General features: G+C 52.8%; 3 protein-coding genes and 1 non-coding gene across 6 annotated transcripts; 2 read left to right on the top strand and 2 right to left on the bottom strand.

Annotated features, from left to right (window-relative positions):
• The first annotated feature begins 2951 nt into the window (after positions 1-2951).
• Positions 2952-25867, top strand: POLDIP3 (DNA polymerase delta interacting protein 3). 3 transcript variants are annotated; one of them, XM_031940454.1, is made up of 10 exons: positions 2952-3249; positions 14102-14492; positions 14755-14901; positions 15003-15080; positions 16538-16633; positions 17591-17773; positions 18357-18434; positions 19007-19136; positions 21281-21347; positions 23133-25867. In XM_031940454.1, the coding sequence occupies exons 1-10, from the start codon at positions 3206-3208 to the stop codon at positions 23305-23307; spliced, it is 1389 nt and encodes a 462-aa protein (XP_031796314.1). In that variant the 5' UTR covers positions 2952-3205; the 3' UTR covers positions 23308-25867. The 3 variants fall into 3 exon arrangements, with proteins under 3 accessions (XP_031796314.1, XP_003772591.1, XP_012407184.1); XM_012551730.3 differs by lacking the exon at positions 2952-3249 and adding an exon at positions 4042-4182; XM_003772543.4 differs by lacking the exons at positions 2952-3249; positions 14755-14901 and adding an exon at positions 4040-4182.
• On the bottom strand, positions 3539-3689 carry LOC111721240. The gene has a single exon (XR_002770540.1). It is a non-coding gene; the product is annotated as a U12 minor spliceosomal RNA (small nuclear RNA).
• Positions 25868-26364: 497 nt separating the features above from the next.
• On the top strand, positions 26365-29615 carry RRP7A (ribosomal RNA processing 7 homolog A). The gene is made up of 7 exons (XM_031940456.1): positions 26365-26546; positions 27350-27492; positions 27603-27728; positions 27954-28071; positions 28608-28705; positions 28890-29088; positions 29391-29615. Exons 1-7 carry the CDS (start codon positions 26474-26476, stop codon positions 29474-29476), a joined length of 843 nt encoding a protein of 280 aa, XP_031796316.1. The 5' UTR covers positions 26365-26473; the 3' UTR covers positions 29477-29615.
• Positions 29616-29711: 96 nt separating this feature from the next.
• On the bottom strand, positions 29712-39532 carry SERHL2 (serine hydrolase like 2). Its single transcript, XM_031940455.1, has 12 exons — positions 39431-39532; positions 36641-36790; positions 36425-36538; positions 35425-35466; positions 35099-35118; positions 34369-34443; positions 33222-33334; positions 32681-32760; positions 32211-32245; positions 30327-30409; positions 30046-30145; positions 29712-29968 (listed from the first exon to the last, which is right to left on the bottom strand). Exons 1-12 carry the CDS (start codon positions 39432-39434, stop codon positions 29849-29851), a joined length of 936 nt encoding a protein of 311 aa, XP_031796315.1. The 5' UTR covers positions 39435-39532; the 3' UTR covers positions 29712-29848.
• Positions 39533-68141: the final 28609 nt, after the last annotated feature.

Here is a 68141-nt window from a genome sequence, read left to right on the forward strand (position 1 = left end):
CCCAGGCAAGTCACTTTAAGCTCAAGGCAATAAATTAAAAAATTAAAAAACAAAAGAAACACAAGATGGACAAACTTCTCAGGTTGGGCAGGAGGGAATGATACAAGCTATCACAACATGATCGCCTGCCCCCCATTAGACAAGGGATTGATCTGAAGATACAAAAAATATTTGGGGGACTTTCCAAGAAGTTGTGATCTTTGCCAAACTGGGCTTGATCGGGGGCAAGGCAAAACAAGGGCTGAGGGCCTTTAGTCAAGCACGTGAGTTTATAATCTTTAGTTCACAACTCTGGGGCCTTATATATGATTCGATCAAATTGATTAATCCTGATTGGAAGACAGTAAGGATTTGAATGAATTACTTTTCATATTCTTGTTAATTAATCCAATCAATCCAATTAAAAAGCTTTTATTCAGTACTCACTGTATTCCGGGGCTTTCTAGACATACAGAAACACCACAGAGACCTTCAGAAGCAGCCAAAAAACCAGTTACAACTGTGAGATTTTGAGAATGGAAATGAGTTGAAGCCTATATTTTAACATGTTTAACATATATCGAATTACCGGCCATCTAGGGGTGGGGGTGGGGAGAAGGAGGGGAAAAGTTGGAACAGAAGGCTTTGCAAGGGGCAATGTTGAAAAACTATCCCTGCATATGTCTTAAAAATTAAAAAGCTTTTAATAAAAAGATAACTAAACAGGAAATGAGTTGAAGGAAGCCTTTCTCTGCTCCCACTTAGATTCGCTTCAGGGATGGGCCTCCATTCAACTACCGTCTGTGTCCTAAGAGATTAAATTCTAGATTTTGGAGTCAATCAGCTATTAGGGTCTATTAAAGCACCTACTGTGTGCCAGGCAAATACCAAGACAAAGAAGCGACAGTTCCAGATCTTCAGGAACTGAAAGTTCAGTTAAAGTAAGAGCTAAGTACATATAGAAGGGTTTACACAGAAATTTTTGAGGACTGAGTGATTTCCTCCAGCTGGGTGGGGCAGTGGATGGGGTGGAAGGGGAAGGAGGCAATACAACACAGTCATTCCCGGCACTTCAGCAGTTTCCCACGACAGTGTTGGACAATACAGCGATTGTTAGGTGGCCATTTCAGATCTTGAAGATCGTGAGCACCTCCCCATGGTACAGAACCAGGGTTCTGTGAAGGGACCAGTTTCTTTAGTCCTCAATTCGCTTCACTTGCCATCCCCAAGAATGGAGCTGCTGTCAGAATCACTGAGCATTTTAAGCTGCATTGTGAGTTTCTAGCTTCCCGACTCTGAGAAATGGAAAGTATTAGTATATTCATTACCCATATCATTGATTAATATGAAAATTATAATTCCCTCCACATGGCTGAACAACAGTACCAAGAGAGACGTTTGAGGAGTGGATCTGATTTGATACAAACTCTCCCAGGAAGCTCCTTGAGTGTTGCCGGCACTGAGGTGCTTAGCAGATGCTTGTGGGGGCAGTGACATGGTGCCGTGGATAGAGCACTAGAGTCAGGAGGACCTGAGTTCAAATCTAATCTCAGATAATTAGCACTTACTAGCTGGTGACCCTGGGCAAGTCACTTAACCCCAATTGCCTCAGCAAAAATAAATAAAATTAGATGCTTGTGAATGATTGGGTTGCTTTTGGAGTTGGTAGGAATCTCAGACTACTAGTAAATGAGCATCCCTTTCCTCCCCAATTCAGTTAATGAATATTTATTAAACACCTCCTGTTTCCAGGCCGCTGGGTGCCGGGGATACCAAAGATCAAAACAGTAATCCTGGGCCCTCGGGGAGCTCGTATTCTGCCTTCTATTGTACCCCCCTGGAAGGCACACTGTACTGGGGATCCTTGTGACTGATTTGATGGATGACCTCAGTCTTACTCTCTGTAAAATGGAAAACAAGTCTTGGCCTCCTAGAGGGAGAGCCTTCCAACACCTCATCAGTCCTACAGAAGAGTTAAGCCGATATTTTAAACCTTTTCTTGCTGGCTGGGCAGCCGTGGACGGCTTCCTTAAGCTGCATAAAGTTTCCACGGACTGTTTCCTGTAACCCCCAAATCCCAGAATCCCTGGGAGGTGTGTGAGGGATGAAGGCTTTCTCCCTGGCAGTGGGTCACAAGGCGGGCTCCCGGCAGGAGGAGGGATTAAAGGCTCTTCCATCCCACCACACTTGGGCTGCCTCGTCCCGCAGAGCCAGGGATTCCTGGGTGGGGGATGCAGGGTCTGCTTTCACCACTGAGAAGTCCCGGACTGCAGGCACCCACAGCCGAGGTTAGGGCCGCTGGGACTTTCTCACACTGTAATGCCAGAGCTGGGGTGTGAACTCAGACCTTTTTGCCTCTGACCTCTCAGCCCTTCGCAGCAGCTAACGCCGGTGCCTTGGATTTGGGGGCTGGCGGAGATACGGGGGCTCTGCATCCAAGGCCTTAATAAACGCTTTTTTATTCGGCCATCCACAATAAGAGCCAGCACACTGTGGCTTAAAAGCTCCCTGGGAGGCCCGGAGTGGAAGGACGATTAACTCCAATGCGGAGAGAGACAGAAATGAGAGACGACAGATACACACAGAGGCACAAGAGACAGGAAGAGGGAGAGACAGAGACGGAGACAGAATGAGAGACAGTTGAGAAAGAGACAGAGAGAAAAGAGACAGAGACAGAGGAGAGAGGGAGAAAAGAGACAGATACGAGAGAGGAGAGAAAGAGACAGAAGAGAGAGGCAGAGATCGAAGAAAGAGAGAGAGAGACAGAGAGAGACAGAGACAGAGACCGGGAGAAAGAGAAGAAAGACAGACAAGAGGCAGTGAGATTGAGACAGACAGAGACGGAGAGACCGGAGGCAAAGGATTTAAGGGCGCCCAGCTGTCAATGCCGCGCTGGCTCGGAACTCGGAGGGCCGGCTGCTCAGGCTCAGTTAACGACCCCGGGAGAGCCTAGGTAAGGGACCATGTGTGCCCACGAGCACCCTAATTACGAGGCTCGGATCCCGGAGGTCCCGGCGGTCCCCGGTGCACCGCCTCCCCCTGGTGACAAGAAACCGTTAGTACCGGTGCCCCGAGGTCACCCCGCTTCGGGGCGGCGGCCCGGGCGGACAGATGAACGTTAACCCGCTCAGGTCAGGACAACCCCAACCCTAGCATCCCAGCTCGAGAAAGGGCGCCCATGAGCCCCCTCCTCCGCCTTTCCGAGGAGTGACCCTCCACCACACCGATGGAAAGTTTCCAGCCTTGGGGAAGTCAATCCCCGCCCGCCAGGTACAAGCTGGGACCAGCTCGGCATTAAAAAAAGAAAAAAAAAGAAGCCCCGCCCCCTTCACCTGTCTCCCGCAGCGCTTCCTACCCTGAGCCTCCCAAGGTCTTCCTCACCCCAGAAACCCATCTCTCCCCCACCCCCTCCGTCTCCCCTTTAGCTGGGAGGAAGGGAAGCGTGGGGGTCATCGCGCTCCGCGAACCCCAATAAGGATCCCTCTCACCTGAAGAGGTGAGAGCGAAATCTCACAAACACAAATTCATCTGTTTTTTTAACTGTTTGAGAAGGAGGGTACGGGCAGATCGCAACTCCCAGGCGTCCCGCTAAAGTAGGCGGATCACCTTAGGGACAACCTGTACCCGCTCAAAAATTCTTCTCACATGAGTAGTGAGGATTCGGGCGTCACCCCGAATCGTTATTTTCCTTACTCATAAGTTTAAGGCATAACCTGAACGAGCCCGTACGCGAGGTGCAAGTTTTTCCCAGACCTTTTACGGTTACGGTGACTATGAAAATGATTTATTGGACCCCCCCATACACCTACACCCCTACACCGTTTACAAATCCGTGCAAAGAAATTCCGTCTGTATTTTAAAATTTTTGTGGAGGGGAGAAAAATGTTCTTTAATAATTCCATTCTCTGTATGCAAATAAGAAGCCGGCCTCGCGAGGCTTCATGGGATACGTGGCCCTCCGGCCTCTGACGCTCCGCCCCCTCCCCGCCCCAGCATTGGCTAGATTAGATGTCGCGAGAGCCGATGCGTTGGCGGAAGGACCGGGAGCTGGGAACCGGAAGTAGTTGCGTCCTTCTCCGGCACCGATGGGAGGGGGAGCGCCGAGTAAGTGAGCGGTGCCTCTTCTCGTTTTCCGCGGCGCAAGATGGCGGATCTGTCCCTGGACGAGCTCATCCGGAAGCGCGGAGTGACGGTGAAGGGCCGGTGAGTGAGCCCCTTTCTCTCCCGGGGCCGCCTCGGAGCCGGGGCCCGGGGCCGGGAGCCCATCGGGGCCCTGGCCGAGGGTCGGGCGGCCCGGGGGGAGCCCCAAGTTCCGGGCCCTCCACTCGGTCCCGGGCCGAGCCCTCCCTCTCTCCAGGCCCAGCCTCTTTGGCCAGCGGGACCGCTGATTGGTCGGGACGTGGCGGCCTCGCGTGTTCTCCGCCTGCTCATTGGCTGCCGGGGCCGCCGCTCCTCTCTGTGCTGGGGGAGGGCGGGGCAGCGGGGCACGAGAGTCCTGGGGGAAGCCTGTAGAGCCCGGTGCTGCTGCGCGGGCTGGGGGGAGAAGGGACCGCAGCCCGGAAAGCTCCCACGTCTGGAGTCCGGGGAGTTTGAGCGGCGTCCGCAGCGTTCTATGAGGAGCATGGAGGGGCGCAACCGCGAAGCCTGTGCCCAGTTCTGGGGACCTTGGGGGGCTGCGAAGTGGAACCGGTCCCCGTTCTGGAGAGCGTGGAGGGGCGAAACGGCGGGGCCAGCCCCCACTTCTGGAGCGCTTCGGGGAATACGGTAGCGGTCCCAGCCCCCATTCTGCAGAGCTCGGGGGGAGTCGGTAGCGGTCCCAGCCCCCATTCTGCAGAGCTCGGGGGGAGTCGGTAGCGGTCCCAGCCCCCATTCTGCAGAGCTCGGGGGGAGTCGGTAGCGGTCCCAGCCCCCACTTCTGCAGAGCTCGGGGGGAGTCGGTAGCGGTCCCAGCCCCCAATCCTGGAGAGCCCGGGGGGGGGGGGTGCGGTAGGCGCCTTGGCCCCCGTTTCTGGAGATGTTGGAGGGGTGTCAGTCACCGCGGCCCCCGTTTCTGGAGAGTTTGGGGGGGTGCGGCAGTTACCGCGGGCGCCATTTTTGGACATCTTGGAGGGGTGCGATGGTCCCCGCGGCCCCCGTTTCTGGAGATATTGGAGGGGTGCGGTAGTCGCCGCGAGCCCCGTTTCTGCAGAGCTTGAAGGGGTGCGGTAATCTCCGCAAACCCCATTTCTGGAGAGTTTGGGGGGGTGCGGTGGTTACCGCAGCCGCCATTTTTGGAGATCTTGGAGGGGTACGACGGTCCCCCGCGACCCCGTTTCTGGAGATCTTAGAGGCGTGCGATGGTCAGTGTTCCCCTAATTCTGGAGAGCTTGAAGGGGTGCGGTAATCACCGTGTCCCCCGATTCTGGAGAGCTTAGAGGGGTGCGATAATGGCCGCGGCCCCCCTTTCTGGGGAGGCTGGAGGGGTGCGGTAGCCGCCGCCGCAGCAGCCGCCATTTCTATAGCGCTTGGAGGGGTGCGGTAATCGCCGCAGTCGCCATTTCTGCAGAGCTGGGAGGGGTGCGGCAATCTCCGCAGCCCCCCTTTCTGGGGAGCTTGGAGGGGTGCGGTTATTGCCGCAGCCGCCATTTCTGGAGAGCTTGCAGCGCTGCGATTGTCATCGTGGCCCCCCTTTCTGGAGAGACTGGAGGCTGCCATAGGGACCCCAACCCCAATTTTAGGAGAGCTTGGATGGATGGAATGATCATCCCGGCCCTCGTTCCTAGGCATTTTGGAGGGGTGCAGCAGTGATCCCAGCCCCCATTTCTGGGGGGCGTGAAAGGTGCACTATCCATCCCATCCCCCGTTTCTGGACATTTTGGAACGGTGTAATAGCGATCGCATTTTTCTAGTGTGTTTGGAGGTCACAGTAACAACTAAAAATGAGAACGTCGAAGTGATTGCATTTTTTAATTGGTTTTATTTTTGTAGTTCTATTCGTTATTGATTTTATTTTGTATTTCATATAGCTACCTAAGTTCTTTGTCCTTACTTGTTCATATTTTTAAAAGTCCAGCTTCCTTCTCTGAGCTAAGTAGTCTCATAAACCACCTTAATTCAAGGAAATATTTTGTCTCTACACGTTTTACTGTTTATCCCCCTCCTCCCCCCCATCTGACACTTTATGACCCCATTTAGGCTTTTCTTGGCAAAGATACTGGAGCACCTGGCCATTTTCTTCTAAAGCTCATTTTACAAATGAGGAAACTGAGGCAGACAGGGAGAAGTGATTTGCCCAGTCCCAGGGCGGGGACGTGTTGGAGGCCGGATTTGAACTTGAATCCAGGCCTGACATTCGAGGCACCCTGTGCCATTCAGGGAGACTTGTTAACCTACCACGGACCCTTGCCAGGTGCTGGTGGGCTCTGTAAAGCCATCAGTATCTCTTAACCACCAGGAGGGCTTGTGGCTGGTCTGGGATTGCAGGTGTTTTCCCATCTATGGTTCTGCCTTTTAGCTTTTGTCTAAAAATGATGCGCCTCTTATTGGGAATTGATAATCTGTAATGTGAGTGTGCTCAGGGCTCTGGATCTCCGTAATAGCATTTGTTCCTGCCCTTGCAGATCTTTGAGGTCATGAGCATGAGCCCATGTGACCCTGGGCAGGTCACTCCCCAGGCCCCTGGGTGAGAGAGACACTGTTCTACATAGGCCACACTCTAGTCTTTCAAAATGTCACATTTTCTATATTTTATTGTCTTTTTATTATATATTTTTATGTCCCATTTTCATCTGTGGGATGTTTTGGACCTGTGTGTTCGGTGCCAACTCTATGCCCGCTACCTGTGTTGGTAGAGAAAGTTTCTGTATCTGGGAGTTGCCCAGGTCTCTGAAATCCCAGATCCCAGTCCCTGGTCCCCAGCTTCGAAGGGTCCTTCCCACCCCTGAAGCTCAGAGTGATGGGCCAGGGTCCTCGGACTCCTCCAGGCTGAGACAGTTGGAACAAGCTCTTCCTCCAGTTTTGAGAGTGGCTAAGAACTGACTTCCCCTCCCTTTTTGAAGGACTTTGCTGGCGGCTTTAGCAGAAACTTCTCTTCTGTTGAAGAAATCAAATTGGTTCTGATTCTGTTTCTTAATTGATTCACGTCCATGCCCCAACACCCCTTTCTAAGATTGCCTAAGTGCCCTTCCCTTGCCCTCAAGTTCCATTAGAATCTCACAGCTCAGAATTTGTCTTCTGCTCTATGAAGTTTTAAGGTTGCACGGCTTGGTGGCTCGGTGGCTCAGTGGGCAGCCCAGTAGGACCTGTCACTAGAAAGACCTGAGTTCAAATGTGACCACAGACACTCACTGGCCCTGTGATTGCCTTCATCCATTAGAGGAAGAAATGGCAACTTTTGTGCCATCTTTGCCAAGAAACCCCTTGGACACTATTAAGGTTTCTGGGGGCACAAAGGACCACAATAAATCACCTGCTAAAACACTGATCAAGAGAAGCCTGCCATCTGAAGTAAAAGTTCAGTTTCCCTATAAATCACCTTTAATTGAAGGAAATCTGTTTTTTCTGCCCTGCTGTCTGCGACACGGCGTCGCAGCTTCTTGAGAATCGGTCACTCCACGTCAAGGAAGTCGAGTCTCATTGCTTGGGCTTTCCTGAGCAGCGGATGGAAAGAGGGCTTGTCACCAGCCCACGTCCAGCCGGTTGGTAGATGCTGCCTTCCCCTCTGGTGCACAGACGAGGGCTTTGAGCTTGCCGAGCAGGCTCCTTTTGTCGGTAATTCCCAGCATGCCAAGGACGCTCGGAGCTCAGTCTATTTCATTCGTGATTGTGACCCTGCCATGGTCTGCACATTGCAGGACTGACTCCTTGGGCTTTCACTGTGGCCTCTGTGGGTTACAACAAAAACCACAGTCTCGGGATGCCCTTGGAAGGACCGGCAACAATGGCCCCTGTCATTTCTCTTTTGACTTTGCCACTGAGAGGCCCCCTGGGGTCTACAGTAAGTCTTCCTTCGCCAATAAATAGTGTCAGGCTTGTCATCTGGAGGAAGCTTCCTGATTTGGGGTGAGATCTGGAAGGAAATTCTCATCCTCATCTCACCTCTGACCCCAAGAAGTAATCTTGTGCCCCCAGCATCTTCCTCCCTGAGCTGGGGGACTTCTCTTTTTACACATACATATATATAAAGCAACTTTTTATTTACAAAAACTTTTTGTTTTTCCAAATACACGCAGAGAGTTTCCACCATTCCCTTGTGCACAACTTTGTTCTACATTTTTCTCCCTGCCTCCCCTAGACAGCAAGCAGGCCAACATAGGTTAAACATACAATTCTTCTAAACACATTGCCATATCTGTCAGGCTGCACAAGAAAAATCAGGGGAAAAAACAAGAGAAAGAAAAAACCAAACAGCCCACAGCACCAGCAACAGGTGAAAATACCATGTACGAACCGGCCCTCCGGCTCCACAGTTTGCTCTCTGCATGTGATTGGCCTTTTCCAAAGGGGGGCGGGGGCAGGTGTCACTCCCTGCCCGCTACCTCCTCTGCCGCTGGCAAGTACCGACTATACCTGTCCTGGGCTGGGGTTATTCCCCAGCCCAGCCATTAGGACTCTAGAGTGGAATTACCTGCCCCAGGTCACTGGTCCAAAGTTCTCTTCGCTCCTGCCTTTAGATTTGACTTACTTAGCCCCAGAGCGGTGAGCTCTTCCCTGCTCACTCCTGTCTCAGTTTACTCCTTTGTTAAATGAGGTACCTTCTGTCTCTGGTGTTGGGGAGAAAGGGCTTTGTGACCCTCCCCCAAGGGCAGGAAGTTGGACTTCTTCCCTCCTCCCTGCCTGGCTCAGGTCCCCAAGGATGAGAAAACAGCATCGACTTCTCAGAAATCCTGGCTGGGTCGGGAGCCCCCCTCTCGGGGCCCTGGAGGATGGGCCTCTCTGATCCTGGACGCTCTCTGGAGCTTTCTTGGGCCCCTTTGGGTTGTCCTGGTTTCAGCTCCTGGGCTCCCGGGGAGTTAAGCCAACCCTGGAACGCTCCCTTGGCGCCCGGTGGAGACTTTGCTGAATGTTTGAATTGACTGAGGAGGGAGTGAAGTCACTTTTGGGCCCGTGGGATGGCGCACAGCTGGGGAGGCTCCAGAGGCCTGGACTGGCTGGGCGCAGAGGGCCCCCAGAGGCTGGGCAGGCTGGAGGGGGAGTAGGGGCAGATTTGGCTGAGGGGCATCAGGGAAGGGCTAGTGTACCCCACTCAGATTTTTCTGGGGCCTGGTTCACTATTTTCCATCTTTAAGTTCTCCCCCTCCCTCACCCATTGGAGCTTTCAAGAAACTGAGCCCATATCAGAAGGATAATGGGACAAAGTCCTGCCCTCCCTATTCCTCAAAAGGGAAAGCCGGGCTGCCCTCTCTCTCTTCCCTCTGCTGACTTTGGAGGGCCACTGAGGACCTGCTGCCCTGCTGCTGTCCTGTAGGGGTCCTTTGCCTCCTCCCTCTCCTCTGTCTCTGTTTATCCAAGTCTGGGGGTAGGGTTTTGGGGAGCACCCCCTGCCTCACTGCTCAGTTGCCATAGACGGAGCTTTCTAGCCCTTCAGGGAGGTGGAGAAAGGGCCTTGGGACCCCGGACCCCCTTCTCTGGCCTTCTTCCTCTGTCCCCAGATTGGGCCCTTGGGCCCTTTACCTCTCTTTGGGACCAGTATAGGGCCTGGCCCGCTGGTGTCCCATCTCGGTCTCCTTTGTGGTCTGCCTTCACGCTGCTGGCAGTCTGACCTGCTGCGGGCTGCTGCAGAACCTTCGGTGGCTCCCAGTTGCCTCTCAGAGGCTTTTGGCTCCCTTTTGGACAGATTTCACCCTACTCCCCTGGGTGTCCCTGGGGGACCAGCCCCTCCCTCACCCCATTACCGCCTGGAGCTTCTCTGGAAAATTGAGACCCAAGTCTGTCTCCCTCCCACTGCACCCTGTAAGGACCTGGTAAGGACACTTTTCAGCTTCATTTGCACCCAGTTTAGCACCTTCTCTGCGCTTAGTAAGTTCTTAACAGAGACATTGCATTGGATTTGCCTTTGTAGTTGAGAGGAGAGGACCGTCAGGTCTAGGGGGGCACAGGACATTTATGGTGTGGGGGGGCTAGGCTCGGGCCACAGGCTCGAGCCCCCCGTCCCAGCCGGTGGCTTTGTGGAAGCGAGGACCCAGGGAGCTGGGCAGCCTCGGCGCTCTTGTTTGAAAGTGGGTTTGACAAAAGTGATCTGCCCTTTCCCTCCCGGGAGCCGGCTCTCACACTTGTCTTGAGGGAGCAAATGGGGGTCTGGAGCAATGCAGTGAGGGCCCTGGTCTCCTCCGGTGCCTCCCCGGCCTGTGGGAATCCAGTTTCTTCTCGCCTCGCGCCCCTTCCGATGGCCAGCCTCTTCCGTGAGGTGCGGTCCCCACGGTGGGTGCTTTCTTCTCCTCCGGGCCCCCTCGCCGTCCCCCACCATCACATTGGCTCATCCTGTGCCACGGGGCGGTGCCGGGCCACCTCCCGGTCGGACTGTTGGTTTCTGTCAGTGAAGTGCCCCGGCTTTAGTGACTCCCCTCCCAGAGATTCCCAGGGACCGCTTTGCTGCCTTCTGTGGCGAGCCCCTCATCATCATCCCAGGCTCGTCCCTGGCTTCCAGCCCTGCCCCTCCGGATTTCCCCCCAATCCCCGGATTCAGGCTCCCCCCAAACGCCCAAATTGCTGGGGTACCCCCTTCCCCAGATCTGCATTTGGCCAAGCCAGACTGGAGGCAGTTTGCACCGGGTGATTTTCTCTACTGGATGTTTCAGTTTTTGTTTTTTGTGTCTGCACTGGTGACCCAGTCCTTCTAACCTGCTGCCACATGAGGATCCTCCCCCTTCCCCCCCCTTCCCCCCCCGGGAACCTTCTGATCTGTGGGTTTGCTGGGCGCTGCTTCTGAATTCTTGTCCCCCTTCTGGGACTAGGGACACTCCCGCCTCTTCCTTGAACCTTCTTTGTTCCCTCCCCCTTCCTTTCCTTCACCAATCACCGGGTATGTTTTGTGACATCTCAGATCCCCAGTCCCCAGTGTAAGCTTCTGGGGATTTGTCTCTTCATCCCCAGTGCTGAGCAGCACCTCGCACACCTCGGGCTGCGTAATGTGTATGTAGTGCATTGATTCAAGTGTTTGTTGAATCGAGCCATACTTTTCCAGTACGGGGCTGCCTTGGAAAGTGGGGGGGGGGGGGAGCTGCTGCCTGTGTTTGGGAGTGATCATCACAGGAAGTGAGTCCACCAGCTACTCCGGAGGATGGATTTTTACACTGTGGTCATGTCAGAGCAGCCCAGCCCCCGGTGTGACGAGCTCGGGGAGCACCGAAGTGTGTTTTCAGGGACCCCTGGCAGCTAGCCAGGGGGCGGGGAGGAGGTGTCCGCGGGCCTCCAGAGCTAAGCTCTGCCCCTGGGTGGACACTCTGCCAGCTCCGGGAAAGAAAGCCTGCTTTCACTACCCGGGGGGGGGGGGGGGGCGGGGGGGCGGGGGGGGGGGGGGGGGGGAAGAGGGTGAGCTCCGAGGAGCCCCAGAGGTGAGCCTTCCGTTTGGATTGCTTCCGTTATCTGGAAAACTGACCCAACGGGAGGAGGCTTTGGGATGAAAGCAGAGGCCGGTGGGCCCCTGGGAGCCAGAGAAGGCTGGACAGAGCTGGCCACAAGGGACCAGGACGGGGAGCCCCATGACAGGTGGGAGGGGGCGGAGCACCCAGCAGCCTTGGCCCTCGGGTGTCTCTGGGTGCTCTGCGGGGCCTTATCCCCTTGTTCCTCCCAACCACCGTGACACCTGTTACAGAGCGGAGACTGAGGCTGAGCCGGGTTAGGGGCCTCTCTTACAGATCACCTCCCCGGTTAGCACAAGTCTGCTTCATGCACCTTTTGCAGAAGAAAGCGCCGGGCTTTGTCATTGGCCGCCCCGTCTGCTCTGCGCTCACAGAGGGCTCCGGAGGGGACTTGTGGAACCCCACGGGTCCCATGTGGGGCTGTGCTTTATTCCATTTTTAGGTATTCACTTTCCCAACAACATTTGGACTTGATCTTGGTCCACTGGGAAATTTTGTGTGTTTGACATCTGATCTAGTCCAACCCATTTTACAGGTGAGGAAACTGAGGCTGCAGAAGTTAGGAAAATGTGAGTTCAACTGTGGCTTCAGACACTTCCTTGATTGTGACTCAGGCAAGGCACTTCATATCTGCTTGCCTCAGTTTCCTTAGCTATGGAATGGGGATAATAACAGTCCCTTCCAAGGCTGTTATAAGTATCAAATGAGATCATAATTGTGACGTGCCTAGTACACTTATGTGAGCTGGTGCACAGTAGGCTGTCATGATTAGGTGGCCTCTGGGCTTCCTTCCAGCTCAACAATAAACCCTTGGCCAAGGGTCCACAGGAAGTAAATGGCCCTGGGGGACTCTGCTTGGAGGCCCAGCAAAGACTTAGAGCACAGTCAGCTTTTTCTTAGTAAGTTGAGGGTTTGAGGAGGCTCCCGGGATCCTAAGTTTAGAGTCAGTGGGCCCTTGAATGGGGGTGGTCCAGGTGCCCTCATTTTGATCTGTGCCAGATTGGTGCGGGGCGTTGTCCACTTGGCAGAGGAAGTTTGCACCTAGAGCCTTTAGGTGCCCCATGGGGGCCATAGTTGGGCCAGAGGTTGTCATGGCCCCACAGGTACATCCCAGTTGTGTGGTCCTCTCGGCCCCCAAGGAGACTGGGAACATTTGCCAGGCGCCCACCGGGTGCAGAGAGAATTCTGGGAAAGCTCTCCTGGCCTTAGGCAGCTCCATGGTGCAGATCCCTTGCTTGTATCTAGGAGCTGTTGGGGGCTGCTGGGTCCCCCGACTCCCCACTCCCCTCCCCACTCGGTCATTTGCCCCTCTTCATCCACCTGCCACAGCGGCTCTGACCACGCCACCCCCCGCTCAGGAATCACCAGGGGCTCCTGTGAAAGTTCTCTGCGGTCCCGGCATTGTCCTGCTGGAGCCTCGGTGGGCAGGTGGGGGGTGCCCCTCCCTTTCCGACTCCCCTGCTGCTGGGCCTCCTGCCCTTCCCCTGGAGACTCTTCTCTGTGAGCTTCCAGGGGCGCATTAGACCGTGGGCTTCTGGAGCCTAGGGATGTTTCTTGTGATCTTTGTGCTTCTCCCAATGTTTGTGGTTGATGGGGGTGGGGGGGGAGGGGAAGGGAAAATCCGGTGCCCTTGGAGGGGCCTTAGATCGGGGAAGGCCGGAGCTGGGAGCCGGGAGCTGGGGCACGCCCAGAGGGGTTTGCTCTGGAAAGGAAAAACACACCTGCCACACTACTGCACTGACATTTCTCCAGCTCTGTTCTGTACTGTTGACCCATTGTTCAGATAGATATACTTGTTCTCAAAGCAGCATCAGACCCACCCGAGAGTGCCCTTAGTCATCTGAGCCAACTCCTTTCTAGTACAGAGAAGGAAACTGAGCGTTTGCAGGGTAAGGGGTCACAAAAATGTGGGTCTGGTGCAGCTGGAGCGGAGCCCTTGGCAGTCTGGGGGTACGTAGGGGCTTAGAATATTTTTCTGTGTGTAGGATTGTAAAGGAAATCTGTTATTTTGGGTAGTGATAAAGTATGGTTTTTAAAGTTCACGGACCCGGGTTAGCCTGATCGGAAACAGTCACAAGGCGGCATCTTTGCTTCACATCGTGTCCCACAGACTCGGCGTAGGAGCCCTCGGTCATGTGCAGACCAGCTCCTGAGAGCCGTGAGGTGCCATCAGACCCCCTGAAGAACAGGGTCCCTGCGGGCACCACGGGAAATGAGTCTGGGCTTCCTGGCCTGATAGCTCGTAGAGGAAGGCTGTCCTCCTAAGGATGGCTCCTTGGCCCTCAGGAGCACGCAGCTCTGGTCCCAGCTGTGGGCCCTGGCTGACTCAGTTTCCCTCTCAGGAAATGGCACTGCTCCAGCATCTGCCATCGTAGAGAGTGGGACCCCCAGGTGTATCCCAAAGAGATCCGACCGACTAGGTCCGAAAACTTTCCCGTAGCAATCCCTGAGGGCCACAGCGGCCGTCTCCCAGCCCAGTGAGGGCAAGGCCAGGGTGGCGAGAGGGCGGCGAATCTGCCCGGGGGCGAGGCCCCCACTGAGAGTGGTGTGTGTTCTCTTCCCAGACTGAATGCCAGGCCGGGGATCGGAGGCATCCGATCTCGCATCGGGCTCCCTCAGGCCCTCCTGAATAGGCCAATGCCAGCTCCAGGTTTCCAGCAGATCTTTGATGCTCGGCAGAAGATCGGGCTCACGGATGCCAGGCAGAAGTTGGGAGTCAAAGATGCCCGGGAGAAACTTGTGCAGAAAGATGCTCGCTTTCGGATCAAAGGGAAAGTGCAGGATGCCCGGGAGATGCTGAACTCCCGAAAACACCAGACCCTAGCAGCAGAGAAGGGGACCAAAGTGATCGATGCCCGGGAGAAGATCAGCTTGAAACGGAGCTCGCCCGGCTCCTTGCTGAGGCCGGCTGCCAGCTCGCTGCCTCCCACCATGAAGATAACCAAAACTATCCAGGTAGGGGTGGTGGCCGGTGGGTCATCATGGCTGGGGGGAAGGAGCTCGGTCTGGCCAGCGGGCACTCTGCAACCTCCTCACAAGGCTCTGAAAAGTGCAGTCATGTGGGCTAAATCCTCAGAGGGGTAGTCAGGGGCTGGGGGTCAACGTTGAACCTTTTTAAGATAGACTCTCTAGAGAGAGTCTCCCTACAGATTAGGAATGGGGCAAGCGGTGCTGACCTCCTGGGCACTAGGCACTTTGATCCCCATCTCCTCTCCAGTTCCAAATTGCTTGGGCTGCTACAGATTTCTGCAGAGGCCCATCATGGGCACAATCCGCAGGGGACGGGGCTGGCACCCGGGACCTCAGTCACGTGAAGCCTCGAGTTCTCATGCTCTCGTCTGTCTCAGACTTGGCCCTGACCCCGGTTTGTAACGTAGTCTGGGGAAAATCAGAGTCCTGATCGGGGGAGGGGGTGATGTGCCAGGGGATCGACCCACTGACCCCCTGTGGTTCTCGGTCTCACAGCAGAAAGCTGCCCTCCCGATTCTTCCCCATCCCGCTGGAATGAGAATCAACGTGGTCAACAACCATCAGCATAAACAGGTGGGCTTCCCCGAATTGACTGTGGTCCTTTGTTCTGGTTGGCAGAGGTGATGGGGCTTGATTTGTCAGATGACTGAAACGGTGGGGAATGGGTGCAGCCACTCAGTGTCCCAAATCCGGGGCCGGGTGGTCGGCAGGCACGTTAGTGAGCACCTGTGTCAGGGAGTCTTGGGCTAGCTTTGGGGGGTGCTGAGTGGGGTTGGGGTGCTACAGGTCTGCTCTCTCAGTGCAGTATCACTCGTAGAGGCCCCAGGTGAGGCGGCGGTCGCTCCCGTCACTTCCCATTAACTAGGGATTCTTAGGAACCCTTGGGGCTGCTGCTCCTGGGGCAGAGGTCTGAGCGGGGCCCAGGGCCTTGCCCCGATAGCTCGGCTCTTGCTCTCAGGGATGCTCTGGGAATTAAGGGAAGCTTTGAGGCTTTTTGCCTCTGTAGAGCTCTGGCCAGTGTACAAACGGTACAATGACAAGGCAGATGGGCTGTTGAGAGAGGCCATGAGGCTGGGCGGCCAGGGAGAATGCCTGGGTCTGGGGGCCGGATAACTGGGCAGAGGGAGGTGGAAGGGCACAGGAGCCGGCCAGGGCTTTGAAGGGAGGACCTAGGGAGCCTTTGAGGAGGGAGCGACTTAATCCAACCTGGGCCTTACTGGCCAGATGGAAGATGGAGTGGAGGGCAGGCTCAAGGTGGGCAGACCTCCCAGCAGCTCTCAGGGTAGCCCGGGCGTGAGGTGACCAGGGCCTGCTTGGGGCAGATGGAACAGCTGCACGCCTTGGTGCCATCTTGGGCATGAGGGAGTGAGCCAGAGCCTGTGGGCTGGATGCATGGCACTGCCCTCAGCAGTTTGGGGGAAGCCTGGGAGGGGGGGTCTCCCCAGGAGGGAGAGTCGGTAGTGTTGAGGCAGGAGCCCACCTGATTCATTTTCCAAACAGTGCTTTCCCCTCCCAAGTCACTGAGGCACAGAGCTCGCGGGCCTTGGGCTAGAGTCTGGCTGGTGAGCCTGTAGGGTCTCACAATGAGTGTGGGGCTTGTGAAGTCATAGTCTGTAATTGAGCAAGGTCCGATTCGTGGCTTAGTTCATATACCTGCGGTCACATGAAACTTCTCAGGTGAAAGGGCTTGTGGGTGGGAAAAGTTTAAGGAGCCATCTGCAGGCGGGGGCGGGGAAGGAGGTGGCAAAATGCAGGAACTTGGGTGGGGGGGGGGAGGGCGAGGAGCAGCCTGGATGCTGCTTTGTTAAATATGCGGCCGAGAGATGCCTTGGCCTCAATGGTCTTCTCGAGGAAAGTGCTCGCTCGGGGTGTTCGGCCGACATGGGAGAAAGGTGAAATAGCACGACTGTTGTCAGGATCACCTCAGGCGTGTGTGAGTGTGAGTGTGTGTGTACACCCGCTTCCCGGGCCCCGTGTGTGAGCCCCACTCGAGTGGCCGTGCTAATGGCGATTCTCGGTGCCCTCCTCAGAGCCTGTACGACGTAGATGAAGATGAGGAAGCTGCCGTGCCCATACCCAGCAAACAGATGAAGCTTGCCGGCAGCCCCAGCTTCCTGCAGCACATGGTAAGGGCCCTGGTGCCCTCCCTGGAACTCCGGGTGGCACTTTTCCCCTTGGAAGCAGAAATTGCACATCGTCCCTTTCAGAATCTCATGCCATGGGACCTGCTTGCTTGGTTTCCTGTGACTGGCCCAGGACTCACTTTGGATTGGCGGTATTTCCAATGCCCCATCCCATAGGCCAGGAGTTAGTGCTTTGTCCATGTGGTTCTGGTCCCTAACAATGTTTTTCATAGTAAACTTATTTTGGGAACCTAAGGTGGGGGGCACACAGATGACCAGAAAGAAGCTACAGGAAAGTCCCAGAAAGGAACCCTGGCCCCGAGCTCGAATGGGCCTTTAGCATGGCTCCTTCCTGTGGTCGGCCACAGGAAACCCTTGGGGGTCAGGGCGGCAAGGAGAAAGAAGTCCAGCGGGCTCCTGCTCCCCTTCCCGAGTGTGGTTTTTCTGGCATGGAGAGTAGCCATTCATCACAGCACAAGGCAGCCTTTAAACTGGCTCGTCAGTGGCTCCAGACCCAGCTCACACCCAAGCTGAGAAAGCTGGCATCGCGCCTGGGTCCCACGGGCAGCACGCCTCCACATCAGGAATCAGGCTCCCGCCATTGGTCTGATCCTGGCCTGGCTGACCACTTGGGCCAAGCCCGTGCCCACCCTGCGGACCTCTCAGGATGGCCCTTAGCCTTGTCTTCCCAGTGCCCTCCCCCCAGCTCTGCCAGTCTTCAGGGCAGAGAAAGGAGGCGACTCGCCTGTGTGGCAGGGATGGTCTGGAGCAGGGACTGCTGGCCTCTGGTGGGTGAGATCAAGTGTCAGGGCTCACTGAGGCCAGAGGCAGCACAGATACGGGCGCGTGTTCCCCTCTGTGCTGGCAGGGCCTCTCAAGTCCGTGGGGGGGGGGGGGGGGGCAAGGGGCTGCTGTATTGGGAGCCTCCCAGGCTCACGCTGCCATCCTCTCTCTGCTCAGGCAGGGTTCAGCAGCTCTAAATTCTCCTTATCCAAGGCCCTCCCTCTGACCAAAGTCGTCCAGAATGACACGTACACAGCCCTTCCAGCCCCACCTTCCCCTCTGCGGACAAAAGCCTTGACCAATATGTCCCGGACCCTGGTGACCAAGGAAGACCCCCCCAAAGAACTGTCCCCTGCTGAGGTGAGTGCCAGGGGGGAGCTGGGAAGGCTGCTCTGTGGGATTGGGCTTTTCCTGCCCTCGTCACTTTGGGGCTCAAGGCTACTTCCTTCCTCCCGGTGTTGGGTCCCCCAGTTAGTGCTTGTCCCCTTTCCTGGGCTCCCACATGGAGAACAAGGGGATATGCAGGTAAGTGGCTGGGTGCGAGGGGAAGTCCCCTGGTCAAAGTCGAGAAAAGGCCTAAATGGCCTTGGGGTCAGAATGCTCACCTCTCACAGAAAAGGGAGCAGGCTCCATCTGTGGGAGCTTCTCAAAGGAAAGTATTGATCTTACATGAAAGAGTCTCCGGTGAGCCTGAGCTGCTGCTCCATAAGACAGGGGCCCATTCCTGCCCCAGCTCCTGCTAGAGTTTTTGAGGGGGATGTGTCTCCTAATCCTTTGACTGCTAGAGAATGGGTGTCATGCTTTACTGTCCTGGGGTCCCACAGGGGCTGCTCCCCAGTGCTAGGTCCCTCCGCCGTCTCTGATCACTTGTGTCTTCCCCCTGGGTTTGCTGTGTGGACATGGCTGCTCCCCGCCCCCACCACATCTCTTGTTGGTATTGCAGCCCATCTTTAGCCCACTGGAAGGTACCAAAATGACTGTGAACAACCTGCACCCCCGAGTCACCGAGGAGGACATAGTGGTGAGTACCCTTGTGTTGCCGGAGCCAGCAAGGGGAGCTAGCGCTCCAGGTTCGCCTCCGTATCTCTGGGAGGGAGGGGTGGTTAAAACGGGTTGGACCAGAGAGGGGACATTTAGCCCTCTTATCAAGGGGCTTAGTTCCGCCAAGGCTGATTTGGCCAGTTTTCCCAAACTAAACCAATTGATGGAGCAGTAAGTCAGGGCCCTTCTTCACTTCCCTGCCAGCTTCCCTCTCTCCTGCCCCTCAGAAGTACAGTTCTGAGTGGGCCTGGCCTGGAGGTGACTATCCCCTAGATATGTGGTGCTCCTGGGTCTTCTGAAGCTGCAGGAAGAGAGAACAGATGAATCCAGGAGGATTTTAGGTGAACAGGCTCTTCCTGCCCAATTTTCTTTAAACAGAAAGATTAAAATCCATTAAATTTATTATGGGCCTGGGAGAGCCAGCTCTGCGGAGTAGTGTGGGCAGCGTGGAAGGAGATGCCGGCTTCTCTGGCACTGAGATCTGGTGACTCGGACGTGAGTGCATCATGGATCTGGGCTTGGGTCTCAGCTGTGACTCTCTGGTTTTTCCAGGAGCTTTTCTGCGTGTGTGGGGCTCTCAAGCGAGCCCGCCTGGTCCATCCTGGGGTGGCCGAGGTCGTGTTTGTGAAGAAAGAAGACGCTATCACCGCCTATAAGAAGTACAACAACCGGTGTCTGGACGGTAAGCCTGACAGAGGGGGAAACCATTCGGATTGCCCTTCACCTCCACACCCAGAGGCTCCTCCGGCCAAGATGAATCCCCTTTGGGGAGTTTGGTGGTCATCCGCTTCTGTAGCCCCGCCAGCTGCCCTAGGAGGAGATTGGAGCAAGGGGATGCTTCAGGTGGCTTTATTTCTCTGGTGGTCGGTGTCTGATTCTTTCAAGTTACACGTGGTAACAATTTCTAACCTTTGTTTTTAAAGCAGTTTTGAGTTCTAAAATTTCTCCCACCTTCCCTCCCTGTCCCCCTCATTGAGAAGGCAGGCAGTTTGGTAAAGGTTATACATGTGCAGTCATTCAGCAACCAGAGCACCCCAAACTTTCCCTCAAGTTCTCAGTTTGCCTCTTGAATGGAAGAATGGACGGATAAAAGAATCCCCCCCAATGAATGGGATTAATTGGCGGAGAAACTCGAGAAATGAGTCCAGAAGGAAAGAATGACTCCACAACATATATAAGCAAAGCCTCAGAGAAAAACGTTTCCTGGGCATGAACTCAACCAGAATTCCTAGAGGAGACAAAATAAGGGTTTGAAATAAAAATTTAACTTTTTTTATAAATGAAATGAGAGCGCTAAAGTAAAAAAAATATATATAGGAAAAGAAAGAATTGGGAACAGAATTAACAGATACACAAGCAGCAAACTGGAAATTAGAACGAACTAAATAGAAATCAATGACTTCACAAGACAACAAATATTAAAACAAAGTCAAAAGCCTGGAAAATAAAAGAAAACATAAGCTATCTTAAAAGTAAAAGCAGTTGATCTAGAAAATAATAAAAGAGAAATTAATACTTTCAGGATTATCTGAGCACCACAGATGCCCTCTTTTAAGAAATCTGAAAACTGCCTAGCTTCTGTAGAACCAAAGGAGAGAGGAAATGGAAAGAATTTGCCAGTCACCTCCTGAAAGAAATCCTAAAATGAAAATTCCCTGGAATTTCCAAGCCAAAATCCAGAGCTGCCAGATTTAAAGAAAGCCTGAAAGATTTCAGATAAAGAGGAAGCGGAGTTTGAATCCCCCACTTTTACAGCCATCACCAGGAGGCAGCAGAGTGTGGGGAAAGCCAAGGATGGGGCCTGGGTGGCAAAACTGGGGACATGGCCCCCTGTGTGGGAGGGAAGGGGGGAGGGGGGGTTAAGGCAGTCTCCTTATTCACCTGCAAGCCTTCCTGGGGAAGAGACACCGAACTTCTGTCTGACCTAGTTTTAAAAGAAACATAAGGTTTCTCGAAGGAATAAGCAGGGACAAGCTGCTTTCCAGTATGGAAAGTATGTCCGTCAGACAGAAGGCTTGCGCCCGGTTAGCGCTTGATCTTAATGGAAGGAGAGGGGAGGAGCAATACACCTTGGGTGAACTCTCCCATAAGTAGGGCACACAAGAAATTGGGGGGGGGGGGGTTGACTCTTCACCTGGACTCCTCAAAGGAGGAAAGGATCTGCACATGTGTGAGGCAGGAAGGGGAGTTGGAGGGAGAGTGTAAAGAAGGTGCAAAAATATGGTAAAGAATTGGAAGCTGAAGAGGGACCTACCCCAGAGGCACTTGGGAGGACTCGTGTGAAGTGATGCAAAGTGCAGTGAGCTAAGCCAGGAAAAGGGTCTCCAGCTGAGCTTCTGCCCAGCCAGCCCCAGAAACTCCTGACCAGAGCAGCAAAGGCTCCACGGACAGCACACGGCTGGCTGGGGCCCTTGTGGAGATTTGTTTGCTCAGTCACACACAATTGGGACGGTTTTGTTTTTCTTATGCTCTCGTGGGAGGTAGGGGAGAAGGTGAATTTTTGTGGATCGAAAGCAATGAAATGTTCTTTTTAAAAAAGATATTGCTAAAGTGGTAAGAGCATAGCAGAGACCGTGGCGTAAGTGCCCAGCTTTAGATCCTATCTGGCTCTTCAGCTTGGGGCACGGGCAGGTCCCATCCCCTGTTGACGCCTGTCGGAGCCTCATCTGCCTAGTCTGTGAAATGGGCAGCTGATGTCGCACTCATGATTGGAGTCCAGCCTGTCTCTTCCAGGGGCCTGAAGCTGCCAGCAGCTCCGGGAGTCTCGTCTCGGAGGCCAGCCGGCCCCTCCACAGCTGCCGATGTTGTTTTCGCTCTGGTTTGCAGGGCAACCGATGAAGTGCAACCTTCACGTGAACGGTAGCGTCATAACGTCGGACCAGCCCATCTTGCTGTGAGTATTCGGGAAGGTTCCTGGACTCTGCTTGTGTCCTTGGTTGGGCATTCAGTCCAGCAGGGACCTCAAGTGAACCTGAACCCTGGTGCCTGTGGCCCTTCCTGTAATCCAGTCGAGGGTGTGGGCTCAGGCTAGTGACATAGTGTAAGGACTCTGTGGGACTGAGTTCAAATCCTGACCGAAATGCCCCAAGCTGAGACCCTTCACTCCCCTGAGACTCAGTTTCCTCGTCTCTAAATCTCTTTTAAAAAACTGTACTATTTCCAGAGCTGAGGGGATGGGGGGTGGGGTGGTGAAAGGGGGAGGACTGGCTTCATTTCTCCCTTGCTGATTATTGGGCCTCACCATGGACCACTGAGGGAAGTCACTGCCATGGCCTTTGGGCCCTGAGTGTCATGCTGTCCGAGATACTTTGTCAGAGGCTTTCCTAAAAGGTCTTCAGAACAATTCCTGACATTAAGCAGTGGGCTGGTCTGTCGGATGGTCACCGAGGCACCCCGAAGGGGCGGGCCAAAAAGTTCTGGGCCATAGGCTAGGTCTGGTTGGATTATGGACAGAAAGGCAGCGAGTGATAAATTAGGCTCTGCATCCGTGACCTTAAGAAAAAACCTTTATTGTAAGTACCGCTAAGATCTGACATTTCCAGGAGTGTAGCCAGTAGAGCTCAGGACCTAGAATCTTCCTAAATTCAAATCCAGCCTCATTTACTTCTTAGCCCTGTGACCCCAGGCAAGTAGCTCATTCTGCTTGCCTTGATTTCCTCATCTGTAAAATGAGCCGGAGAAGGAAGTGGCCAACCCCTCAGTATCTCTGCTAAGATGGGGTTACGCCTCAATATCGACCAAAATCGCCTACAGAGTACTTTGCTTTATCCCCTTTAATCTCCACAGTAGCCCTGGGAGGTAGAAACGAAGGCCCTTGTGATCCTTATTTGTAGATGAGGAGACTGAGGCTCAACCCGTGGCAGAAGAACTGCTTTATTCTCTGGATGAATCTTTTTAGTAGTAGTCCTAAGGAAGGGCCTGGTCCTGGTTCCCATTCTGCAGGGTGGCTGGTGGCATCCGCCTTAGATCCCGGACCTGTGGTCATTCTTGTTGGCCAGGCCACCCTTTGCCCTCTCTTAGCCAGAAGCCGACTCCCTCGAGCCTTTGTTGGGCTTCTTTGTCCTGCCAGGAACAGCCTTCAAGGAGGGTCCCCTTCGCCTGCCTCTAACCCAGAAGGGCCTTGGCGGAGGGGGGGGTCTCTTTGGCACCCCCATTCTGAGCTGTGGCTTCTGACTGGGCCTCCCTTCCTGGCGAACTGCTCGGTGGCTTGGTCTGTGGGCTCGTCTGTTTTCCTGTCTCTGGCCTTCACCTTCCTTTGACCTGAGGAAGCCAGGCTGGAAAGGCAGGGCTGGGACACAGCGTCCCTCAGCTTCTCTGAGACTTCCTCCCTGTCAGCCTCGGCTTTCTTCAGAACCAGAGCTTCAGAGTGGGTCAGCTTGGACTCTTAGGTCAGATAAACGAACCCTTTGCAGCCGGATGTGGGCATTGTCAGTGGGATTGTCCAGCGGCTTTCAGGGGCCCTGGCTCTGGCCTTTGAGCTCCCTGGGTGTCCCACCTTTGTCCCCAGTGAAGGGCCCTCCCCCATTCAGTGGGATCCGATATGTCCAGAGGCCTGGGCCAGAGCTTTCCCCCATCGAGCCGGGGACCAGCAGCGGGTCCTCCTCCTGGGACAGGAGCCGAGGGCCCTCCCGTGGCACAGCCACCCGGCTGAGCGGGGCTCTCCCTCTCTCCCCTGCAGGCGGCTCAGCGACAGCCCGTTGGTGAAGAAGGAGGGCGAGTCTCGGAGATTGAGCTCCAGTGCCTCGTCTCACCCGCCCGCCGAAGTGGACCCTGACACCATCCTCAAGGCTCTCTTCAAGTCTTCGGGGGCCTCGGTCTCGGTGCAGCCCACGGAATTTAAGATTAAACTTTGAAAAGGGAATCTCAGTAGCCGCAAGGCAGGAGAAGGGGGAGGCCCCGGCCACCCGCCTGCCACGGCACCCTCGGAGGACAGGCTTGTGGCAGCCTCTGTGACCCATAGGCTGCCAGCGTGGGCAGAGGCCACAGGAGCTCATGCGTTTCTCACGGGACCGCGCTGGCCCTGGTGGCTGTGGGTGGGGTTTCTTTCTGCACTCACGCCCTCCCTGTACCATAGTGTTTTCTTTAGGGTGTGTTTTCCCTCATTCCCTCAATTCTTCCCTCCCTATTAGTTGGGGTTTTTGCTTTGTTTTGTCAGGTCTGTTCTCTGTTCTTATCTCCGGGCCAGAGGATGCTCTGGCATCCGAGCCTTGCTCCTGAGTGGCTAAGAGCCCCCTCCCTCTAGGGATGATCCGGGCAGATGGAGAGCCCCTTCTCCGAGCCTCGGGCTTGCCCCCTTCTCACAGGCTGATGGGATGCCAAATGGGGCTCCGCCCAGTGCTGAGGGGGCCCGGGCTGTGGGCTTGAGGTGGGGGAAGGCTCTAGCCACAGCCCCGCTGTATCCCTTTCCACCTCCTCCCAACCTCCACAGAAGCTACAGGCCCAGCCCCTCCAAGCCGGGGAGGCCCCTCCCGACGCAGAGGAACGGGATATCCTATTTGTTCTCTCCCCCCCCCCCCCCCCGCCCCCCCAGTCAGCTGCGCTCTAAAAACCCCATTTCTTTGCCCTCCAGGAGTAGGGTTGTCGAGGGGAGACTGGGGAGTGCGGGCTTTCTGAGAAGAGCCCGGGCCACCTCTGAGCCAGCCAGATGTCTGAGGCAAGACCCCACCCCCACTCCAACCCCCGAACGGCCCAGGACAAGGCGGCGGCGGCCACAGACTCATTTTTTCTCTGTAGTTTTCAAATCCTCCCCGGGAAAGTTGCAGAGGAGCCCAGCGCTGCTGAAGTAGCAAGGGGCAGCCCCGCCCCCGGCCAGCATCTTCCCTTGGGTGTCACGGCGTTCCTCCCTCCCTCCCTCTCTCTCTCCTTATCTCCTTCCCTCTCCAGATTGAAGGACCTGCTCTTTGGGGAGGGCCTGGCGGCCCTGGCGTCTCCATCCTTCCCCCTTAGCTCACCATCCATGTCTCTTGTTTGGAGGAAGAGGGAGGGCTAGGGAGGCAGAAGAGACTATGTATTCACCTGTTTCTGAATAAACGTTTGTTATACCTAGAGTGGCCCCAGCTGCCCGTCTGTGGGCCCACGGCTCTGCACTCGACTCCGTGGGTGTCCAGGGCTGGGCCAGCGGCCAGAACGGGAGGCTTGAAGCGTTCCGATTGCTCCTTGGGCTTCAGGTGCCTCATCTGCTGAATGGAGCCTTCTGCACTCGGAGGTGACTTCCGGCCTTGGTGAAAGTCGGGGAAGCAGGATGGGATCGCCAGGCGAGCAGGCTCCCTTGCAGCCCCAGGCTCGAGACCCTAGCTAGAAGCGAGAATGGCCAGACTTTGTACGGGAAGTGAGCTGCCCCCTCGTTAGGGCCCGGGACAGCTGGTCTAGTCTCCACAACAGTGGGAGCCCTGGCGTGGGGGAGGTGAAGGCTGGCAGTCGCCGCGGTGAATCCCGGCCCTGACCCTTGGCCTCTTGGGATTTATAGTGGTTTGGAGGGAAGTGGGATCTCGAGGGTATCCTCGGTCCCTTTAAACCTGAATCTCATTCATTTGGGGCTCTCCAGCAAAGGCTCGAGTTGCCTTAGGGCTACATAGAGACCCAGCAGAGAATGGGGAGCCCCAGGGAAGTTGGGGCTTCTTGCAGGATGTGGAACCTTAGCAGAGATGTGAAGGGAGCCCAGAAGGAGGTGGGGGACAGTGAATCTCAGAGTTGGGGTGCAACAAGGGTGGGGAAATGGGCTCGGGGGATCCCAAGGTGCTCGGAACAGGCTGCGTCCTGTAGGCTTCCGATGCCACTTGGGACCCTTCTGGAGATGATGGGGGCCCACTTGCCTTCCTGAAGGAGCTCAGCCTCTATTTAGGAAGATCCCCTGACAGAGGAGAGCAGACCTGGGAGACCAGCGAAGGCTCTTCCAAAAGTCCAGGTGTAAAGGGAGGAGGGACCGGAAAGTGACTTGGAGGGGGAGCCTGCACCGGATTGAGATGAAGACCCTGAGGACATAGTGGTCCCTTCCACATCCCATGGAAGTTTGGAAGAGGAGCGGACTGTCTGTGTCTGACAGTGTTACCCCCTACTCAAGAGGCACCTGTGGGCACAAAAACAAAGTGTTGTTTCGGCATTCAAACCCCTTCCTAACCTCTTATGATACACACGCAGTGACTGGCCCCGGCCTCCTGACTGGAGCATCTTTCCGCTCTGCCCACTCACCTCCCCGGCTTCCATAAGTCCCAAGTGGATCCCTTGCCCTGGAGGACACCTTCGTGATCCCCCCTTTTACTTCTGTGTCTTCCCTCTGGTTGTGATCTAATTCTGGTGCAGAACGTCTTTATCTGTTTGTTCTCCCTCTCCCCCATCTCCTTCCCTTGAGGACAGGACTTTTTGTTTCCCTGAGCTTAGCACTTAGTAGGCGCCTAATAAATGTTGATTGATTGATTGGTTGGTTGATTGATTGATTGATTGGATATACTGGGTTTGAGCTGATTGATTGATTGGATATACTGGGTTTGAGCTGCCTGCGTAAGCCTCGATTAGCGCCGTCCAAGAAAGAAGGGGGTGATGATGAAAGCTGCAGTTTAGGAGAGAGGTCAGGGCTGGACGTGGGCTCTATGAAGAAGAGGAGCGCCGATCGCGGGGGTGAGCCACCGCCGTGCAAGGGGGTGCAAGGGACGTTGTCGAGCTTTGCCCGCTCGTGACCTCGATGTCCTCCTCAATGGGTACTCAGTGCAATGGGCGCAGAAGTGCTTCCCCCTCCCCGCGGCTCTATATCATTCTGAATAGCGATCCTGCGAGCGTTTACTCCCAGCTCCATCCCTCCCGGAAAGCTAAGTCCTTTCCAAACACCAGGACTAGAAATAAGCGCCTGGGTCTTTAACAGTCTCCGCCCCCCGGGGGGGGAGACACGTGATTTTTGCCGGTAGTTATAAACACACCGCCCACTCCTATACGTCACTTCCGAAACGTCCCGCCCGCTATCCCCGCGCTTTCTCGTCTGCCGGCTACGAACTACGACTCCCGGGATTCCCCGCGCCGTTTTCCATCATGGCGGCGGGCGAGAAGACGCGTGTGAATGAAAAGACCCCTGAGGGGGCAACAAATCCGCCTGGGTACCGAGGTGAGCCCCGAGGGGGACCCGGGCCGCGCCCTAACCCTTCCCGCACCTTTCCTGCTAGCAAAGGCGGCTCGGGGCGGGGGGCTAGGAGAGCACGCGCGGCGCTGGGCCAAGGCGGAGAGGCCGGAGGGCCCGCCGTGTGCCGCTGGGGGAGGGGGCGGGGCGGAGATGGGGGGGGAGGTGCCCGGGAAGGCGCCCTGCAGGGACCGGCCGGCGCTGGGCCCGGGCTCGGGAGACCGAGGGCGGGCGGGAGGGGGAGGGGCCGCCTTCCGGACGGGAACGGAGCGGACGCACGAATGCACGCCTGGCGCAGGGGGGGGGGGGGGGGAGGCCCCCAACTGTTCCCCGGTGCGTGGCTGGGCCCGGAAGGACGGACCCCGGAGCCGCCGCGGGGAAGGCCTTGAAACCTAACAGGCTGAGGATGCCACCGCAGGTCCCGCCCCGGGGCCGCGCTCTTAAGGGGAAGGGGCCGGGGGGCGTGTCGGGACGCTCCCCCTGCTTGGCCAGAGGCCCCGGCGTGGAGGGGGGGGGCGGAGGAGCCGGGAGCAGAGCCGGGCTGCACGCCGGGGCCGAGGGGGGCGGGGCAGGATCCCGGACCTCTCCCATGGTTCCCGTGGGGGGGAGGGGGCAGAGGTCCCGAGGTGGGGGATGGGCGGGAGGGGCCGGGGAGCAAAGATGGGAGATGGAGGCGCCCGAGGCGGGCGGGACGCGGGCTTCCCGGGAGCCCCGGCCGCCGAGGGTCGGGGGTAACAGGAGCCATGGGGGCTCCTGAGCAGGGAGTGACGGCCCCGCTGCTTCCCTCCCAGCCATCCCCATCAAGTTCACCCAGGATCAGGCTTCCTGTCACTTCCTCTACGTCAAGCAGCACCGGGTTCGGGGGGGCGCCAAGTCCGGCTGGCCTTCGGACCGCACCCTCTTCGTGCTCAACGTCCCCCCGTACTGCTCAGAGGTGAGCGGCCGGGGGGTGGGGGGCTGCGGGGGCAGTGAGGAGCGCGGGGGCAGGGACGGGGGGCTCCCGGCCCGCGGCTCACCCCGCGCTCTCCCTCCTCACCCGGCCAGGGCTGCCTGGCCCAGCTCTTCTCCGCCTGCGGCCCCGTGCAGTCCGTGAGTCTGCACGAGAAACCCGACCTCTCGGAGATGCCCAAGACCACCTCGTCCGAGTTTTTCTCTCCCAAGTCTGTCCCGGTAGGTCTCCCGGGAACCGGGGAGGGAGGCGGGGCCGGGCGTCCAGAAGGGGACAGCTGGCTGGGGTCTGAGGGGCAGGCGGGCCACGGGTCGCCCTTTTCCTCTCCCACTTTTGGTGTGAAAATGTGCTTTCTTTGGGACGGGGGCAGCCACGTGCCCGAGGAGGGGCCCAGGGGGCGCAGGGGCTCCAGGGGCGTCTCATGTCTGCCCCTGCTCTCCCTGCAGGGATTCCAGGTGGCCTACGTGGTGTTCAGGAAGCCGGCGTCCGTGCCCAAGGCTGTGGCTCTGCCGGGACCTCTGATCGCCTCCACCGAGAGCCACCCAGTGAAGACCGGCATTGAGAGTCAGTGGGGAGGGGCAGCGGGAGTCTTTGGGGGGGAGGGGGAGGGGGGCTCCTCTGCTACTCTGACAGAGACACGGGCACAGACACACACACACATCTTGGGAGAAGCCTCCAATTTTAGAACTTTTACAAATAAGGAAACTGAGGCCCACTTTCTCCACCTCCAGAGGGAGCCTTGGCTCTCCTCCCCTTTGGGCCCCTGGGCTGGGGTGCTGGTAGCCAGCTCTCTGGAGGCGGGGGGCCCACAGGGCAGGGTTAGTCCAGAGTAGGCAGCCAGTCTGTGGCAGCCCCCAGACCTCCTGAGGCTCCTTCTCCGGGAAAATCAGCCCACTGCCCCTTGGAACACTGGTCAGGCTCCTGCCCCCTGGCACTCCCTCCGTGCCTGGCACAGTGCTGAGCCGCTCTCAGGGTCACCGGGGCCAGCGCGTTCTCCCCCAGACCCAGGGGGTGGGGGTGGGGAACCTCAGCAGGGCTTCCTGGATTCAGTCACGGGCGAGTGGGGCAGCTTCCATCCCTCACTGTTGTCCCTTTGCCAGAATGGATAGCGGATTATGCGGATTCTTTGGTGGACCCAGAAGCCCTCAGGGTGGAGGTGGACAAGTTCATGGAGGAATATGACAAGAAAGCAGCTGAGGTGAGACTCCCGCTCACCAGGGGGCAAATTTGCCTGGGCTTCCCCCTGCAGAGAAGGAGCGCATTCACTGCGCCCCTGAGTTTAGTGACTGAGGTGGGAAAAAGGGGCCTTAGGATGAGGACAGGAGGATTTGTCAGCCAGCTCTTGGGGTGTGGGCTGACAGGGCACCCTCCCTCTCCCGCAGGAAGACGCCAAAGCAGAGGCGGAGGAGGGGGTCCCAGATGAGGAGGGCTGGGTGAAGGTGACCCGCAAAGGCCGGCGGCCCGGCCTGCCACGCTCGGAGGCTGCCAGCCTGCGTGTGCTGGAGAAGGAGAAGCGCAAGAAGGCCCGCAAGGAGCTGCTCAACTTCTATGCCTGGCAGCACCGCGAGACCAAGATGGAACGTGAGTGGGAAGCCCCCCGCCAAGCCCCCATGGAGGGGCGTGCAGTGGGAGCTGTGCTCTCCCCGGCCGATGTCAGCCTGCTGTGGCTTGGGCTAGGTTGCAGCTGGAGCCTGCGGACCCCCAACCGTGCCATCCCTCATCCTGCTCTGACTACTTCCTTGGGGCTTCCTCCTCCCCCTTTATGGCTCACGTGGACCTCAGTCATGGGTTGGATGCCCTGGCAGATCGGAACGGGGTTGAGAAAGGCAGTGACTACCCCTCCTCCTCCCCCTGACCCCTTTTCTCTCCCTCCGTCCCCACAGACTTGGCCCAGCTGCGCAAGAAGTTTGAGGAAGACAAGCAGAGGATCGCTTTGATGCGCGCCCAGCGCAAGTTCCGCCCCTACTGAGCCAGGACGCCCGTTCTCCCCGCCCGGGCTATGGCCGACCCCCCAAGAAGATTGAGTGCGGAGCCCTGGGTGCCCAGCTCCACAGACTGTGGCCGGTCTCCAGAAGATGTAAATAAAGGACAGAGAGCCCTTCTGCCCAGTTGCCCGCATGGTCCGTCTCGGGGGGCTGGGAGGGTCCCCTCCCAGTGATCCCTACCACCCCCCACGGCTCACCCACCACAGACCACAGGCAGGCGAGGAGGAAGAGATTTTATTTGGCAAGTCATGGAAGGCTGCCCCGGGCCTTCCCAGAGAGGTCCCAGAAGGGGGTGGGGGCAGGGGCTGGGCACCCTCGGTGCTGGGCAGAGCTGGTCTTCTGGGCCAGGATAGGGGCTACAGATGGGACTGTAAGTCCTCATTGCTTTCTAAGAAATCGCTGATGACCCCGGCCACCTTGTGGGGCTCCTGCATGTGGACATAATGGCTGCCCATGACCTCCACAAACTTGTAGCGCTGGAAAGAAGGGCCTAGAGTGAGTGGCCAGCCCCTGCCCAGGAGCCCCCGGACCAGCCCTTCCCCAGACGACTCACCTCCTGCAGGGTCGACTTTAAAACGTTTACAACGGTCTCCATGGATCTTGGGTTTTCTCCTTTTCTGAGTAGCCTAAAGTAACTGAATCCCTGGGAGGCCCTTAAAGAGGAGAGGTCTCTGTGGCCCCCTTGGGGCTGGCAGGTCCAGGCCGCCCCGGGGGGCGGGGGGGGGGGGGACCAGCCCCTTTGGGGGCCTTCAGTCATTTGGCCTCCAGAACTCTCAGAAGCCAAAGGGGAGGACTGGGTGGGGAGGAAGGGGGAGGGGCACCTTTCCCACTTACTTCAACATGAGGACTCTGGCCTGGATCTTCTGGCAGAAATACTCCAGCTGCTCCTTGGTAATGAACTCAAAGTTGTTCCCTGGCTGCAAGGGGAAGTAGAGCCTAGTGAAGGGAAGGGCTCTGGACTAACAAGCAGCTCAGAAAATGCATCTCGGACCCCCCCCCAACGGCTGCTGTTGTCCCCATGTTACAGCTGAGGAAACTGAGGCAGGCAGGGGGAGATTCTCTGACCATAGGGAAGCACAGCACACACACATCTGGCTAAAGTGCCAACTCAGAACTGGAACCCAGGACTCAATGCCAGTCTCCTCCCCACTGGGCTTGCCCCCCCCCCCCCAGGGGTTGGGGGGGTGTCCCTCTGATCTAAGCCCAGAGGCAGGAGTTGTGGCACGTGGAAGAGGCGTAAACTGGGCCAGGACCCTACACCCTCCCATTGTCAGAAATGCGGGGGGTGCCCCTCCGGGCCAGAATGTACCCCTGGAGAGCTGGACTCCCATTCTGCCTCCAGCAGACTACTTTACTTGCCCCAGTCTCCTCATGTGTAACATTTTTAGACTAAGATTAAAAGCCTCCCAGGGTTGAGAGGACCTGTGAGGTCACCCAGATGGAGAAGTGGCAGCTCAGATCTGAGGTCCCCAGCTAGTTAGCAGCTGGAAACCCCTGGGATTCGCCAAGCTCGTAATTACGGGGAGGATCTTGTTTAGTGATGCAGCTTTTGCCCACAGTGCCCCCTGAAGCCAACAGGAGGGGGGTTGGCCCTGGCCCTTCTGCTCTGGCTGGGGGCCCTCTGCCCTGCTGACAGCTTTATGAGGAGCTTCTGTGGGGGAGTTAGTGCTTGGTGGAGGGTCCACACCTGTGCTTCCTGCCCCCCCCCCCCCCAGACTTGCTCTTCACTGTGGAAGGTCACCGGTCTGACCTTGGGAGGGGGATCCACAGCCACATGCTTGGGGGGCTCCCACCGAAGCTTGTGCCCCTCCAGGCCAGAATGAGGGGGATGGGGACCCCCCTTGGTTCTGAAACCTTTGCTAATGGACTGAGCAGAGCTACTAGCAGCAAAAGCTTTCCTCTCCCGGGCTTACTCATCACCTCCCCTGCTCCAAGATGCCCACTGGCTCCCTGAGCCCACGCTTTGCCTGGCACCCAGCTCTGATCTAGAAGTATCAGCCAGGCTTTCCCCACACTGCTACTGCCCCCTCACGTCTGGGGCTTCCCGGGTTCATGGGCTCGGGGCTTTCTCTGCAGAGGCCCTTTGGGCCCAAGGTGGCCGGGGCAGCTCTCCCAGGACTCCCGGGCCAGAGTGATCACGGTGGGAGGGGCACCTGGGCCCAAGTCCAAATGGGTGTGGGGGGCAGCGTTTAGGGGCTGCTCTGAGGCTCCCAGCTTCCTTTGGGCCAAGGGGTGGAGGCTCAGTGAGGAAACCCCTCCAGGAGGGGGCGGTGTGGTGAAGGAGACAGCCAGAAGGGGACTGGGGGGGGGGGGGGGGGGGGGGGGGGAATTGGGGCTTGGGCTCGGCACCAGGAGCCTCACAAAGGCCTGTTCTTGGTTCCTGCCTCCTCTCAGCAGCCTCCCTGCTCTTGTGTCCCAGCTCCCCCACCCGGACCCTCCTTCAGGCGAGGAAGCCAGTGGCCGAGGGGCAGCCCTGGTCACCACCCTGTGTGCCTCAGTTTCCCCATCTGCAGAAGGAAGGCTCCCGTGTCTTGCCAAGAAAACCTCTAATGGGGTCGCAGACATGAGAGCACATTCGCCGGGCTTCCCTCCAGCCGAGTCCTTGGGGCCGGGGCCATTTTGGTCTGGGGTCTTGTGAAATCTCCCTTTGTGGACCAGTCACCCGGCCCCCAAGCACTTGGGAAGAGGTTTGGGGTTTAAGGAGAAAGGAAGACTCACCAAACCCAGCCTCCGGTCCCGGTTCAGCACCAAACCTAAAGGTCCAGAGCAAAGATGGCCATTCTTTAATGGTTCTGAAGGACTTGGTCTTATAGGGCAGTTTCTGGTCGTGATTATTGGCTCATAGACGTCTGGCCAGGCTTCTGCAGGACTCCCCCACCACCACCAGGGCCCCCAGGTGTCCCCTGTATACTCCAGGACTGGGGATCTGGAGGGTTCTCATTATTATGGCTCAGTGGGCGGCAGGAGGGTGAGGGCCATCAACCCCATTTTACAGAGGAGGAAACTGAGGAAGGGTGCAGCTGATGGCCTGCCCATGTGCTCAGACACACCCCTTCCCCTTTTCACCCCCATGTATTGGGGGGGGGGGGAGGAGACCTTTTTCCTTTTTGGACCAAGTTTGGAGGGAACGGGGGCTTCCGGGGACACTGCCCGCTCCTGGCTGGGATGTGCCCCCGGGCAGCTCTAACCTTCTGCCACCTTGGTGGTTCCTCTCTCCAGCAAGAGCTTCCCGCACTCCTCACCCACCTGGATGTTGTTCTTCAGAAAGCTGGGGGTGGGGGGGGAAAGCACAGGAGACTTTAGGGAGACCGGGGCAAGGGGGGCACCGTGTCCCTGGTGCATTAAGTGGGGGGGGATGTCCGGTGACAGTGTGATCATGAGGGCAGAGGAGGGCCTTCCCGCGCCGGAAGCAACAACAGGTGGAACCCCAGCTCCAGCCCCTCCCCCCACGTGTGCACAGTGTCCATGGGCCAGCACATCCCCCGGGGGGCAAACAGTGCTGGGCAGCCAGTGTCTGCTGAATGACCCACTGATTTGTTAGTGTGGACAAGTGAGGGCATCCCCGAGACGGCCGGTGCCTGGGGATCGGGGGGGTGGAGGTGGGGCAGGGATGGCTTAGGGCCCCAGCTTCAGAAAGTCCCCAGCCCACTGAGAACCCTCTCCCCCAGCCCCAGAATCCCCTCCTCCCTGAGCCCAGGACCCTCCCTCCCCCCCAGCCCTGTCCCCTACCTCTGCAGCATCTCCTGGGGGCTGACAACCTTGGGGGGCTTGTGCTGCTTGGTTTCCATCTCCATCACGTGATCGATGTTGTACCGTTTGTAAGTCAGGATGTTCTCCTTCTCCTGGAGGCGGCGGGGGACACAGGCGGGTGTGAGGGCAAGGGCTGGCACCGGGGAACCGGCTCTCCCCACCCTGGGCGGCTCGCACTGAGCACCGGGTCGAGCAGGGCGGCCGGTAGCTGCCTGGGGCCCTGCCCTCTCCTGGCGGGCCCAGCACACTGGCCGGCGACCCCCTTCTGGAGGAAGGGGCTCCGCTCCCCTGGAGCCCACAGGGACTGGCTGGCAGAGCTTCCATGTGAGCCCCCCCCCCCCCAAGCCTGGCATCCCCCTGCACACGCCCCGGCCGCCTCGCAATAAAAGTGGGGTTTGGGGGAGCGGCACCTGCCAGCATTGCTGCCGCCAGGGGACAGACAGAGCCCTGGGCAGGGGCAGCTGGACTCAAGGTCAGGGGCCGCAGCTGCCAGTGCCCAGAATTGTCCCCGATCTGAAATGTCCTTCCAGGGGAAACTTTTGTGCCGGGTCAAGGGCCGGGAGCCCCCCTGCCAGTCAAGACACTGGTGCCCCCACTGCTGCCCCCCACCGGGCCCAGGGTGATGAAGGGCAGCCCGAGTATTGGGAGGTTCCCACTGCCCCCTGGGACAGCCTAGCCCGGCCCCCATGGGGATAACGGGGTACAAATCCTGGTCAGACCGGAGCCATCGCTGTGTGCCCGCCCGCTGGACGACCCTCGCCCTCCCAGGAGCTCCGGGTTCCCCAGAGCTCGGCTTTTTAGAGTGATCACCACCCCCTTGCCCTCTCTGGGCTCCGTTCCCTTATGGGGTCCCCCAGAGCTGCTCCCCCTTTCCTCCCAATGGGAAAAGACATCACAGAGAGGCCGTGGCTCCAGACTAAAGGTCCAGAGGAATGGGGGGTCTGACCCAGGCCTGAGCCACCCCAGCTGTCACAGGAAGGGTCGGATTTTGCAAAGCTGGACGACCACCTGGGTAAGGTCAGGGCTCCCTTGGCTCCCGTCCCAGGCCCCTGGAAGGGCCAGGCCGGATCTGCGGGCCCCAAGGGCCCCCCACCTGAGGGTCCCCCCTCCCTGCCAAAGGCCTCACCAGAGAGTCCAAAAAGAAGGGAGTGCTGTCCAACAGGATGAGTTTATCCACCATCTCGGGGAAGGTGCAGGAGAACTGGAGGAGGAAGGAGAGAGACTGCAGAGAGGCGGCTCTCCTGGGTGGGGCCTGAGCACCTTCTGTAGGAAGCCTAACAATCAGGGATCGGCCCCCTCTGTTCCAGCAGCTGCAGACCCCGTCTCTTGGGTAGCCATCTGTACCCTCGGGGCACACAACAGGTACCTAATAAATGTTGAGTGACCAAGGGACCGAGGCTCCCGAGGGCTCAGCCAGTCCTTCCGGCCCACACTGGCTTGGGAGACTAGCTGTGGGGGGCTCAAGCTCCAGGAGGGCCCCTAACCAGTGCTCCCTTCCTGTCGCAGTGGGGGTGATGCTCACGGGAAGCGCTGGCAGGCAGACTGGCACAGGGGTTCTGCCAGAGACGTTCCTCTCTGGGTCTGAGGCTCCTGACCTCCCTGGCACTGGGAGAAGTGGGTAGAAGGTCTCTCCAGAGGAGTTATTATTAGGTAAGTCAATGGGGGCAGGACGGCAGCTGCCCGGACACCTCCCATCCTGGGGGAGAGCCCCGTTGGCCCGGGCTGGCTGGTGCCCGGGGCCTCTCCGCCTCACTTCTCACTGCCCCTGCCCCGGGCTGTCCGAGCGTGGCAAGCAGCTGTCAGGAGCACTTGCACCCCTCCTCCTTTCCCACTGGTACGGCAGCCCAGGGACTTACCATGCCCCCCACAACGCCGCCTGTGGGACAGAAGAGGAGGGTCAGCCGAGAGCGGGCCCCCCATCCTGCCTCTCCCAGGGCCCCATATGGGCAGGGGTGTGATCTGGGCAAGGGCACCCCCAACCCCCCGGGAGTGCTCCAGAGACACCGAGGGGGTCCCCGTGCCCTCCGGCGAGCAGGAGGCCAGGCCCACCAAGGGACTCGCTGCCACCTGCTCGTCTCGTCAGGGGCAGACAAGGGGGAACAAGGGCACGGGCAGACTGCCCCCATCCCCTCCCCCTACCATGGGAAGGTGCGAGAATGGGCCCTGGGCCCCATGGACTCACCAAAACTGTGCGCCAGGAGGGAGAAGCGCTTCCAGTTTAGGGCTGCAAACACAAACATACCCATGCCCACCTGGGCACACAAAACGCCCGTCCCAGCCAGGGCTGCTATCACTCATAGGCTCTCCTGCCACCAAGGGGACCCCATGGAGTCCAAGGGGCACTGACCCGGGGTGGGGGGAGGCAGCTCCCTCCGATCACCAAGGGCCTGGCTGGTCCTGCTGCCTCCCGGCCTGGGTTCCCACAACACTCTGGGCCCGGCTCCCCAAATTCCCAGGCCCCGTCCTTGGGTTTTATAAACACCTTTGATTGCTAGTGCCTTTGGTTCTTGGATGGCCAGTACCTTTACTACTTGGATGGCCAGTACTTAGTACTTGGACGGCCTGTACCCTTAGTACTAGGATGGCCAGTACCTTTACTACTTGGATGGCCAGTACTTAGTACTTGGACGGCCTGTACCCTTAGTACTAGGATGGCCAGTACCTTTGGTTCTTGGATGGCCAGTACTTAGTACTTGGACGGCCTGTCCCTTAGTACTAGGATGGCCAGTACCTTTACTGCTTGGATGGCCAGTACTTAGTACTTGGGACCGGCCCTGTACCCTTAGTACTAGGATGGCCAGTACCTTTACTACTTGGACGGCCAGTACTTAGTGACTTGATGACCTGTCCCTAGTACTAGGATGGCCAGTACCTTTACTACTTGGATGGCCAGTACTTAGTACTTGGACGGCCTGTACCCTTAGTACTAGGATGGCCAGTACCTTTACTACTTGGATGGCCAGTACTTAGTACTTGGACGGCCTGTACCCTTAGTACTAGGATGACTAGTGCCTTTGGTTCTTGGATGGCCAGTACTTAGTACTTGAACGGCCAGTGACTTTAGTACTTTTATGGATGGCCAGTACCCTTAGTACTTGGATAGTTGGGGCCTTTAGTTTCCCATAGGGCAGAGGGATTGTTCCCAAAGCCTTCTGACCTCCCCCCACTCTCTCCCCTTTTACCTGCTGCCACTCGGCGCACCTCATTCACAAAGTCATGCTGGTGGTACGTGAATCCGGGGTGATGATGGGAGGAGAAGCCGTGGCCCCCAAAATCCATGGCGACATAATAGAAGGCTGCAGGAGAAGGGGATGGGGTCAGTCCTCAGCGCCCCTTCCCACTCTTGGGCTGCCTCCACCCCTTCCCCCCCCCCCCCCCCCGCCACAGCCCAGCTTCACTTTGAGGAAGAAGAGGGATGAGCTTGTCGAAGGAGTTGGCGTTGTCCAGCCATCCATGGAGGCAGAGCACGGGGGGCCCCTGCAAGGAGCCCCAGACCTTGGCAGCAATGTGGCCCCAAGGCACAGTGAGTTTCAGTTCTGAGAGGACACCTGCAAGAGAGGAAAGATATGAGCCACTTTTAAGGAGCCGGGGGTCACAGTGGACAAAGCTCCAGGTTTAGAGCCAGGGAAGCCCGAGTTCAAATCCACCCCCCAGACACTTCTAGCAGTGTGACTCTGGGCAAATCACTGTGCCTCAGTTTTCTCATCTGTAAAAGGGGATAATAACGGCGCTACTTTGCAGGCTTGTGAGGATCAAATGATATATTTATAAAGGGCATAGCACGATGCCCAGCACATAGTAGGTGTTTAATAAATGCTTATTCTCTTCTTTTTTTGGGGGGGAGGGGCGAGGCAGTTGGGATTAAATAACTTGCCTACAGTCACACTGTGAAGTGTACATATTGATTTTGCACTCCTCCTGACTAATTCAGGACTCTATCCGCTGAGCAGCCCTTCCCCCTTCCTTACCCTAACCCAGCTCGGTGACCGCTCTCCAAGGGAAGGGACTGGACAACAATGACAGGAATGCTGTAGTGGCCGGAGGACTTGGGCCTGGAGTTTGGACCTGCCCGTTCCACTTTTCCCTGGCTAAGCTTTAGAGTAGGACCCAGAGCTCCAGCCGTGGTGACCTCCTTGTCTTTCCTCCGTTTCCAGACTCTGAACATTTTCCCCGGCTGTGCCCCCTGCCTAGCATGACCCCCATGGCCTTCCCTGCTTCCTTCAAGGCTTCTAAAAATCTCACCTTCTCCAGGAAACCTTCCCCTACCTAGTCAATTCCATCCCTCGACCGATTCTTCCCAAGCTTATAAGCCGCTAATTCTGGACGAAAGGGGTTACTTTTGTCTTTCTCTGTATCCCCAGTGCAAAATGGGTGACCCCACTGGGGGGTTTTCTTGGCAGAGGTACTGGCGTGGTTGACCAGTTCCTTCTCCAGCCCATCTTACAGATGGGGAAACTGAGGCAGAGAGGGTGAAGTTGAAGAAATAAAGCTCCTCGGGGAAACAGCAGGAAGAAGTCCCCCTCTCTCCCCCCCCCAATCTTAGAGTGTTTCTGGTTTAACAATCTAGTAACGATTCTAAAATCTGGCTTTAGATCTACTGTAATCTAGTTAACATGTACAGGACTGCTTGCCATCTTTGGGGAGAGGGTGGAGGGAAGGAGGGGAAAAATCCGAATAGAAATGAGTGCAAGGGATAATGTAAAAAAATTACCCTGGCATGGGTTCTGTCAATAAAAAGTTATTTAAATAAATAAATAAAATAAAATAAAATCTGGCTTTAGACTCAGTGATCCCCAGGGCCTCCCCCTCCCCCGTCCTTAGGGACCCATCATTCTAACAATCTGTCAAGGATTGGAAAAGTCTTAGGGCCCAGAAATTTCTAAATCTAAGGGATTTCTTCCCTTAGACTTTAGGGAAGATATTAATGAGCCTGAGGCTCCTTAACTCCAGCTCGCACCATTTGTCAACGATTCTAAAGTCTCCCGGCCTTAGGCCAGTCCTAGGTCAGGGAGAACCAGACTCCTCAGTTCTACTTTAGGTCATAAAAATTAGCATTATCAAGGACGAGAACCGGATAGATTTGTCTCCTTTCTCTCTCCGTTAAAATCTTTGGGAACTTAGCCCTCCTCCTGGGCGTTAATTAAAATAAACTTTGCCCTTGGACTTGGAGATGGGTTTTAAGAGACCTCATGACACCCCTCTGGGCCCTCAGATCTTTCTGAACTTGAGGGCTAGTGAATGACTGAGGCCGGATTTGAATATTCCAGACCCCTGGCCCTCTAACCACTGAGCCACCTCGCTGCCCCACCCCCCAGCACATAGTAGGCTTCTTAATGAAGATTTATTGACTCTCCACAGAGGAGTTAACTCCTGGCATTTAGAGGGACTTGCAAACGCCGGGGGGGGGGGGGGGGGGGGGGGGGGGGGTGGGGGGGGGATTCGAACTCAGGGCTGAGCCCCACCCGCGCTCTCCCAAGATGCGGCTTCCCAGCGGGCCTTAGGGGGCCGAGTGTCCCGTGTCTCCCTCTAACCCGTTCTCCACCCATCCATGTCTGAGCCTTCCTTAGCCTTGGGAGGATGCAGGGAGGAGCAAAGTGCCTACTGTGAGCACGCTCTGCTTGGCTGGGGCGGGGAGGGGAACGCGCTAAGGCGGGGAAGCGCGGGGCTGCCGCGGCTCCAGGACTCTGGGAGGCCCCCTCCTCCTGCCGGCCTCCCTCAGCGCTGTCCAGTGGGCAGAGTCGCGTTCTGTGAGTCAAGCTAAGGGTCTGCCCCTCGCCGGCGGCGTGACCTTGAACTCGGCGGGGCGATGGGCAGAGTGCCGGACTCGCAGCCGGGAAGCCACCGGCGGGGGCTGGGGCGCCGGCTGGGGGACAGCCCGTCACCTGTCTGCCTCAGTTTCCTCTTCTGTAAAACGGGGTAATCCCTGGCCCACCCTCAGCCAAATGCGGGAAAGCGCTCCGCCCGGCGCCCAGCAGGAGCCTGTTAAAGGCGCGCTCACGCCCCCGGCGCCTCCCTGAGCTCCCCGGTGCCTCAGTGTCCGGATCTGCCCCGAGGAGGGGGCTTGCGGGTCTCCCGGGCCCGGGCGGGCTGCGGATGCCATGCTGCCGTTCCCGGCCGCCCGCTGGGCCCCTCCTCCGCCCCAGCCCCTCCCCCGCTGCCCCAGCCCCTTCCCCGCAGCCGTGGCTCACCCATGCGGCTGGTGCAGCTCCGCGTCCGACGTGCTCGGGAGCCGGGCAGAGAAGGATGTGAACGCCGCGCCCGGGGAGGAGGCCGCCGTAGGCGGCTCCGCCCCTCCCAGTCCCTCCCCCCGGCGGATCTCCTCCCCTGACGCGCCCCGCCCTTGCCAGACCCTGGCAGGTGGCCAGCTCTTGCCCTTTCTGGTGCCGGGGCCAAAGGGCTGTGTCCCGCTCCCCCAATCCCCACCATCAGGGCTGCTCCGGGCTCCGGACAGACCCCCCCCCCAGGCCCCCCGCGGGGCTGGCACCGCTGCCTGCTGCGGGCACCCTCCCGCTGGCACCGGCCTGGACCACAGGGCAGTGGGGGATGTGGGCAGCGGGACGCAGACCGGACTGGCAGGACCTGCGAGCCCTGGGCGCCGGGCTCGCGACAGCTGGCAGGGCCTCGCCGAGGCTGCCGCACGGCGCCCTTCTGAACCATCCCACGGCCGTGGCCCCCCCAGGGGTCGGGCCTTGGGTCAGTCCCCCACCCCCTTGGCCCTCCGCCCAGGCACAAGGCAGGCAGGCCCGGGACACCAGATGTTCAGGGTAAAGTCCTGGGGGAAGCTCAGGATGAGCGCCAAGGAAGAAGTGGCAGAGTCCCTGAGGGGCCCATTGGGGGACCAGGGTCCTCCCGGGAGGAGGGGGTGAAGGCTTTGGGCTAAATCAACCAAGGGCAGGAGGGCCAGGTGCATGCCGGGAGCTGTCAGCCCTGGCCACCTAACCTAGTGTGTCCAGCTGCCTTTGGAGATGGGAGAATCTGACCTGTGACTTTAGGCCATTACTCACTTAGTCAACAAGCATTTACTCTGAATTCAATATTTTATTTTTGCAATTACATGTAAAGATAGCTCTCTCTGTCTCTGTCTCTCTCTCCTCTGTCTTTCTCTGTCTCTGTCTCTGTCTCTGTCTCTCTTCTCTCTCTCTCTCTCTCTGTCTCTGTCTCTCTGTCTCTCTCTCCTCTGTCTTTCTCTGTCTCTGTCTCTGTCTCTGTCTCTGTCTCTCTTCTCTCTCTCTCTCTGTCTCTGTCTCTGTCTCTCTGTCTCTCTCTCCTCTGTCTTTCTCTGTCTCTGTCTCTCTTCTCTCTCTCTCTCTCTCTGTCTCTGTCTTTCTTCTTCTCCCTCTGTCTTTCTCTGTCTCTGTCTCTTCTCTTCTCTTCTCTCTCTCTCTTCTCTTCTCTGTCTCTCTCTCCTCTTCTTTCTTTCTCTTCTTCCTTCTCTTCTCTTCTCTCTCTCTCTTGTCTCTGTCTCTCTCTCTGTCTCTCTCCCTTTGTCTTTCTCTGTCTCGTCTCTGTCTCTCCCTTGTCTTTCTCTGTCTCTTCCTCTGTCCCTCTCTCTCTCTGTCTTGTCTCGTCTCTCCCTCTCTCTTCTTCTCAAGGTCATACACCAGGAAGTTTACTTTCTGATACATTTAATTCAGTCCGGACTTTGGGCTCCCTCGCCACCTAGTTGCCCTAAAGATAGTTTTTAACCTTCATTTTTGTAAGAGTTTGAGTTACAATTTTTTTCTTCCTCCCTCCTCTACCTCTCCTCTCCCCAAGACAGCAAGCAATCTGATACAGGTTAAATTTATGCAATCATTTTGGGGGGGTTTTAGCTTTTTATTGACAAAACATATGCGTGGGTAATTTTTCAACATTGATCCTTGCAAAACCCTCTGTTGCAACTTTCCCCTCCTTCCTCAACTTCCCCAGATGGAGATAGTCTCAAAGTTAAAATTTAAAAGTATATTTAAATACAATATATTATATATATATTTCAAGTTGTTTCTACAAAGAAAAATCGGATTTAGAAAGAAGGTAAAAATAACCTGGGAAGAAAAACAAAAATGCAAGCTAACAACAACAGAAAGAGTGCAAATGCTGTTGTGGTTTGCAATCATTTTAAACATATTTCCATATTAGTCATTTTGTGAAAGAAAAATCAGAGCAAAGGGAAAAAGATAAGAAAGAAAAAGAAAAGAAAAATAAAATATTCCTTATCCATTCCTCTCCAAAGTTATCTCTCTGGATGCCGATGCATTTTCCATCCCAGTCCAATGGAATTGTCTTGGATCGCTGCACTGTTGAAAAGATCAGGTCCATCAGAATCGATCATCACATCATCTTGTTGCCCTGTACAATGATCTCCCGGTTCTACTTGATTCACTCAACATCAGTTCATGTAAGTCTCTCCAGGATTTTTTGAAATCAGCCTTCTGATTTTTTATAGAACAATAACATCCTATTATATTCATAGGCCATAACTTGTTCAGCCATTCCCCAATGGGAATCTGCTCATTTTTCAATTCTTTGCAACCACAAAACAAGCTGTTACAAACCGGTGGGTCCTTGTCGCTCTTTTATGATCTCTTTGGGATACAGGACCTGTTGGGTATGCACAGTTTGATGGACTTTTGGGCATAGTTCCAAATTTCTCTTCAGAATGGTTGGCCCAGTTCTCAACTCCACCAGCAATGCATAAGTGTCCCAGTTTTCTCTTCCAACATTCATCATTATCTTTTCCTGTCATCTTAGCCAATCTGTTATGAGGTGTGAGGTGGACCTTCAGAGTTGTTTTAATTTGCATTTCTCAATCAATACTGATTTAGACCATTTTTTCAGATGATGGTAGATGGCTTTCATTTCTTCATCTGAAAATTGTCTGTTTATAACCTTTGACTATTTATCATTTGGAGAATGACTTAAAAAGCATTTCGTAGTATATTAAAGTGTAAAAGGGAGATAATTTTAGAGGGAAGACCTTAATGGAGCAGACAATGGGACTGAAACAGAATTTTCAAGTTTAAGAAATAAAATAGATCCATCATGATTACTAAATATGTGACCCTGGGTACACCATGTTTGCCTCAGTTTCCTCATGTATAAAATGAGCTAAGAAAGAAAGGGTGAACCATTCCAGTCTCTTTGCCAAGAAAGCCACAAATGGGTCGTATGTAAGTGAAATGACTGAACAACAAATATCTGAAGTGATATGCGTTGGGGACAGGAATGGCGCCCACCACACTGTTCCCCCATGAATGTCCCTTAGCATTTGAGTGCAGAGACCCTGAAGGCTAGCCTAGTGCTTTTTTTCAGCCCTGTTCCATGAGAGCACCAAGACACTATGGTTGTTTTCCTTCATTTTTGAAGAGGATCAAAATAAAATCACTATGCTGTGGTCAACGTACAGTGTGTCCCACTATAGCTCATCGGACCACTGGAAGGCTCTACCGCGGGTCTGACACAAATAGTCCGGATGAACATTTGGCATGGATTCTCTACCTTCGTGTATTTTACATTTTCTTTGAACTGCTGCAATTCTGCTTTGCTCACAGAGCACAGCGCCTTCTCTGATGAGGGCATTCCTTGCTGGATGGTCCTTGGACAGAGTCTCCCATGTCATCCAAAGTTCTTCAGAGAGACCTTGGATCAATTCTGCTGGCCTCCTTGGGAGCCTCTCCATAAAGTAGCCTTTTAGGCAAGCGTACATTTGAATCTGAACAACAGAGCCAGCCCAATGGAGTTGCACTCTGCAATGGAATTTAAATGCTTGGCAGTTCAGCTCAAGAAAGGGCCTCGGTACCTGGTACCTCATCCTGCCAAGCGATCCTCAGAGTCTTCCCAAGACAATCCAAGTGGAAGCGCTTGAGCTTCCTGGCACGGTGCTGATATGCCGTCCGGGTTCCACAGACGTACCACGACGAGATCGGTACGATAGCTCTGTAGAACTTCACTCTGATAGTCGCTCTAATACCTCTTCTCTCTCACCCTTTCCTTCAGAGCCTCCCAAGCACTGAGCTAGTTTTGGCAATGTGTGGGTCAACCTCATACATCCCTGGAAAATATAACGCCAAGGTAAGCAAACTTTCCCACAGCATTTGTTGTTTCTCTATTTGCTAAAACCAATGGCTCTACATATGGATGGGGTGGCGTTGGCTGGTGGAGAACCCCTGTTCTCTTGGTACTAATTGTTAGCTCAAAATGAGCCCAAACAGTGGAGAATCGATCCCTATTCAGACGGCGAGTATATAATCATCTGTGAATAAAAGGTCCTCCGTCAACTTTCCCTCACTTTAGTCTTGGCTTGTAGCCCTTTCAAGATAAATAATTTACCATCTGTGCGATACCTGACCTTGATGTTGTTTTTGTTTGACATCGATGAAAATGGAAAGCAAGCAAATCATTTCACTCTACTGCTTTACCCTTTATTGCTCTACAGGAACATCATCCATTCTCCAGAAGCCAAGCAGATTGTTGCAAAACTGATCTACAATGCCAAAGCCCTCCAAACAATCAAAATGTGCCATAATTTCCCACAAGCCCTCACAACTAGTAATCTCAGATTGTTAGCATTGGCAGGGTCAGCAAGCATTGCGAATACACTCTGCCCCACTCCTGGTCTTTCTCCTGGGGGTGTTGGACGGCAAACACCAGCAAATATTCCTTATTCCTTTCCAAAGCCGAATTGTTTCTCAGGTAGATGACCATCTTCTAGGTGAAGGATCAGCCTTCACCTAGGCTGTGGTAAGAATCTTGCCAGGGATGACTAAGACCGAGACTCTCTGTGATTGACACAGGGCAATCTTTGAACTCTGGCGGGGGGAGGGAGGGGAGCACCTTCACTTGCCATATAACCCCCAAAATTTCAGTCAGTTTTTGAATAAACAGTGGGTCCCCCCCCCAACTTGGTAATCTCAGTTGGAATAGAATCAGCACCAGATCCTTTGCCATAAGAGAGGAGGTTTGTTTTGGGTTTTTTTTTTTTTTTTTTTTTTTTTTTTTTGTTAAAGCTTTTTATTTACAGAGCATATGCATGGGTATTTTCCCCACAATGACCCTTGCAAAACCTTTTCTGAATTTTTCCCTCCTTCCCCCCACCCCCTCCCCTAGCTGGACATGTAGTCCAATACATGTTAAATATGTTGAAATACATGTTAAATCCAATATATGTATACATACTTACAGAGTTATCTTGCTGCACAAGAAGAAACAGATCAAGAAGGAAGGAAGAGATTAACTGAGAAAAATAAAACAAAATGCAAGCAAATAACATGTTCTGAGAGCCATATCCTAGAATTGTATTTTCCTCTTACTGTTGTCTTGTACAAGTCTTTCATTTCCTCCATATTCACGGTCTCTCCAGGTCTCTGAAATCATCCTCTGGTCGTTTCTTACAGAAAATAATAATCCATAACGTTCTTCCACAATTTATTCATCCATTCTCCAATTATTCATTTCCAGTTTTCTAAACTTAAAAGGTTTGCCAAAAAATTTTGCACATGTGGGTTCCTTTCCCTCCTTTAAGATCTCTTTGGGATATAAGCCCAGTAGCGACACTGCTGGATCAAAGGGTACACAAAGTTTGATAATTTTTTGACGTTCCAAACTCTCTGTGGTTGGATCATTCACGTTCCAAACAATGTAATTCCCAGTTTTCCCATTCCTCAACATTCCTGTTATCTTTCTGTCATCAATTAATCTGATCTCTTTTATTCAATGATTTGGGCACCTTTCATATTTTCAAATAGTTTAATTCTTCATCAAATTTCTTTGTATCCTGACCATTTATCAATTGTAGAATGGCTTAAATTTATAAATTTGAGTCAATTCTCTATATATTTTAAAAATGGGTTTATAGATCCTTTGGATGTAAAAAATGTTTTCAAGTTCTTGTTTTTAATTTTCTTTTTTCTTTGGACAAAAACTTTTTAACTTAATATAAACAATATTTTCTATTTTGTGATCAATAATGATTTCTTGTTCTTCTTTGGTCACAAATTCCTTCCTCCTCCACAAATCTAATAGTTTATCCTATTTTTCTTTGTTTATAATATATTTTTATTCTAGATCTGAAATTTTTGACCTTATCTTGGTATACAGTGTTAGAAGTATGGGTCAATGCCTACTTTCTGCCATACTGGTTTCCGATTTTCCCAGCAGTTTTTGTCAAATAGTGAATTCTTATCCCAAAAGGTGAGGCCTTTGGGTTCGTCAAATATTAGATCGTTATAGTCATTAACTGTTTTGTTCTGTCCTAACCTATTCCGCTGACCAACTGTTCTGTTTCTTACCAAGTGGTTTTGATGACCACTGCTTTATAAAATAATTTTAGCTCTGGTACAACTGGGTCACCTTCATTTGCTTTTCTTTTCATTAATTCCCTTGAAATTCTTGACCTTTTATTCTTCCAGATGAATTTTGTGGTTATTTTTTCTAGGTCAGTAAAATAGTTTCTTGAGAGTTTGATTGGTATGGCACTAAATAAATAGATTCATTTAGGGGGTATTGTCATCTTTATTATATTCACTCTTCCTATCCAAGAGCACTTGATATTTTTCCAGTTGCTTAGATCTGACTTTATTTGTGTGGAAAATGTTTTGTAGTTTTGCTTATATATTTCCTGACTTTCCCTTGGAAGATAGATTCCCAAATATTTTATACCATTGACAATTAATTTAAATGGAATTTCTCTTCGTAGCTCTTGCTGTTAGATTTTGTTAGGGATGTATAAAAATGCTGATGATTTATGTGGATATATTTTGTATCCTGCAACTTTGCTGAAGTTGTGGATTGCTTCTAATAGTTTTTTTAGTTGATTCTCTAAGGTTCTCTAAGTATACCATCATATCATCTGCAAAGAGTGATAATGTGGTTTCATTACCTACTCTAATTCCTTAATCTCTTTTTCTTCTCTTATTGCCAAAGCTAGCATTTCGAATACAATATTGAATAGTAATGGTAATAGTGGGCAATCTTGTTTCACCCCTGATCTTACTGGGAATGGTTCTAGTTTATCCCCATTACATATGATGCTTGCTGATGGTTTTAAATGGATGCTATTGACTGTTTTAAAGGAAAGCCCATTTATTCCTGTACTCTCTAGTGTTTTTATTCGGAATGAGTGTTGGATTTTATCAAATGCTTTTTCTGCATCTATTGAGATAATCATATGGTTTTTGTTAATTTGGTTATTGATATAGTCAATTATGCTAATAGGTTTTCTTAATATTGAATCAGCCCTGCATTCCTGGTAGAAATCCTATTTGGCATGGTGTATTATCCTGGGGATGATTTTCTGGAGTCTTTTTGCTTATATCTTATTTAAGATTTTAGCATCAGTATTCATTAGGGAGATTGGTCTATAATTTATATTTATTTATATTATATATATTATATAATTTATATTATAAGTAAGTATCTAGAGATGTAAAATTTCCCCTTATTAATGCTGCATCTGTTGTTGTATGTTGTTATCTCATTCTCTTGGATGAAATTATTGTGTCTATGATTTGCTGTTTCACCTATTTATTCTTTAGGATGAGATTATTTAGTTTCCAATTTCTTTTTAGCTTATTTTCCCTTGGCCTTTTATTGAATATAATTTTTATTGCATTGTGATCTTTAAAAATGCATTTATTATTTCTGCCTTTCTGCATTTGATTTTGAGGTCTTTATGTCCTAATATATGGTTAATTTTTGTAGAGGTTTCATGAAGTTCTGAGAAGAAAATCTACTCCTTTCTTTCTCCATTCAATTTTCTCCAAAGATCTATCATATCTAATTTTTCTAGTATTCTATTTACCTCTGAACGAGATGAGGTGAGATCTTTCAAGACAGTTGTGAAAATCGAGTAAGGCTTCATCTATTTCAAAGTTTGAGTAGGCCTGAAGGACTTTAAGTATTAAGTCAAGGGCATACTTAAGCCCCCTCCCTGCTATCCTCCTGAGGGCATATGTAAGCCCCCTCCCTGCTATCCTCCTGAGGGCATACTTTAGTCTCCCTCTTGTTATCCTCCCTATTTCAATCAAATATGGGCAACTATGTACTTATTGGTCAAGTTCAATTTCTTGGGTAGTTCCCTCGTTTAGAATGTAAGATCCTCAGCCAATAAGGATGAGGGTCAGTGGTGGGAGGGGGCATTTGTGTTAGGGATAAAAAGTGTTGACCCTGCCCCCTACGGTGCCTCCTCCCTTCGATTATCTGCTCGATTGGGTGGGATGCCCGATTCTTGAGAGAATATATAATAAACTTTGCTTTGCTTCTAGAGATATCTCCAGCTTTTTATTAAATGGTATCTGAACCACACACTTCCTTATCTCTTTTAATTAGATCAATTTGTTCTTTTGCTCAATCTGAGATCAAAATAGCTACCCCTGCTTTTATTACTTCATCTGAAGCATAATAGAGTTTTGCTCTAGCCTTTTACCTTTACTCTGTATGTATTGCTCTGCTTTAAATGTGTTTCTTGTAAACAACATAGTATAGGATTCTGGCTTTTAAATGAGTCTGCTATCCATTTATATTTTATGGGAGAGTTCACCCCATTCACATTTACAGTTAAAACGACTAATTCTGTATTTCCTGCCATTTTATTAACCCTAAATTATATTTTTTTCTCTTTCCTTTTCCCCTTTCCCGCCTCCCCAGTATTTTACTTATGAGTGTTACTTGCCTCAAGCAGTCCTCCCCGTTTCCCCCCTTTCTTATACCTTTCCCCTATTTCTGTTTTTCCTTCTATTTAGCCTACCCCTTCCCTTTTTTTCCCCTTTCCCCTCCCACTTTTGTATAAGGTGAGAGAAACTAAATATATCTAATATTCTTTCTTTGAGCCAGGAGAGGAGCATTTTATTAGCATTCAAAACTTTTCTCCAGCTGAAACAACAGCAGAGTGTTTCACAGGGTTGGCAGGCTCTGTGGAAAATCCAGCTTTCACTCCATCAGACACAAGCCAATGGAGTCCGGGTACAAGTGGGTTTGAGGAGGGGAGGAGTGAAAGGAAGGGCCAGTCTGCTGGGGGAGGGTGGGTTCAGGGGGGGAGGTCTTTCTCCCTCTAGGTCTACATGACCACTTATTGGTGGATGTAAGACCTTTTGGTCACAGGTCAAAAACTCTGAGAGTCTGTTCATTATCTTATGAATTTTTTGCATTTTTCACTAATATATTTGAATTGTACATTTACTAACAATATTGATGAATTTGAAAGAAAAGGTAAACAAAAGGAGGAATGGAGTTCCAAAGAGACTCTGATCCATTGCCTTTTCAAGTTCTCAACCTTATTTGCTCTGGCCTTGGAATATTTTCGGATTCAGAGGGAGCTCAACTTTCTCTCTCTGTGTCTCTCTGTCTCTCTCTCTGTCTGTCTCTCTCTGTCTCTTGGTACCTTTTAAACGTTCATTGTTCTTAGTTGGGGGGAGGGGGTAATTTGCTCTGGCCTTGGGATATTTGGGAATTCAGAGAGAGATCTTAACTTTTTGTCTTTCTTTTTTTCTTTTTTGTGGTGCCTTTGTAAACTTTCATTGTTCTTAGCTGGGTGGGTGGGTGGGGTAATTTCCTATGGTCTTGGGATATTTGGGGATTCAGAGAAAGCTCATCTCTCTCTCTCTCTCTCTCTCTCTCTCTCTCTCTCTCTCTCTCTCTCTCCCCCTCCTTGGGGGTGTAGGTGGTGAATTGCTCTGGCCTTGGGATATTTGGGGATTCTGAGAGAGCTCTTAACTTTCTCTTTTTTATGTCTTTGTAAACTTTCATTGTTTTTAGTTTTGGGAAGGGGTGTGTGGGGGTGGTTTTTGTCACATTTTCCTTTTCCTTTTCCTTTTCCCAGAAGGCAGCTGAAGGTGGAGCTGAGTCTTGCTCAGACTTTGCACTTTCAACTTTAGGAGATGCCACTCATGACTACTTACCACCTCCTGAGCATCACCTCTGACATTTCACCTGGCCAAAGATGGTGGGGTCATTTCAGGCTTGCCTGATGAGGGGCCTGCTGCCACTGAATCCCAATACAGGAAAAGACCACAATTGTTTCATCCCTCCTCCCCCCACCTCCACAACTGTCCAGAAACCTTTTAAACCCAATATTAATCCAGGTTCTTACTCAGACCAGATACTCAGCTCATTTTTCAGCAGGTCTTTAACCCACCAAAACTGTCATTTATTAATTGTTTTTGTTAATAATAGTTAATAATAATGGTAAATAATTTACCATCAGTGCAATACCTGACCTTGATGTTGTTGTTGTTTGACAACATCAATGAAAATAGAAAGCAAGAAAATCGTTTCACTCTACTGCTTTACCCTTTACTGAGCCACAAGAGCATCATCCATTATCTAGAACCCAAGCAAGCATGCTGTGGTGAAACTGAGCTACAATGCCGATGCCCTCCAAACAATCAAATTGTGCCATAATTTCCCACAAACCCTTTTGTTCTTACTTAACTAAGTGCAACTACAAAAAAAAAAAAAAAAAAAAAAAATCGAGCAGGAGATGGCAACTCATGCCAGTATTTTTGCTAAGAAAATTCCAAATGGGATCATAGAAAGTCTGCCAGAAGTAAACAACAGATGCAATATCGGGCATTCATTCAATAAATGTCAACACCCACAGAGGGACACAGAAAACAAAACCGGTCTAAGTAAATAAGAAAAGGCCATTTCCCAAGGACCCGTATGGACAAAAATGTTTCTAACAGCTCTCTTCTCAAGACAAAGCATTGGAAATTGAGGGGATGCCTATCATTTGGGGAATGGCTGAATAAATTGTAGGGTGTGATTGTCACGGAATCTTGTTGTTCTATGGGAAGTGATGAGCACAATCTTCTTGGGGGGGGGAACCCTGAAAAGTCCTCCCTGAACTCAAGCAAAGTGAAATGTACTGAATACAAAGTAATAGCAATGCCTTGGATGACCAGCTATAAATGACTCTGCTGTTCTCAGCAGTATGATGCTCCCCGACTACTCTGAAGGACTTAGAAATAAAGTCTTGAATGGTGTTTTGGACCAAGAGAAACTAAAGAATCGATCCCTGATTGTAGGGGAAAGAAATTGGAAATTGAATCAGCTGGAGAATGGCTGAATGAGTTATGGGATATGAATGTTATGGAATATTATTGTTCTGTAAGAAATGATCAGCACGATAATTTCAGAAAGGCCTGGAGAGACTTATATGAGCTGATGCTGAGTGAAATGAGCAGGACCAGGAGATCATTGCACACGGCAATAGCAAGATTATACAAGGATCCATTCTAATGGACGTGGCTCTGTTCAATAGTGAGGTAATTCAGACCAGTTCCAATGACCTTGTGATAAAGAAAGCCATCTGCACTCAGAGAGAGGACTATCGGAACTGGATGTGGATCACAACAGAGCATTTTCACTCTTTTTGTTGCTGTTTGTTTGCATTTTGTTTTCTTTTTTCTTTTTTTTCCGGTTTGATTTTTTTTCTTGTGCAGCAAGATAATTGTATGCAAATGTTGGATTTAACGTATGTTGGATTACTTGCTATCCAGGGAAGAGGAGAAGAGGGGGAACTCGGAACACAAGATTTTGCAAGGGTTCATGTTGAAAAATTATCCATGCTTATCTTTTAAAAATTAAAAAGCTTTCATTTAAAAGAGGGAGGGGGAGAGAAAACTATCTATACATGTGTTTTGAAAATAAAAAACTTTATTAAAAAAAAAAAAAATAAGAATTGACCCATGAGGCAAGCAGGCAGAAACCTCTGATACAGATCAGTTTAACTCCATGGACCACCCTCTGGGGAGGGGATCCAATCTGAAATGCAGATTAAATAAAACTCCTGAGATCCATCCTGTGTAGAAATCCCAGGCATATCCCTGAGGTTAAAGTTGCCCTATAAAATCTACTTGTGGCTATCTCATGGCTTCTCCCCTCTAGTTAAATTTTCTGTATACAATCTACTTATGGGTTATCTCATGGATTATTCTGATTCCTGGTGTCTTTCCCCAACCTGGCAGCTAAGGATATGCCCCAAGCTCATGGGGAGCTCCCTTTCTACTGGGTAATCAGGAGTTCCACGAAGAAACTTACCTTTCTATGCTCTCCCACTCTATTTCATATTTACCATCCCCAGTGTCTATTGTATCCCTTCATTTGGTCTGTAACCTCTTCCTTAAATAAATTTCATATTTACCATCCCCTGTGTCCATTGTTTACCATCCCCTGTGTCTATTGTATCCCTTCATTTGGTCTGTAACCTCTTCCCTAAATAAATCAATTTCATCTTTACCATCCCCTCTGTCTATTGTTTACCATCCCCTGTGACTATTGTATCCCTTCATTTGGTCTGTAACCTCTTCCTTAAATAAATTTCATATTTACCATCCCTGTGTCCATTGTTTACCATCCCTGTGTCTATTGTATCCCTTCATTTGGTCTGTAACCTCTTCCCTAAATAAATCAATTTCATCTTTACCATCCCCTCTGTCTATTGTTTACCATCCCCTGTGACTATTGTATCCCTTCATTTGGTCTGTAACCTCTTCCTTAAATAAATTTCATATTTACCATCCCCTGTGTCCATTGTTTACCATCCCCTGTGTCTATTGTATCCCTTTATTTGGTCTGTAACCTCTTCCCTAAATAAATCAATTTCATCTTTACCAATCCCTGGTGTCTATTGTATCTTTTCATTTGCTCTGTAACCTCTTCCCTAAATGAATGGACCATTTGCCAAAGAGAATGGCCATTGTGAATTCTTCACATGACCGAGCCCCAATTTTTGGTATCTGCCATCATTTGGTGTCAAACCCCACAATCTAGATCACATTCTACCCAGAGAAGAAACTGATTGTATCTGAACACAGGTGGAATCCTACTTTCTTTTTTACACTTTATTTTTCTAGAGGTTTTTTTTTTTTTTGGGGGGGTGGGGGAGTTATGTTTTCTTTCACAATATAGTCATATTGTTTTTGCACAATTTCACATGTGGTTTCTTAACGGGGCCTAGGGGGTTAGGTATAAGAAAGAGAATCAGGAACTCAAACTTTAAAAACAAAAACAAAAACAAATATAAAAAACGGTTTTAAATGTAACTGTAAATAAATAAGAAATTTTAAAAAAGAAAGAAAAGGGCATTTTTAACCGTTCCCTCCTTCCCCCGCTGGTGACTGCCTTTTCTGAGACTTCCCCGCCTCATGGTCCTCTCCCAGCATCTCCCCATAGCCTCTCTTGGCATCCTTCCCTTCCCATACGCCTTCAGGGCTGACACCCTCTATGAAGCAAGTGCTGTCTCGGTTCTCGGCTGGAGTAGAAGGAAACTTACTAAGTCCCCCTCCCACTTTCTCTTTTAGAAATATTAAGAAATCATCTTTTCCTCTGCATCAGATAAAGCCTTTGGACTCTCTGATTGAAATCAACCTCGCTCGACGCCATGGCATTAGGGAGCCCATTTTAAATGTCTATCCGCAGGGGCTGATCGCTGAACGCCGGCGAAATCCGGCCATTGTTGCTTAATACTAAAAATATATCTGAAGACTCTGTCTGGGGAGGGAGGGTTTCAGCCAGTCCCAATTCTACCGAGGCTTTGAGGTTCAAAGACTCCACTTTTTGGGACCCCTTTGGGGTTTTCTTGGCAAAGACCCGGGCCCGGTTTGCCGTGTCCTTCTCCGGCTCATTTGACAGATGAGGAAACCGAGGTAAAACAGAGTGAAATTACTTTCCCGGGGTCGCCCGGCTGGGAAGTGTCTGAGGCTGGATTAGAACTCGGGAAGATGTCGCACCGCATCCCGGAACTTCCCCTACGTCTTTGCGTCCATACATAAATAAAGCATCTTTTAAAGACTGGCAGACGCGGGTAGGAGCTGGAGTGCGGGGTCTGGAGTCTCTTGGCCCTTCTCCCCCACCAGACTTTTTCTTCCCGCTCCCACAAATATGGGGGGGGAGAGTGTCCCCGATGAGCATCATTCATTGGTCGGTGTTCGCGAGGACTGGAGGCAGCTCACCTTCATTTGTTGTCCTCTGCCGCTCCCTGCTGGACTACCTCTGCCACAGCAGCCCTAGGTTCCGTTCACGTCTCCTTCAGCTGGAGACCCTTGGGGAGGCAGCTCTGGACGTTCTCGGGGCAGAAGTTTGCCCAGAGGGGGACGGAGAGCCACAGCTTGGGCTGAGGAGGCTTCAATGCACCCCCTGGGAAGATCGAAGCCGGAGAGATTGCAGAAAGGGCGTGGGCAGAGGGGGGATGAACGGGGGCTACCCCGTGAGCACCCCAACTCCCAGAAGCCCAGAGCAAGGCCCCAGTACCTGGGGTCCCCGTCAAGGCTCTGGGGATGATGGGCTGGAGTCACACGGGCAGCCTCAGAAGCGGGGAAGCCCTCCCATTTATGGGGCCCCGGCTGCAAGGCAGAAGGGTCTCCAGACATCGCTCCATAGCAGCCGAAGAAGGGAGCAGGGCACTCCCCCAGCGCCTCTGACCTTCGCCCCATCCACAGCCCTCTGGGAAAATGGCTTGTCTTCCCCATTACAAAACACACTTTTGGAGGCAGAGCCTCTGGCCAAACAAGAACACTCCCCATTCCTGGACAGGCCCCTTCCTTCCCTTCCTGCCACCTGCCTTTGCTTGGGCTGCTCCCTACCCCGGGAGAGCCCTCCTAGCCATTCTCCCCCTGAAATCCTGTCCATCCTTTGGGACCCTCCTCCACGCACCGGGCCAGATCGCTCCACAATACTCTTCCTTTCTTGGAATCTTCCGTGGCTTTTGTGTAGCCCTTTCTTATGCACACATATGTATCTATACACACATCCACATATGTGTATATACATTTAAAGCCTTTTATTTTCACTCTATATACATAGTTTTCAACACTCACCCTTGCAAAACCGTGTGTTCCAATTTTCTCCCTTCCTGGCCCCCATCTCCTCCCTTAGACAGGAAGTAATCCACTATAGATTAACCACGTGCGATCCTTCCATCCTCTCTTCCACAATTGTCAGGCTCTTTAGCCCTTTCTTGCATGTACCTTGAGGTTGTAAGTGCCTCATTTATAGGTAAGCCCTGTGAAGGGAGGGGCTGGATCTTATTTAATGTCTGTCTCCCCTACACTCACTCTCTCTCTCTCTCTCTCTCTCTCTCTCTCTCTCTCTCTCTCTCTGTCTCTATCTCTCTCTATATCTCTCTCACACTCACTCTCTCTCTGTGTCTACGTTTGTGTCTCTGTGTATTCTAAGTATTTGCTGGATTGCCTCGAATGTGCAGGTATCCGGGATGAATCCAGGGGACCCCAAATGGGTGCAGGGGTACTCAGCAGGCACGTGGTCTTAGGTGAGCTTCTCTTTCCAGCCGAGGCCAAGGAAAGGGTTGCTGCTGCTTCACAAGCCACCCTCGCTGGCCCTAAACCTCAAGCTCTCCAAGGAGGGGAAGTGGTTTCCTTGAGGAAACATGTGGGGAGCTCGCAAAAAGCAGACAAGGCTCTGCAAATTACCCAGAAGCAGAGGTCCCCGAGGTGGGGGATTTCCAAGACTCAGCACAGCTTTTTTTCTGAGGAGGGGTCAGGAATTCTGGCTGTCAGGGCCTCCCGCCACTCCCCGTCACCCTCCAAAGGAAGACAGATGCATCTTCTTAAAAGGGCATTTTCACCATCAACCAGCAATCTATCAAATAATTAAGCGCCTACCGGGGGATAGACACTATCTTGGAGGTACAGAGACAATCGTTAAACAGCCCATGTTCTCCCATTGGGGGATCATGTACATGCGACTATCCATAAAGCAGAGCAAATGCAGGAAAAATGGAGTAAAAGGGAATAAAAATGGGGCAGCCAGGGAAAGTCAGGAAAGACTTCCAGAATGAGCTGAGCTGGGATGGAAGCTCAGGATTGGAAGAGGTGCTAGTGAGAAAGGAGAAAACACTTGGACGAAGAATGGGAGCGTCAGGGTGAGAGACAGCCAGTCTGTTGCATTGACTAGGACTCATGAGGCTGTAAAGGCAAGGTGGAGGCAGTTGGGAAAGGCTTTGAATGCTGAAGAGGGGCATCTGTGTTTGAATCTCACAGTAATAGGGAGCCACTGGGGTTTATTGAGCAAAAGAGTGACCCGGGCTTCAGAGTATGGCTTCAGCAGCTTTGTGGAAGCTGGATTGGCGAATTACAGAGTCGAGGTAAGAGGTGAAAGGAGGGTCCTTTCATTGATGGAAGGAAATTGATAAGAGCTAAAAGCTGATGAGATGTCATACCCTGGTTTAAAACTTCTTATGGGGCGCTAGATGGTGCAGTGGGTAGGACCTGAGTTCAAATCCGGCCACGGATCCTTCTTAGCTGTATGACCCCTGAGTAAATCACTTAACCCCAATTGCCCTGCAAAAACAAAAATGTCTACCATGGGGGCAGTTAAATGTTCAAATCTGCCCTTAGGTACTTCTTAGCTTCATTAGCAAAGGACCTGATCCAATTGTCTTCCCCCAAAAGAACAACAGCAACAAAAAGAGCCTGCTGTGGCTCCCATTTTCCTGTAAGATGAAATATAAACTTCTGTTTCATTTTTACCTTTCCAGGCTTAGTGGACATTCCTGCCCCAAACTGGCCTGCTCCCTGACCTCCCACTGGGCTGCCATCTCCCATCCCTTCCAGCTCAGAGATTCTGGGGTTCGATGCATAAGCTGAGAATTACCAGCAAATGTGCGTGACCCTAGATTCTGTCTCACTTTTTGGCAAGGAGCTGGGCCCATTGTGACGTTCAAACTGCTGCCATCATGTCATGGGAAGGTCTAGATGTTAACCCTCTTCTGGAGATCTAACGACATTCCCCCCCCCAAAAAAAAAGGAGGGGAAGGGGAGGGAGAGAAAAATGGCCCCGGGGTCCTTCCTGCCAGTGTCAGGGCTTGGAGAGGATGGGAAGAGTTGGACCAACTCATTGAGTTTCACCTGATTCTGGGGGCCCAACTGAGATGGCTCCTGTACAGCTCTCGGTGACTGCTGAACCATGGCCTTGTTCTGCCCTGAGCAGAGCCAGTATAGACCCTCTCCCCACTTGTGACACCAATATTTCCCCCATAGACCCGGCTGGTGAGCCAAGGTAGCCATCTTTGTCCTGGGACCTGAGCAGTCGTGTGTGTCCTCTCCGCAGACTGATTTGCATCCTGGTCCTGGGCATCCGATCAACTCCAACAGAGTCAGTCAGTTTGGTGAGTTGCCCTTTGATATGTGGGTCTCCTTGTAGAATCTCCATACATACTCCCCTTGTCCAATGTGTTCCCATGTTTCACTGCAAATCTCATTCAGTCAGCACCTTTGCTTTGAATTCATCGTATCCTTTGACCAACTAGAGAAAGGTACACATCGGTGGGGGCTCCTGAGCTCTAAGCCTGAGTAGTCGCAGGGCCACAGAGTGCCTCCAGCTATTCCGGGGACCCCGTAGGAAAGGGTAGATGTCACAGACACTGCAAGTATTGTCGCTTTCTGGGCATGGGCCCTGGCAAGGATGACAACGATAATTCACATTTATTGTGCTTGGAGGAGTAGAAAGGACTTTCCTCCCAATAAATCTCATGTTGCTAGTGCAAGTATTATGGCACCTCCCTTGCAACCCCTCCCCCTCTCCCCCCCAGAGCATGGATCCCATGAAGGGGAACCTTGTTCCATGTAAGCTCCCCTGGTACTAACCAAGCTGTCTGTGGGAGCCCCGCTGGCAGAAACACCAGCCTTGCCAATGGTCTAACCAGCTGATTCATTGCAACATTCTCTCTCTGTTTCTCTTTCTCTCTCTCTCTCTCTGTCTCTCTCTCTCTGTCTCTCTCTTTCTCTCTCTCTGTCTCTCTGTCTCTCTCTGTCTCTCTCTCTGTCTGTCTCTCTTTCTCTTTCTCTCTTTGTCTCTCTCTGTCTTTCTCTCTGTCTCTCTCTCTCTTTCTCTGTCTCTTTCTGTGTCTCTCAGTCTCTTTGTGTATGTCTGTTTCTCTCTTTCTCTCTCTCTCTCTCTCTCTGTATCTCTCAGTCTCTGTCTTTGTCTCTGTGTGTGTCTCTCTGTTTCTCTGTCTGTGTATCTCTGTCTCTCTTTTTTCCATCTCTCTCTCTTTATTTATTTTTTAATCCACATTGTTTTATGAATTATATTGGGAGAGAAAAATCAGAGCAAACGGGAAAAACCATGGGAGAGATAAAAAAAAAAAAAACCCAGAAAAAAAGAAATGAACAGAGAGCTGTTGATTTACATCTTTTTTTAATGCCGATGACATTTTCTGTCCCATCTCTGTCCCTTTCATGTCTTTCTCTTTCTCTGCCCCCCATCTCTCCCCCTCTGTTGCCTTCTGTCTCTGTCTCTGCCTCTGTCTGTCTCTCACCTCAAGAGCCCCCAGGTGTGGCGGAGTGTGTGTGTCTGTGGCAAAGGTGCACACCTTCCTGGTCACCTCTTTATGGTTAGCCTGTGGGTTTCACTTTCCTGGAAAGAGGCTCAGCTTCATTACTCAGAAATGACCTGCTCTAAGGCGGGTGGGGGAGAGGGGGAGGGGAGGGCAGGATAGGGGAGGAGGGGCCCGTCTGCCTTGGCATTGAAGTGCTAGAGAAATGTGCCCATTTTCCTCAGAAGGGAACCATGCTTGGCTGCCTGCCTCCCATTCCCCTCTGGCAGCCTCAGTCTTCCCCTCTGTAAAATGGGGGGAGGAGAAGGTGGGGTGGGACCAGGTCCCCTTTAAGGTTCTGGGGGGCTGAGAGAGTTGGAACAAATTTGCAAATGAAACTGGGATGAGAAAGGAAGCCTGGATAAAAAGGCAGCTTTTAGCAGAGTGAAGTGAATTCAGACCACAGTCCCAGCAGCCCTCCCTGCCCCTCTCCAGCTCTAGAAGGAGCCTGGGAAAATGGTTTGTAAACGAACCTTTGAAAAGGAAACCTAGTGAATGCGCTGTGGGCAAGCTCCCTCTTCCTTTGGGGGCTGGGGGGCTGCAGAGGGGACCAGCCAAGGCCAGGCTCGGGCATTTGCAGGTCTGGGACTCATCTACTGTCTGCCTGTTCCCTGGGATGAGTGCCGAGACCTGGCGCTGTCCAGCCTCCTTCCCTCCTCCCCAACACCTGGGCCCCTGGGTGATGGTCTTTCTAGGAAAGCAAAGCAAAAGTCACTTTCAGTTCTGTTAAGACAGCAGTCTACTTTCTACAGCCTGTTCTTAGTGTGCTGGAGAGAGAGCCGGGAGTCTGGCCTCTGAGAGGCTGTGTGAGCCTGGGCATGTCACCTCTGGGGCAGAGAAAGGCGGCTACCTATGTCGGGAAAGAGAATCGCCTCACCTGGGAGTTCCCTCCTCCCCTGAAGTCCCAAGGGCTCCCCAAACTCAGAAACGCTGGCAACAGGTCATCCCCCGAGCAGAAAGGAGAAAGCTTAAGACTCTCTGTTCCTCCCTGGGCCTTCTTTACACTAGACTTTGCCTCCCTTGCACCATCTAATTCCATTTTTTCCAATGCAACATACATATATTAAATGCTTCCTGCATGCAAGGAAGGCTCAGGACCAAAAGCTGGGGCTTCCAAGAGGAAAAACAGTGTCCTTCTTTCCCATGAAATGCTTCCAGGGTGGAGAGAGGGAGGAGATCAGAAGCCACATAATCATAATAAAATTAGAAAGCGATTAAATCTCAACAACAGATTTACTTGAGGGACTCGAGGCAGAAGGAGGCGGGGAGGCTTCATGGAACAGTTAGGAGTGAAGGCTTCTGGGAGAGGGGATGAGGGCTTGAGCTAGTCTGGGGGGCAAGAGACTGAACTCTGGTTGTTGTGTCCCTCAAGCCTAGAATGTGGATATAAATTAAACAGTCTCGCAGGGCTAAGTCCATTGCTCTGTGTGTTTAGACAGATCAGCTTGTTTTTTCCTGTTTCCACACAGATTCAATTTCTGTGTTTCGATTTAAAACAAGGACAAAATGAAAATCCTCGATTACACAAATACGAGGTAGAAAATAGGAGAATGTTAAGCTTTCTTGATCAGAGATTGACATTCATTTTTTATTTTTAGCTGAAAATACATATAAGGCTGAATACATCATAGAAAATATAAACATGTGAAATATAAACTATATAAGCTAAAGACATGACGTGTATAAACCATATTATTTGGGAATATTCAAAAATCTGTTGATCCGTCGTTTTTCGCGCAGACAGGAAGTCTCGGATAAGTCATCTTTCTTGACAAGCTGGGCATTCCCTAGGTAGGACAGAGGCTCCTCTTGTCCGGACAAGCTGGCAATTCCCTAGGGAGGACAAGTAGGCTCCCCTTGTCCCTGTCTCACTAATGGAGCCTTCCCCAAGCCCATGGCCTCCCTTCCTGGACTAAAACTGTCGGGGGACGAGCATCGATTCCCAGGGACGGAAGACTCAGAGGGCCAAGGCTTGTTCGAGGGCATCGGAGGGCGCCGAGGGCTCCCGGGGGCAGGGCCCAGACTGGCAGGGACAGGCCACCTCAAGGTGCTCTTACAACGGCAGGTGGGGAGGGCGGGGCTCTGGGCGTGGCCAGATCCAGGCCAAGGACAACCTCGCCTTCCAGTCCCCGCGCGCATTGCCCCGGCCAGGGAGCCCCCGAGGCGGGAGGGGGGGCGCCCGCAGTCTGCGCGGGGACACCTGGGACTTCGGCCCGGGCAGCGCCCCAGCGTGGCACGTGACCCCGCCTCCTGGGGCCCGGGAGGACGCCCGCGAGCCGCTCCCGCCTCCGACGCCCGAGAGTTCGAGGGTTCGGCGTGGGGGAGGGGCTCCCAGCGAGCGGGGGGGGGCAAAGGGAGGAAGCCGATGAACCGCCCGCTCCTGGACCCGTGCTCCAGCGGCCGTCTCTGGTTCTGTTCCCCTTGGGAGCAGGGCCGGCGCGGGGGGGATGCCAGGGAGGGAGGGGTCCTATTATAACTGGGGGGGGGGGTTCATCCCTTCCCCCCGCCCTATGACGATCAGGGCAGCCGCGGCCGGGCGCCAGGCGCTCCTCCTCCTCCTCCTCCCTGCAGCCCTCCCGGTTCGGCTTGTCCCCATTTCACAGATCAGGAAACTGAGGCTCACACGGCGAGTCTGCGCCCGCAGAAAGCGGGGCTGAGGTTATTTGTAATTATGTAACTGCGACAACGGCCATTATCGGCGATATGCACACTAGACGGTAACACAACGCACGCCACGTTCCCGGGACGGGAGGGACACCCGCCGCGCGCCCCCGGAGCGTGCGCGCGGGGAAGGGGGCGGGGCCGAAGGAGAGCGCGAGAGCGCGTGCGCGGAGAGCGGGCCGGGGTGGGGAGGGCGCGGGCGGTGCCCCGGAGACCGTTTAGTTAGCGGCGCCCACGCCGCGCCGCCCGCGTGCGATTGGCTGGTGGGGATCAGGGGGCGGAGCAACGGGAGCGCGCGTGCGCGCGGCGGAGAGCGCCTGCGATTTCTCCCGCTGGTTCTAGATAAACTAGCTGTGACCTTTCGTGGGCCCCGGGCGGGGCTCCTGCCAGTGCTTGGAGAGCGGCGCGTGTTCTAGGAGCGGCCGCTCTCGGTTTGACTCCGGAGCGGTCGCTGACCCAGAGGCCGCCTCCCGGGCCTCAGTTTCCCCCCTGTAACGCCGGCGGCCGGGCCGGGGCGGCCGCCACGCGCGGGAGACCCAGGCCCCTCCCGGCCGGATGGAGCTTCCCGGGCCCAGTTTCGTGCTCGGGGACGGGTCACCGCCCCGCCCCCACGGCCGGCCTCCCCCGCTAACGCTGAGCCGCTTGATGGAAGCGGCGGCCGCCGGGCTTTGCGGCGGGGACCCCCAGCCTCGGCCAGACGTTCTTTGCCCGCAGGCAGGAAGCGCGCGCTACGGCCTCTTTCATTCATCCATCCTAAAGCCAGTTCCCGGGGCCTCAGTTTCCCCACCTGTCAAATGGGAGAGTTCTCGGGGCCCCGCGCCAGGCGAGGGCGGGCGGGCCACGATACCCCTCCCTCCCCGTCTGCGCCTCTTCCCGCGGATGAGCCTCGGCTCCTGCCTCTGTAACGGGGGCCCTCAAACCCCCTCCCCCGCCGCGCCTCCCTCCCCGCCGGGGCTGTGCGCAGGGTCGCGAAGCGCCCGCTAACGCTGCGCAAGCGTCGGCTTCCCGAGACCCTCCCTCCCTCCCCGGCAGGCAGCGAGCCTCGGGGCGAAGCGCGGGACCCTGCGGGCCTTCCCCTGCCGTCCGAGCTCTCGGCCTCTCGGCCTCCGGGATCGGCCTTCTTGGAAGGTTTCCCCCAGGGGCCGCCTCTTACAGGAAGCCCGAGTAACCCCCGGAGCATGGGAGCAGATGCCGGCTTTCTAGTACTTCTGCCGGCTCTCCCCGCCGCCTCCCACTCGGCGGAGGCGGCGGGATGCTCGCAGTCTGCCCGGGCGGGGGGGGGGGGGGGGGCGCGGAGGGGCCCGAGGCTCGGGCTTTAAATTGCTCTCTCCGGCTCCGGGACCGTGAGTGGGAGAGAAGCAGCCTCTGCGCCCGGCTCCGCTTCCAGGGCTGGGAGGTCGGGCGGGCAGGTGAGCGGGGACTGGGGAGGGGGCTGACCAGGGGGTTGCCAACAGGTGTTTGTGGCAGACAGAAAAGAGGCGACCGCAGTCATCTCCTCCTCCTCCTCCTCCTCCTCCTCTCAAGCCTCCTCCTTCTCCTCCTGCTGTCACACATCCCCCCCCCCCTCCTCCTCCTCCTCCTCCTCCTCCTCCTCCTCCTCCTCCTCCTCCTCTTCCTCCTCCTCCATCTCCCCTTCTCTTTTTTGCCCAGACCTCGGTCAGTTGTGAGAGGGGTCTGACCTTCATCAGGGGCAATCTTTATTATACATAAAGAGGAATCTTTATTTCTCTCCTCTTGATCCCCTGTGAATCTCCCCGGCCTCCAGCTCAAGTTCCTGGGGCCCAAAGCTCCTTGCAGGGTCAGCTCGCAGGGGCTTCAGCTGCTGACCTAGGCTGGGGGTGGCAGCTGGGGGAAGCAGAGGACAGACCCAGCAAGGATTTAACCACAGAGCCCCATTCAGTGCCAGGGAAGTCTAAATCTGGAATGATTCACTTGTTCACAAACTCTCTGGGAGTGGTTTGAAGAAGCCTAGAAAACACACACACACACACACACACACACACACACACACACACACACACTCTGTTTCCCTCTCCTCTATCCTCCTTTCTCTCTCTCTCCCTCTTTCCCCCTCCCTTTCTCCCTCTTCCTTTCTCTCTCTCCCTCCCCTTCTCTCTTCTTCCTCTCCCTTTTCCTACTCTCCCTATCCCCCTCCCTCCTTCCCTCTCTTTCCCTCTCCCTTCCTCTCTTTCTCTCTGTCTCTGTCTCTCTCCCTCCCTTTCCCCTCCTCTTTCTCCCCCCTTCTCTCTTCACAAAGTAAAACCCTAAGTCGCCCTTCCCTCCTCCCGTGGGACAAGCCTGCTTGCTCTGGAGCCTGCCTGGCACCAGCTGAGGAGGTAACGATTTCAGTGAAATCAGTGTTGAGGCAAGATTGGTGAGACTTCAGGATTGGGGAGAGGCAAGGAGGCCCAGCCATCTGGGAAGCAGTAAACAGGTGGGATTGGTGGGAGCGGGGACAGCAGCGTCTGCCCTTGCGACCACAGCTGGGGCCGTCCACCGAGAAAGGGGAGCCCCACCAGCCCTTCTCCAGCCTCCCCCTTCTCAGCCCTAAAAAAGACTGGACTCTTTAGAGTTGCCAGATCACTATTTTGCGCCTTCTGTGGCCAGGCAGGATGGTGCAGTGGGAAGCCCCCAGGCCCTGCTATTTGGGGCCCGGCTCCCTCATCCTTAATTTTCTCCTTTCCAAAATGGAGATGTCAGTGACTTCAACTGGCCTTTAGAGGTGGTTCTGAAAGCTGCTTCCAAGTGACAGCAAGCCATTCCTTTGTGTAATGGTGTTGTGGGAAATGAAAAAGAAAAAAAGTTGTGTCTGTGGGGAGCTGAAATTGTGACTTTACCCTTTCGAGGTGGAGTCCTGCCACCAGCTAAGGTCCCTGCTGCTGGCTCAGTAGGAATTTCCATGCTCCTGGGATGCTGGTCCTCAAAGTTTATGGTTCACAGACCATCTTGGTGGGTCCTAAGGCCCTAAGGATCACCTACCCCATCTGCATTTCCTTTATTCCATATGAAAAAAATATCATGGCATTTTTATTTGGCAAATAACAGTGATTATGATTATTCCTTTAAATATATATTGCAGGGGTTACCAAGTAGCACAGTGGATAGAACTCAGGAGAGGACCTGAATTCAAATGCAGCCTCAGACACTTTGACACTTATTAGTTTTGTGATTCTGGACAAGTCACTTAATTCTAATTACATCACAACATTAAAAAAGAAATGTTTCAGTAGAGATTTAACTCTGCATTTGGAAGTAATCTATAAAGTATATTGTATTTTAGAGCAATTCATAAAGCAAGGAATTTTGGGAGGAGAAGTAGACTTGGAGGTGACCGAATTGAGCTTCAATCTGACCTCTGAACTAGGATCTCGGTCAAGTTATCCTTTTCTCTGAATGCTCATCATCCATAAAGTGGAGTTGCGGAGGAGGACTCTTTAAACCCCTTCTGGCTTCAAATTCTATTATCTTATGACCACCTGAAGACCCCCCCCCTCCCCAAACTGCTCTGAGACCCGTTGCCTAAGAACCCTCCAGCTGAGCAGGTGGAGGATACAAGGATGGTTCACGCTCTTAGAGAGAGGGACCAGTACCAATGGCTCTTCCCTTGGAAGCTGACAGATGGTGCTTCATTGTATGTCTTCAAGGGGCATCTGTGCCATGCAGACAGATGGGCATCCTGGTAAACTGAGAGACTGGATGGAAGGGGAGGCCGTGCTCATCCTTGTTCCTATAAGGGATCTAGCCCACACCCTTCCCGGTGCAGTTTAAGAGAGTCCCTTTGTGAAAATGGAGACTGGTTTTTACCACCTCCTACGATTCGGATGTTGGAGTTAGAAGTTAGTCTTCTCTCCACCTGGACGAATGATTCCAGAGGAATCAGGTTGGAGGAAGCAGGTTTCGTCTAAACTGACACTCCCCACCCAGTAAGCACAGAAATAGAATGGCTATTGTTTGAAATTCTGCTTCCCAGAATCCTTTGCAGGCTGGCCAATTTCTTCAATCCGAAACAAACCTTGAGTTTTGCTGGGATAATGAGCTGAGCATCGGTAGCTTTCTGAAGAGGGCTGTGGGCTTTATCAAAGGGCTCCATGGGTCAGAAGCCCGGTTTCGTTTCATTCTCCACACCCTCCCGATCACCCCCTCGTCGATTCAGCATGGCTCAGTACTTATTCATAAGATAAGTCAGTGTTCCCAGACCTGCTTCCTTCAGCTCTTTGCTTTTCCCTTTGGGCCTATCTGATGTGATGGGTTGTGTGCCATCTCCAGATGGGAGAATCTAGTCTTTCGCTGCTTCCCTGGGCTAAGTGAGGATAGAGGAAGGTGAGGAAGGTATCTAAGCTAGTTAGTATTGTGCCATTAGGACTGCAGGCTTTCAGGAAACCTTAGGATTCTGGAGTTCTAAGTCCCCTTAGAATTCATCTAGTCCAATCACCTGTCACTGGATGAATCCCTTCTGTAGCGACCGCTGCTTGAATCCTTCCAGTGATGGGGAACTCGCTCTCTTATAAGTAGTTCTTGTGTTTTTTTTTAAACTTCATTCTGTAAGTCACATATCAAGGTAACTGTGTTTTCATGTTCTCAAGTTGTGCCGGCTGGGAAATTTTCTCTTTGGAAAAGTCGACCTGTTTGTAATTGTGGTGTGAAAAAGTCCCTTGGGAGGGAAGAGCAAATACCCCCTTTCAAACTATTTTTACAATTGTGGTTGCCAGTGACTTCAAGGAAGCTAAGCCCTAAACATCTTAAAACTGATAATGTCGCAACCGAGGAAACCCCGTAGAGGAGCCCTCCCAAGTGCCAGCGAGTCACGTCCGTGACTCGGAGTCAAGCAGGAATCTTCTCTCTTTCCTTTGGCATCAAGTCTCCCCTTGATGATTTCCTTCAAGCCTTCATGAAGATCTGAGACTCTCTTATTTCTGCTTCTCACCCCAGTCACCTGCCGTTACTCCCCTCCAGTAGCTGTGGAGTCATCAGAGCAGAGGCCACATTATGACGCTTCTCCCACGGAAGCCAGGAACCCGAGTTAGATCACTCTGCCATCGATGGCTATTTTCAATTTGCAAGCATGAAAGCTTCTCCAGAAATGGCCTGGAAATCCAGTGCCGGGAAGGTGGAAGGAGAATGCTCGTGGTTCTGAGAAAATTAGGTGTGAATTGAGAAATCAATTGTTGAGGTTTTTCCAGTGTGCTAGAGACTCGGCTTGGCCGTATGCCTGGCCTGCTGTTTCAGCCTGAAATAGAAAGCTTGGCACCGGAGGGCACCTGGATTCTGTCCCTGCCCATTGCTGTAACTTGGGGCAAGCTCCAACCCGATCCTGAGTCTCCTTTTCTTCTTCATCTCCAAAATGAGGCAGGGGGTCATCACCTTTGGTGTGACTGAGCTTTCCCCTTGGGAATCTGGTGAAACCTCAGATTAAGTTTTTAAATAATTAAATAAATGATTAAAATAAAATAAAATAAAATAGGAAGCAAAAATGTCTTAATGCCCTTTCTAGGTATTAAAACTTGAAATCACTTATTAAAAACTTTAATATTACTAAATAGCACTTAATCAAAGCTTTTAGAGTTTAGAACTGCATTAAGATTTTTGGGAAACCCAAAGATGTGATTTTTGTTCCACCCAAGTTTACTGGCCTGCTGAAATTGATCCCCAGGCTCCTAGATTCCAGGAAGAGCTATTCCCAAGTCTGCATTGATGGATGATTTTGTTAACATAAAAGGCCTGCTTTATGTGGGCCTTTCCCACACAGAAATCATAGAGACGGTACTTATGCTCTGTTTTATTCTGCTCAGATCTGTGATTTAATTGATAGGGAGAGCTGCTTCTCCACGTGCAAAGTGACACTTCCTCTGCAACACAGCCCTTTAGGGAGATGCCTGGTAGTGGTCCAAGGTCACCCAGCTGGGATAACGTCTCAGGCTGACACTCGAATTTAGGTCATCTTAGCAGCAAGGCCAACTGTAACTACTGGGCCACACTGCCCCTTACAAGGGTAGTGTCTTAGCTTCTTGGGGTTATACGGCTTAAAAATTTCAGAAGCAGACAAGTTCCTATTGTAAATCACTTAGTTTCCAGGGTTTTTTTTTTTTTTTTCCCTAGGGGAATAGGTTTGGGAAGGGCTATTATGAACCTACTATATAGCAGGCAGGCACTGTACTAAGCCCAAATATTATCAGATAGCAAAATATTTACAAATATTATCTCACTGGACATTTAAATTTGAAATCTTGCTGTTGTGAAATTTTTATTTAAATAATACATAAAGAAATGGGGATATCTAGGGGAAGGGTGGGGGAAAGGAGGAGAAAAGTTGGAACACAAGGTTTTGCAAGGGTCAATGTTGAAAAATTACCTATGCATATGTTTTGTAAATAAAAAGCTATAACTAAAAAAAAAAATTCCAATTAAAAAAAAAGAAGTGGGGATGAATGGAATTGGTGAAAATCCTTTGTTTTTACAAATACAGAAACATTAGAAAGAGCACAGTGTGGGAGAGGAAGTCAAGGGATGTGGCTCCCAGGTTTGGCCTTGTTTTGGAGGCAAGCTGTAGAATCTCTCTTGCCTCAAGTTTCCACTTCTGTTGAATGATGGAGGGGGAGGACAGATGATCCAAGACATGGCCTGAAATTTCAAACTCTCTTTCACTCTTGATAGTTCTGAAAAGTTGGGCAAAATGCCTTTGCTGTACTAATGTCTGTCTGTGTGTGTGTGTGTGTGTGTGTGTGTGTGTGTATACTAAATGCTAAGTAGAACTGATAAAGATATTCAGTTTTGAAAGGTATGATTTTTATAGTGATATTCAGTTATGTGATTTAATACATATATTATATATATATAATATCAACACATCCAGGGGAGATGTGCCCATTAAAATAGCCTTTAATTGCCCCCGGCTGGCAATTTTCTGCAAGAGTGAGCCGTCTCCAGCATCCACTTTTAGGACACTCGCTATCAAATCAGGGAACATTCTGAATGAAGAGAGGTGCGTGGTGAATTGCTCTGTGGACCTGATAGCAGTATTGGGTTGCTAAAACTGGCCTGGCCTGTGCCCTCTCATTTGAGAAATCACATGTCTCTGGTTTGCTCTGGTACTTTTCTCTTTGATTCTCATTAAAGCCTGAGCTTAGAAATAAGATGATTTCTTCTCCATTTGCCAAATTGCATCACAAGGTTTCAATAGGCTTCGAAGGCAAAAGGCCATACAGGTGGATACTTATCTGTTTCTAAAGACACTCATTCTTGTAGGAAGATGGATTGGCTGTGGTTTTAAGGAAGGACAGGGACTGTCTTCGCCCTTGTGTGAACCCACTGTGCTTGTCCCTGGTGCATAGAGGTGCTTTTTGATTTCATTTCCTTGGCTTGTTTGTGCCAGATTTTTTTTAGGCTAGCCAATTTTTGCAATGGCAAAAAATTGGGATTTGGACAGGACAATTAGATAGACCTCGATAGCTTTCCACCCCACGTCTTAGATTATGAAATCTATGTGTCGATGTAGATATATATCTCACCTTGGGAGACTTAAATAATTATTCTCAACCAGGTTCGTTAATTAATTTTGCTCTCCCGTTAAGATGCCCATGAGCCAAAAGCAGGAAGAAAAAAGTCAGGAATCTCTGTCCCCAGGAGAGGGGGTTTGGTTTTGTTTGCATTTTCCTTTCTTTTGGTGGAAAGATGAAAATGTCTCAGTGTACTTCACAGGAAGTGAGGGCTTGATAGAGCTGAGCAGGCTGGCTGCGTGTTTCCAAGAACTGGTCTCAAGATATTTTGGTAACACACATTCTCTCTCACCTCCCCCTTTCACTGGTCCTTGGGTGCCGCTGCTCGTTCTTCCTCTCTCACGGACACGTACGAATACACCAGTCAATACAAACAAGCACATGAGGCGCCCTTGCTGCTTCTTCAGCTGGGGAGGGGAAGCAGGTGCCTACATC

This window comes from Sarcophilus harrisii, chromosome 5 (genome assembly GCF_902635505.1).
Source record: "Sarcophilus harrisii chromosome 5, mSarHar1.11, whole genome shotgun sequence".
Taxonomy (NCBI): domain Eukaryota; kingdom Metazoa; phylum Chordata; class Mammalia; order Dasyuromorphia; family Dasyuridae; genus Sarcophilus; species Sarcophilus harrisii.

Excerpts from the sequence above, each read along its gene's own strand:
- POLDIP3 (XM_012551730.3), top strand. The coding sequence starts at position 4,124 with ATGGCGGATCTGTCCCTGGACGAGCTCATCCGGAAGCGCGGAGTGACG. Across the intron at positions 15,081-16,537 it reads ACAACCATCAGCATAAACAG|AGCCTGTACGACGTAGATGA; the intron begins GTGGGCTTCCCC and ends TGCCCTCCTCAG. Across the intron at positions 17,774-18,356 it reads AAGAACTGTCCCCTGCTGAG|CCCATCTTTAGCCCACTGGA; the intron begins GTGAGTGCCAGG and ends TTGGTATTGCAG.
- RRP7A (XM_031940456.1), top strand. The coding sequence starts at position 26,474 with ATGGCGGCGGGCGAGAAGACGCGTGTGAATGAAAAGACCCCTGAGGGG. Across the intron at positions 27,729-27,953 it reads TCTCTCCCAAGTCTGTCCCG|GGATTCCAGGTGGCCTACGT; the intron begins GTAGGTCTCCCG and ends CTCTCCCTGCAG. Across the intron at positions 28,706-28,889 it reads ATGACAAGAAAGCAGCTGAG|GAAGACGCCAAAGCAGAGGC; the intron begins GTGAGACTCCCG and ends CCTCTCCCGCAG.
- SERHL2 (XM_031940455.1), bottom strand. Across the intron at positions 36,539-36,640 it reads CATCCCTCTTCTTCCTCAAA|CCTTCTATTATGTCGCCATG; the intron begins GTGAAGCTGGGC and ends CTTCTCCTGCAG. Across the intron at positions 35,119-35,424 it reads CCTCCTGGCGCACAGTTTTG|GCGGCGTTGTGGGGGGCATG; the intron begins GTGAGTCCATGG and ends TCTGTCCCACAG.